This window comes from Varanus komodoensis, unplaced genomic scaffold (genome assembly GCF_004798865.1).
Source record: "Varanus komodoensis strain SLA01 unplaced genomic scaffold, ASM479886v1 scaffold2, whole genome shotgun sequence".
NCBI classification, from domain to species: Eukaryota; Metazoa; Chordata; class Lepidosauria; order Squamata; family Varanidae; genus Varanus; species Varanus komodoensis.
Window position 1 is genome coordinate 25,242,098 of NW_025335568.1, and position 72,089 is coordinate 25,314,186.

The following is a 72,089-nucleotide window of genomic DNA, read 5'->3' on the forward strand; positions in this document are numbered from 1 at the left end:
CCTCGACTCCATTACGGGTTCGACAGCCAGCCGGCATGGTGAACCCGGTGGGGTGACCCTCATAGCCTCCTGGATGGTCAGTACCGAGGGAGTCAGTTCCGAGACCAGTATCTGGATCGAAGACGAGGCCGAGCCTGAATGGCGTTGTTTTGCCTGCTCAGGGTTCCTCAGCTTTTTAGTCGGTTTGCTCGTCTTGTCCTTCTTGGCCTTCTTAAGTACAGGGTGTTTATCTGAATCACTGTGCTTTCTCTTCTCCTTTTGTTTCCTTGGCAGGGAAACAGGCTGGTCGGCCATAGCATGTGCGCCTTCCTGAGAAGAGCGTGAAGGCGGAGCAATGGAAGAGGCCGGGCATTACGGCAACTCAGCCGAAGTTGGACGGCCTTCAGGTGGGGCCACAACAGTGGAAGACTTAGCCACCAGGCGGTCAGATTGGAGAAGAGCCTGATCCCATAGGAGTTTTCGAAGGCGGTTCTCTCTATTTTTCCTCGCCTGTTCTGAGAAGGCCAAACAATGGCCGCACTTATCGGTTCTGTGCCCCTCCCCTAAACAAAGGAGGCACAGATCATGCAGATCCGCTGCGGGCATTTTCGAGCCTCATTTTCCACATTTGCGGAACGCTGCCGGTTGCGCCATCATAGAAATTTGAAGAGAAAGAAGATAGTAAAGCGGGAAAGTATTTATTTTTTTTATAGGAACAATAAGAAGGAAGAAAAAATAGTGCACGTTAAGAAATATAAGTGAAGTAGTAACAACAAGAACAAGGGATACAACTTGTAAGAGAAAAAGGCAAGGATTTTCGAACAAGGAACAAGTTAAGTAATAAATCTTAGCGAGAGCGAAGCGGCACGAGGCACAGCGAACGGCGGTCGCAAAGAGTGGAAAATGGCGGTCACTCTGCTCCTTATATACTGCTAGTGGGGAGGGGGAGCAGAGTCCCCGCCGAAAACGAAACCGTTAGCTATCAATCTTCCGGCCAAAGGCACTGCGCAGATGCAGAACCCATATGTGTGATGCACAGAGACCACGACGAAGCTGAACTTTTTTCAATGAGTGCCAGATTCCACTTTTGAAAAGATCTTAGGAGTCACATGCCTGTGGTTGGCACAGTCAAAAGCAAAATGGGCAGGGTGAAAAAACAAAATGAAACAACAACAAAAGCCAGTCTATTGTAGCTTACTACTTGCACACAAGGCTTACAAGAGTTTTGGAATGGGAGAACCCCCTGCACAGAGTTCTGGAAACCAGCAAAGGTTTGGTGCTTGGGGAAAGGGATGGGGCCAAAGGAAGGACTCTGGTCTTCTGGGGAATTGCAGAGGGTTAACTGATGCCTCCAGAATTTGTGTCTTTTGGATATGAGATTCTTGCTTAAGAAATCTTACCTGAAAACTAGTACCTATTGACTAATTTTCTCCTAACAGACCCATTTTCTTTTTCTTTTTTAAGGCACATGTGGAGTTCTATAATTAATACAATTGACATTTTAAGCAAAGTTTAGAAAATGCATTCTAAGCAGTGTATGTGTTCCTTCTCTTTGGTGTAATTTTAAGTTGATTGCAAACATGACATTTACTGAGAAGAAACTTTACTGGCTGCAGTTTAAATCTAAACTTTAAAGTTGCTGTAATGGTATGGCTTGCTTATTTATTTATATATTATTTCTATACCATCCCGCAGCTGAAGCTCTCTTATCAAGTTTGCTAATCCTTCACAGTTATAGAAATGGAAGGCTCAAGTAATGAATATCTGCTGTATCAAATGTACTTGCAATAAAATATTTGTGACACTGCCTCTTTTGTAGAATGTTTGAGATTACTGCTAATCTAGTACTTGCAGAATATGAAGATGCATTTTCCATTGATGTCTGATATTATTAAATGTTTGTATGTAATGAAAAAGAACATGTTTTAACCCCCATCCTTATCCTCACCTGCTATGAAACAAACTGCATGGTATATACCCAGCATGGTATATGCTGGGACTCAACAGGTGTTTCTCTTTTCTTCCAGATAAAAAATATGCTTTTAAATGAGCAGCTGAAGGTGGGAAGGGAGACATGGAAGTCAGTATGGTTAACCTTTCCTTATTGTCATTTCCACAGTGAAATATTCACAAAGGTGACTGCATATCTGGAACCCCGCAAGGACACAAGCAATTTGGAGGGGACTGATCTTTTCATTAAAAATAAAAATGTAACACATTTTAACATAGAAGCTACATGTACTTGCATGTAACATAGCTTGCTTTTCTTTTTCCAGTCTGGGAAATATTGTTGCCCAACTGAAACCTAAAAGTTTGCTGTGCGATTTTGGAAATTAGCAATTAAACAGGAAGACACAACAATTTCCAAGCTTTTCCCCACCTGCATCAGCAAGTCCTTAGAAATGCATGCTTCAGAAAAATGAGTACCTGCTAAACCCTTAGTTGCCAGTGCCCACTCCAAAATGCCCTCCCTCCCCACATCCTTAGTGGGAGAGAAAGGAGCAGTCCTCTGCAAAATTAGACCTCCTTTGTGCTTTATACCCAGGCATCCTACTGATCAAAGGCAATTAAGAAGAGTCATGCTGGATCAGACCAACACCAGGGCCACAAAACCATCCCACCTGTGTTCCCAGCAACTGTTGCAATGTGGGCACACTGCTTTTGATACTGGAGGCAGAATGGGCCTAAGGGAGAGGACTAGCTCCAAACCCCTCCCCTCCTGCCCTGCTTGCTGGGTAAGGGAAGGATATTTTGGGGTGCTTGGCCTAGCAGCAAGGCTTCTGGGGACACAGAAGATGGCACAGAGGAGGGAAGGGAAGCATGGAATTCTTCTCTGGCTCTAATCTCAGTCTGGGACTTAAAAAAATGTCTTTTATTTAAGGCCAGATTTTTCAATCCTACAAGTTTGTATCAGGCCTGTCTTCAGATAGTTCCACTGGGAATGGCATCCCCACAAATCTTGCTCTACGCTGCTACTTTCAGCTGATAAGATTCTACATGTGTCTTACAGCTAGTAGGGGACAAGGGCAGAAAAAAATAGTGTGCTGAAGAAATGGTTGAGAGTAGGTGCGGCTTTTGGATCACCCACTTAATTAAAGTAGCCTAGCCCAACTTGTTGCTCTCTTGATGTGTTGGACTACCATTCCCATCATTGCCAACAAGCATGATGCATGCTGCAGTCCAACAGACCTAATTGGGGAGGGCTGTTTCAAAGAGACTTTCAGTCATGGAACCTCGTCACAGTTTTTACTATTGTCGTTGAGTAGGGATGAATGGATCAGATGGCTTTTGATCTGTATCAGTTTGTGCTCATTTGTGTGTTTTGTCCTGTTTCCACCTAAAACATTTTTTATTCCTCTGTTAACATTCTATATTCATTGTAGGATAAAATACTCCATTTACATGCATCCAATGGCCCTCTAGATGTTATGGGTTCATAGGATTGCTCTGGCTATAGAATTTTAGGCCTAATATTTAGATAAGTGCTGAACTAGAGAAATAGATGCATTCCAATCTCCACATTAGTTTAGGAGGTGTAAATCAGGCCTGTTTGCTTCCAAATGTGGATCAAACAAAATCCTCAGTCATCCATCCAATCATCATTGATGGACAGATGAGAGATCTGCTTAGCCTTAATGGAATGCAGACCAAAGGCTAGATATGGAAATAACCATGCATAATCACTATCACCAAGTATGTTGTTTGCTCCTCTGTAGACTTTTTGCTGCTTTCTTTGATTAGGTAGAAAGTACAGCTGTCTCTTAATCTCCCCTTATGGGTTTCAGGATTTAATGCTGCGATACTGCACATTAAAACATAGTGATTCACTGTGTTAAGAATATAGTCTGCCATTATCAAAGCTATATTCGGTTTCCTGAATTATTTCATCAGTTTGGCTACTTGATCAATTCCAGATTCATTTGAAATATATATATGCATGTACATTTGAATACAAACACATTTAATCACTTGGTTGTCATGCATACATATCAAATGCAGGTTGCACAGATGAAAATGTAAAAGCTTTGGGAAGATTTTGAAGTGTTCAGACTGTGGCTTAAAATAAATATAGGGATTACAGCCTATCTGAAAACAGCTAAATAAATATTTACAATGAAGTGAAGTATCAAAACTCAGTCATGCACAGAACACATTTGAACCGTCATTTTAGATACCTATGCACAGCTCTCCAGTAACTATCTGATAGCAAGGTGGCAAAATGAAACTATGAGGCTCAGCAATCTGTTGTGTTCGGTAACTAATTTTTCAAATATTTTTCACTGGCCAGAATGACCTGTACGAAAGTGTATCACATATAATCTTTTAGAACAGTGACAGGAAAAGGTTCTAGGAACAGGAAATGGCTGTTCATCTCTTCTGATATGGCCCAGGTTGAATTTCAATGTTAAAAACTAGTTTGAGAGCTAAGTGTTGAATGCCATTTAAGCTTTGTGCTCAGAATTTGTGAATTTTTCCCATGTCCATTCATAATATTTGGAAATGATTTAAGCTTCTCCACATCTGATATGCAGTCTTAATAAGAGATCCAACCTTTTGATGAGTTGTCTGTCAGTTCTTGGTGCAAGTCTGTCTACTGGTAGCACTGGAGATACCAGTCTCTTTTTCCATTACAAGTTTGTGGCAGGGAATGCTTTTAGTTGTTCATCATAAAATCCATATAAAACCAAGCTCTGCTTCGCTGCCTACAGGGCCCTCTCAAATACTCATCCAGAGAACTCACTCCTTAGAAGTACACCTGGTAGAAAGTCTTTTTCCTTCAGGGTCAATCTATCACCGTAGTCTTGTTCCAATTCATCTCATGCCATCCTGAGAGCTTTCTCTGCATGCAGACTTTCACCAGCCAGAGTCACTCCGAGCTAGGCTGAGGCAGAAGCTTATTAGTAAGGTCTAAGAGCTATGGAGTTAACTCTTGACAGGACAGGCTCTCTCTTGCATACGTCATGTCTTACATATTTCAGTATCTCAAATATGCAAGACAGTAAATATGTACGGCATAGCAAGAGGATTACCAACTTTTTCCTGGAAGGATTTCTGTGCCCAGAGTAGACATTTTGAAGGTGAGAATCCATCCCCATCATAGAACTACAGGCTCTGGAAACTCTTTACCTGTAGAATTTACTTCAGTCATGTAGCATTGATATGTTGTTGACAATGCTATACAGAAAAGGCATATATATATATCTTACATAATAATAGAAGAGGATTCTACGTTTCTTTCCATGTGACACAGGGTTTTCTCATTTTATCCTGATAGCAACCCTGTGAGGTTGATAGACTGACAGTGCTTGCCTGGACAAAGTTTACCCTGGGAAATTCTTCCAGCAAGTCAAGGCACCATATCAGTTCCCAAGACAGCAAAGTTAACGGGAGGCACATGATGCTCTCTGTCCTTCATTAGGAGATCAAGCGCCTCTGGGAAGAAGACCTAACTGACTCTAACTGGTGCATAGGATAAACATGGAAGGTTGTTCTTGGTCTTTGTTAAAGGTTCAAATGATACAACAGTAGTTGTTAATGTGTTAGAATTATCAGTATCAAATAATACGACTTAGCAGTACTCATTATCTTGGGTTGAGACAACAAGGTTTCTAGCCATCTTCTACATTCTGTTTCTGACTTCTTTGTAAAACAAGGCAGTGGGGTAATGGAGTGTCTGCCCCAAAATGGAAACCCAACCTGCTTTCCAATACCTGCATTTCCAAATCTGAAAGGGGTTTAAAAAACACTTGGTGTGAAAAAGAATGACAAGAAAGGGCACTATAATGATTGCCATAAAAATAAACTATTTTAATACATACATAAATAAAACATTTTAGAGTAGATTCTTTTTTTCTGTTCAGCTTTCTTTAAAACACGAGTGATTTTGCTTCCATAAAGAAAACTGAGTGATTGCACAGAACCAAACAATCTCCTTTACATATCGAGACAAACAATGAAAGTAGCAATACAAGCCTGACTCCCCCCTTTTACAGTTATCTTTGATTTTACAGTACTTTCAGATATAGCTACATGAAACAACATTCTCTTAGGGAAAACAATGGACTACTAAACTATCCACATAGAAGTCACAGAAGTAAAAAGCTACAGCTATGTGACTCAAACTAAGTATGGCATGTATATATTTCAAGATGCTGCCTCTTCTGGGCCTGCAGCTGGAAGATAAGCAGTCTGCCCCACAGCTACTGCTTCCCCTTCACATGCCCTCCTTCTTCCTTTGGTTGGCCCCTTTCATAGCCAGAAAGTGCACAGCATTATCAGCTGCCCATGGATCCTTGTCTGCTACAACCAACAGTGGGGGCAGATTGCATGTATGATTCATTGGATACCATCTCTGATTGTCTCTGAATACAATCCAGTGATAAGAATACACTCTCTGTTAAGTTAGTAAGACTTTTCATGTTTCATGATTGAGATCTATGGATTTACTGGAGTCTCCAGAAGGGTTCTGATGTGCACATGGAACCCCTAATCACAGGCCTTCCATACTCACCTTAATGAATGTGATAGTCTTAGTGACATGAATGAGGAAAATACTCATCTAGGAACTTCATATACATCCTGGAGTGCATGCACACTTTTGGATTTAGACAGCAGAATACAATTTATCAGGCACTACAGGTGTTCAGTTCCTCCCATTCCCACTGAAATGGACAGAATTCAGCAGCAGTGCTTGAGAAGTGGTATGATAGAAGCCATTTTTTTTGCACAATTATATGTGGATCCTGTATGGAACTGGGCACACATAACACAGCACAGCATTTCAGTCTACATCTTTCACTAATTATAACCATATACTAACTGCTCGCTTGCTCGCTTGCTCGCTCGCCCGCCCGCTCTGTGTGTGTGTGTGTGTGTGGCTTGTTTTTATTGGAAGGGATTGTAGCCTGGCACATTCTGGGAAGGAAAAAAAATCCTTTCCAGTTTTGAAGCCAGGCAAAATTTAATTAGAAGCAGCTTTTTCACAACTCATTCAGGCTATGATGGAAGCCTGATGGTTGACTATGCTTCATCAGGACATGACAAATAAAACTCATTTTAACATTTTATCCCTTTTTGGTCTTTGCTTCTTCTGACTGTTGGAGAATAGTTATCAGTACAGTTTTTAACATGGTTACCAAAATAAACAAGTGTATTTGCATACAATCTTTTCAGGAACATGGTGATAATAAACCTTGTTTGCATGGAAGAGAAGATGGTTCAGCAGGTCCTCTAGAAAGATGTTAACTACACCACAGAAATGTTTCTGCTGCCACAATGATAGACTAAAAATGGTGATGATGCAGAAATGCTGAGTTAGCACATCTGAAAATTATGAATTTTGTTAACTGTTTTAGTTGAGTAATAACATTCTGAGCCTACACACATTTACCTAGAAGCCTAAGATTCCTAAACATAGGAATCTTTCCAGGTAAATGTGATTAAGTTTGCAGCAGAAGCCAATAGCTGAAACTATCCTCCTGCAAGGCAGTTTAAGGAAAGTCCTTTTCTCCTGTTAGGTTTCTTCTTGGTTTTATTTTTCCTGTGTTTACTTTCTGCTTTGTTCCTGTTTGGTTTCTTCCTCCTCTTCTTCTTCTCATCCTCCTTAAACCATGGGCCCCAAACCCCTCCATTAAAATTGGGGTTGCTCCTGGGATCTTTAGGTGGATAACGAACAGGCACAGCTGTCTTGTTGAACTGAGAAAGTCTACGCAATAGCTGCTTTACTACATCTGGATACTTACTGGAAAGGTCTACTCGCTCATATGGGTCAGCAGTGATGTTGAAAAGCCACACAGTTTTCCCAGCTGTCCATGAAACCCGTTCATTATGCCAGCGACTGGGGCCAACATTACTAAATGACTGAGGAGGGACCCAGTCACTGTATCCTGGGTTCCCAGTCAGTAGCTTCCAGTGGTTCACACGGATTGCTGACTGGATCGCTGTGTTCCATATCCCAAAGCCAGCTGCCCATGAACCATTTTTGGCTTTGGTGTAGATAGGATCGATGTTGTGCAGAATATCCATTCTTGGAGAACGTCTGCCTTCACTTATGGTCTCCCACACATCATAGCCATCTAGCTGGGTGTTCTCATCAATCTGTCCTTCTGCTAATGTGATCAAAGTAGGGAACCAATCTGTAATATGAATAAGTTCTTTGCACACACACCCCTTGTATTTGAGTAGAGGGCTATGCACAAAGCCAATGGCTCTAATCCCTCCTTCCCAGTAAGTCCCCTTGCTTCCTCTGAGAGGCCAGTTATTTCCACCAGCTGTGGGCTGTCCTCCATTGTCTGAAGAGTAAATTATAACACTGTTGTTATAATAACCATACCTCTTTAATGCAAGGGTCACATTGTTGATGGCTTCATCTAAGCACGCTAGCATAGCAGCATATCTGCGCCGGTTTATATTGTTTATTGATCGGTAACGTTCATAATACTTGCCTGGAGCTTGAAGTGGTGAATGGACAGCTTGGTATGCAATGTATAAAAATATAGGCTTTCTGGGGTTATGGGAGGCTAAGATCTGTTGTACTTTTTGTGTGTACATCTGTGTTGAGTACATGCCATTGTCATGGTCCCAAGCTGCATTGTCATTCTCATATAAGTCATAGCCACACATTCGAGGGCTGTCACACTTGTAGTGGGTGTAATAATCGCCACTGCCTAAAAGAGAGCCAAAGAAAGTATCGAAGCCTCGTTGTGTTGGCATGCATTCTTTGCGGTAAAAGCCCAAATGCCATTTGCCAACCATATGGGTTGAGTAGCCAGCTTCTTTCAGCTTCTGAGGTAGTGTTACATTATCCAATGGTAAACAGTTAGGCTGGGTGGGCCTTATGACAGAATGTTGAAGACCTGTGTGGATTTGATACCTGAAAGAGAGAAAAAGAGAGAGATAAAATTGCATCTTAGAAGATGGAGAAACATGAAAATTGTATGTAGGTCACAAATGGTCTGAACCAGAGTGCACAGAGTATCATGAGCATGCGAAGTCCTGTGAGTCCAACTTCCGAGTAAAGATACAAGGTGTTCCATGTGGCTTATTCCCAGCAAAGTAAGTACAGGCATTCAGGCTTTTGTGAACTGTCTAATTTGTTGCAGTTGTTTAGTTGGTAGCCTGGGGGATATTAAGTACAGAGTTAGCCTGAACAACCTGACTGAAAAAGAGAACCGCAGGGAAGGAAGCCTTCTAAAACATTAGGCCAGAAGCCGGTGTGTCAGGTCTGCTTCCCAGTCTGAGCAAACAGAGGGCTTGTTTTTCCTCTTTAGTGACTGCCTTTGCCCTCAACAGAAGTCTGGTCTGATGTAAACTGAACTACAAGTGCATATTTCTTCCAATATTCTCCCATGAACTAGAAAAATAACTAGAAAGATTTCATTTCAGAGCATTTCAAACCAATGTGAACTAAGAGATTTGTGCTCATTTGTTTGAGTTACCTATTGGCATAGTCCAAAATGGCAAATGATTATAATTTACAAAGCTTAAGAAGCCATTCCATGTAGTCAGCTCTTTAAGTTAGCTGCCTTACTGGATAATAATGCATATTTTTGTATACATTCACATACTTCTGCTAATAAATTCATAGTCCTGTTAAAAAAAACATATGGGATCCTCATGAATACAAAATGGATTCAGTATGACAATTAGCAAGCCATGCTCTAAAATTCAAATCAGTAAGCACCTGTTTGGCTCTGAAAATGAAATATTTTAAAGCCACAGAAGTCTTTCCAGTACTGAAAACCCATGTGAAATATTAGAACTACATAATACCATTAAATTTTATCTCATGTACTGGCACCATTTTTACATTAACCACTTAATGCTTCTCCTCTTCTTCTTGTTAAATAACTTATGCAGCTAAAGAAGCAGTGTGAGCAGTGTGCTGGTTGTTTCCACACCTTTCCTGTTAATGTCTGCAGATAGTTTAATGCAGATTAAACTGTTATATGACAGCAAACAGTATATTCCCAGTTAGGTTATGCGCTCTATCCAGATACAGAATAACAGAATATATCCTGACAACAGGGGCCAATACTGCAGGAGTTCTTGTGGAGATGCAACCCAAATCATTCCAGGCAATGTAAGCATTAGTCATAAGTCCCACTGAAAGGGACATATAACCCAGTCTATAGATATTTACTTGGAACCCACTGAATTAATGAAATTAAGTGTTCATAGGAGTGCTGACTAAGTTGCAATTAATTCCCTCTTATGTAATTGTAACATTTGTTTGAAATGACTCTACCAACACCAGGACCAAGAGCATCTTTTAAATGAAACCTTCTAGTTGCATATAAACTAACTATGAAAATTGAAAAATCTATTGACAATGGTTGAGTTTTAGATTTCATAGAAGACAAATACCACATTTCTTTGCTAAAATAAGAATGAACAATTAATGCTTGCCTCTAGGGCACTCAATAAATATTAACTAAACGTTTACATGTTATAGGCAGAAACTTTAATATGATGAATCAACTGAATTATCAGAGCTTATTAGGTACCTTTTATAAACAGCAACAGCAACCACAACTGTTAACCAGTGATCCAATCACAAAATTTATAGTCTAAGTTGCAGACTTTATGTACTGCAAATTTGTGCTGTTTCTGAGAAAGAAACAAATTTAGTATTTATTTGGTTGACTCATTACATCTGACTCATCCACAAGCTACCATCTCTTTGGCTCAGGCAATTTTGCTGATCTGGTTCATTATTTTAGTTCCTTCAATCTAGTATAAGCTTAGATTGACCTAACATAAGAAAAGGATTAGATTAATCCAACATAAGAAAAACTTTACTAGAAACTCTGCACTTCAACAGTGCAGGGCTCAGCTATTTGCAGAATCAGTACCATGTCATTTCTGCCAGACAGATGCAGGCGTTGCACTTCAATTGCCTTTCACCAGATTCTGTTTGGTTCTACGCACACAGAACAGTATTTAACTAAAGTAGTGTTTGTTTCTAAGCAAGCAAACACTACTGGTTTTGCAACTGAACACTGCTTTAGGCTTGTACCCAGAAAGAAAGGAGTAGAGAAGGGATCTCCATGTATGCACTGAGTCCTTGCAACTGATCTCTGCATGAACTGGGGTGTTAGAGTTCCAAAACAACAAGGACAAACTAGAGAATGAGTTTATGTGAATTTGTTTCTAAAATGTCCTTATTTTAATGGAATTTGTGAATACTTTATTTTGCAATGCAAATGTACCTGGCACTTGTCCCTTTGGTTAAATGCAGGCCCATACCATAGGAAGTAAACCAACCACAGAGATGCCTTTTAAAAAAGATTACAGGACCGTATTGATGCCAAGACATTGTATGGGTGAAAGTAGCAAAGCAATCAACAGTCCTTGCCATGGTGTTTCTCTTGATTTGTTTCTTAGTGCTAAATAGTTTAACATGCAATTCCCAGCCAGTGGAGCAATGCGAAATGGTAATGTGCTGAACAAATTAGTAAAGCCTGTAGCAGTGCCATTAAATTGCACCACACTATCTCACTGTCCACTAGTGAGATTCTATTGTACTAGACACTGCACTCATACAATACAATAGTACTTATTGCCTTAGCTTATTTTGCAATGATGGGGAAGTGGGAGTAAAGTAAGTCATCAGCCGTGAAAATGCATTCAAATTTCCTGCTGCTTAGATAGGCCCGGCACTGGAGGGAAAGAGCACAGGAGCTTTGCTAAAAACAATGAAACATTTACTAATTAATTCTGTCCAGTGCCAGGGTTTAAAAAGCTACAGCTGGTTGTACTTCTAATCTGATTTCTTATTTTATGAAATACAGCAAACAGTTGCTTCAGAAGAGAACTAGAACTAATGTCATAAATAATTTGTCAGTTCTCTGTTATGCATTTGCTTGCCAGTGAGATTTTTCACTCAACAAAAGCAATTAGGAATACATGAACAATTCATTGTACCTTCTCTCTTCCCTCATTCCCTCTTGTGTATTAGCCTGACAAATAAGCCTGCAAAAGCTACTAGATTTACTGCTGTCCTTCAGTGACAAAAAGGGACAGAGAACCACATTTCTAGGGCTGGCGCACAGAGATGTTCTCTCCCTTAATATCTAAAGGGTTACTATGCTGGACAGAGCAGAGGAACAGAGCACTCCATCCCTCCTCTGCCAATTTGCCCACCTGCCTCCATGCAATTCTTTGTCACCCAGGTCTACCAGGCTAGTATTAGCCTCCCTACAATAGTGGGACTGCTGTGGATAAATATTTATATAAATTGTTTTTAAACAAATATGAACCACTTCTTATACTCCTTAACAATTCTGTGGTTAGATCTTTCTTTTTCATCCATCCCTTTCTCAAACTAAAACAACATTTAACTTACTAAACTATCAGCAGTCTGATTTATTCCTACTGAATGGGGAAAAAGCTAACTAGTGTCCAGTCTATCCAAAGGAACTTCTAGAAATACATTACGAAAAACCTTGCCTATATCAGAAATTTATATTTTAACCTGGCTACCTGGTTAAAAAGAACATTTTTTCTGTTCTTATATTTTTTAGTGTAAATTCCTGCATATACAGTACCACCACCACATTTTAAAGGACTGCAGTGGTTCCTGGGAGTAAATTTTACCTCAAGGGGTGAGTTCTTCCCTGATTTTATCTTGACACAAAACTGAAGACTGTTATGCAAACTTCATTGAGTTCTTATTTGTAAGGTTGTTTGAGGGGACCTTCATTGGGCTATTGGGGTATATCAGATGCCTTCCATTATCTACTACAGGCCCAATATTTCACCTAGGCATTGCCTGTTTGTTTGTTTGTTTTGCTTGCTCTTTCTTTTGGGTCTAGTATATCCCAACAAATTTTGTGTTAGACTACAGTTTTTAAATGGATTTATTTATTGATTTATATCCTGCCTTTTTCCTACAAAGGGCTCAAGGCAGCTTACATCTCCTCCTCCATCATATCCCCACAACAGCAATCCTGTGAGGTAGGTTGGGCTGAGAGTCTGTGACTGGCCCAAAGTCACCCAGTTGGCTCCATGGCTGAGTGGGGACTAGAACCCAGATCGTCTGAGTCCCAGTCCCATGCTCTTAACCACTACACCACACTGGCTCTCAATAAAATGTATAAAACGGATACTAATAAAATGTATTTTTCCCTGAAACTGCAGACAGTCTTAAAATATATTTCTAGGAAGAACTTTAAAGATATCCATTGGGCCCCAGTAGTGCTATCCATTGCAATATCACTTACAATCATAAGTTTGTGAGTATAAGCAATACACAATGAATAAAAAAACCCCAGACCTTCAGATTTTAAAGACAGGAAATTCCCTCTGTTAAGCATGAAACATCGTTCAATCAAGGGCTGCTCCGTTCCCTTTAATGCTTTGTTGGAGAATTCATTGAGTCTCATATATTGTGGCACATATGGAATTTCTCCAACAAAGCAGCAGGCGTTATGCCACAACACGATTTGTGCAGCTCTTGCTTAATACAGAGTTCTTTGGGAGCATTGCAGCCCCATGGAGCTATGGACGACAGCCTATTTTTTTCTGCTATCATTGTGACATAGTAAATGCTAATGACAGTGCAACAGATGGAAAGCATGTGTGTGTGTGTGGCTATTGTTTTATTCACTATACATTTGGCTGAGTTGTGCAACTGGAGCTAATGTTCTCAGCTTTACTGTTAATACTGTTCATTCACTTTCTGATTGCATAATCAGCTCTTAACTCATTTAAATCTATACAGATGGAATGCATGCAAACACACACCCAGGCACATAGAAAGTTGGATGGAAACCAATGCTTGCCATGCACAGACCCATTTCTCCTGAAATCTAAGAACCTGGAATAAAAGCAGATCTTCTTTTCTGTTCTACATGAGAACATGAAATTTCAGAGACAAACCACTTGGGTATACAGCATTTGCACTGTAATTACATGACTAGAAAGAAAGCTTCATAAAAGAGTGGCTGGTATGATTAAAGTAATTCAAAACAATGTAAATTTCCTAAATTATCTGCATGCATGCTTACAAGTAAACCATTTGGGCATATATGCTCTCTTCAGCAACATGCAAAGCAGTTATCCTGCCAAGTAATGACTGCTACTCATAGAAGGAGGCCTCTTAGATCCACAGCATGCTACTGTTGCTACTGTTCTGCACATTCAAGAACTCTTCCATTCTGTGCAAGCACAGTAATTTCTGAGAACCAGTGTAGTGTAATGGTTAGAGGACTGATTAGGATCACCAAGATCCAAATTCAAACCATTGGTTTCAGTGAAGCACACTGGATGATACTGAGGGCTTTGGGTGATCTACTGATGCAGAGGTGGAAGAAAATCAGAGATTCTTCCTTGAGCTCCCTGAAACAAAGGCAGGAGATAAATGTAGCAACAAGAGATAGCACAATAAATAATAAATAAAAACAATAAACAAGCACTCTAAGCACCAAGTGTTGGTGTAATTGTACAGATGGTGTACCTTTTTATCAGATATGGTGGCTATGTGACATTATCTAAATATATGGACAAACTGTCTACAAAGAATATAGATTATTGCAGCTCAACCCCAATTTAATCTTGCTTTCCCTGTTTATGCAGGGGAAATAGCACAATCTTCCTTCATGGAAGGTGTACCCTGTTTGTAAGCTCACCAACTACCTCATTTGGACCAAAAATGCACAGTCTGAAGACTACCTGTGCTTTGAAAGAGATATCCAGGCTTTACCTTCGTTCTGATCAGCTTTCCCTCTCTAAGTTCCTAAGTTAATAAGAGTTTCTCTGGCGTACATCTACACACAGACAAAATGACTTTTAGTTGATAACATTTAAATTAAGGTAGCATTTCATCTACAAAGTTGGAGGTGAGGGAGTTAAAACACACACATCAATGTGGTTAGGACATTTGGTTTCACCCAAAAATTGCCTAATTGCACCACTGCATATTAAAGTTAGCTGGGAGAGAAAATCTCCAAGAAAAGAATTGATGTTGGGATTCAGAACTCTATATAGTCTTTAAAAATTAAGATCAACCTTGGTAAGAATTTAGCAAAATCTTTAAAAGTGATCCATCAATGGCATCTAATGTATTTGTTACAGTAATATTTATACTATTGTAAACCCCAAGTGTTGTTGGAATTGTACAGATGTTGGATCTTTTTATTATCTATGACTGTAATGTGACATAATCCAGATTTGTTGGTGCACTGTCTACAAATAATAAATAAAGTAAAAGATGGTAAAATTCCAATTGCAGCTCAAGCCCAAATTAGTTGTGTTTTCCCTGCTTATGGGCGCAGGAGGAATAAAGATACTTAGTATAAAGAAGAGGTGGTTTATCATGGCTTCTAACAAGTTTTTATAGCTAATGGAAAGCATAATGAATGACTGTTCTTGGAGCTTTGGCATGGCAAACTGTGGACAGTCATCCTAGCTGAAAGACTTACTAGGCAAATTGAAGTATTTAGGGGATAATGGAACACTCTTGTTCTATTTCCTAGATTATATAAGAAATGAAGCAAAAGAATGACACCATTAGGGACTATCACCAATGAAACATATACTGCCCCCATCTCACCGAACATTGCCCTGAAGCTTGTAAGCAAGTTTGTGCAAAATTCTTAAAACTCAGTTAACATCCATGACAATGAGACAATACTGTGTTATGGAGGTTAGCGGCTCAATGGAATGAACAGTGCTTGAGAGACAGAAGTGGATTCACTTATCTCCCACACACAATCCAAGGATTTTACCAAGACAAAACCTTTAATAGTTCTCTACACAGAATCTGTTCCAATGGCTCCATCACTGTCATTATTAAAGGCAGTATCCTGATCATCATTTAGTCTCTATCACATAAGTCTAGGCAAGGCTTTCTTAGCAAGAAATTCTCTAGTCTTAGGATTTTGCTCTCTTTAATCTGCTAAACCATGAGCATAGAATTTTCCACAAGCTATTTATGACTTAAGTATGCTTTCCATTGCGAGCAATTGGCATAGGAAAATTTTTATGTATACTTTTAATCTTTATTTTTAGCATATTTGATATCATTAGCTATTAGGAGTCTGTTTTTACCATAAACCTAAGGAATAAGACTGGTTAGAAATTTAAATTAATTCCTAAGTGTCTCTGAAGACATTCTGTTGGAAATAATGAATGAGTCAATTGTGGCACCTTCATAATTTATACAAACAGAATAAAAGTAATTACTATGAGTGTGCGCAAATGTTCTTCTGAAATCTTTCATGTGTGAGATGTGTAACTTAATTAAAATACTTTTTAAAAAACACTGTGTTAAAGCCAAAATAAGGCATTCTACAAATTGTTTGTATGTCTGTTTCAGCCTGTATGTTTGTATGTACAAATTAAGTGTGTGTGTCTCTCTGGACACATAAATACCCATGATCATAAAAGGGGCATGTGCATTTGTGGGTCCATCTATCAGCATTACTACAGCAAGGTTATGAAACCTAGACACTTGAACCTTAACATGCATACCAAGGGGACCCTAGGGATGTGCTCTGTGGGTTTGTGTTGTTCTTAAAATGCAATTACTTAATTTGAATTAATTTACATATATCCCTGTTGTTGGAACCTGCAGTAATATATTTTGCCACAAGGGGCAAGCTATCCAAGCTAACACAGCTTTATAGCTCATACAGCTGGAAGCCAGGAGGTGCAGTCAAACATACAGAATTATATGGCTCTCTCGCACCTAATGTGGTACAGCCACCCACGGTGAACTGGAGTGGACAGACCACAGTGTGGACAGACCCCAGGTCTCACAAGTAGGTTTCTTGGGAGAAAGTTCCAAAGAGGAGGTGTAACTAGAGACAAGGGCCTACCTCTCCCTGCACCATCGACTATCAGATTACAGAGGGTGGATGAGAAATTCTATCAGATTAATAGCAGCTGCTCATGGGTGGATGAGAAACAGAATCTGTTTTGAAGGATGCTTCCAGTATGTCTTGTAATCCTAACCCACCCTTGACATATTCAAGGATAGTGCTGCTTTAAAGATAAAGAACTCTCTAGTTAAGCTTTTGTTCCAAACTGTGAACTGTTATGAGACCATTGTCACAAAATAAAGGTTTATGCACCAGATTATATTGTCTACCCAGTCTACCATACTCCCAGTATGAAATGTCAACAGCATTTTTGGCAGTACAACAGAAGAAGATGCCCTGCCATTGTACTATTGGAAGAACAGGTGCCCAAGCTTGGATGCATGCCAGACATTCATTTGTGATCTTCTAAGGCAACTTAAGTTTTGTGTCCAGGAACTGTTTTTACATGAATAGGAGGATTTAAGAAAACAAAGCACCTCAATGTGACAAAAAGTATACTGAGTTTTCAGTAGTGTTCATTTCACTTGTATTGTGTGATTATGGCGACAGAGTCAAGTCATATAATGAAATTAGGCCCAGATCGGTCATTAAAAGGGCTCACAATATAAGGACCATGGGATACTGCTGTATACAAGTCAGACTATTGATTCCTCTGGCTCATTACTGTCTGCATCGATATTAGCTGCACTGAGTAGGAACAGATTTCCAGGGTTTCAGACAAAGCTGTCTCCCAGAACTATCTGTAGGCGCTGGTAATTGAACTTGTGACTTTCTGCACAGACATCATTTGCTTTGGCACTGAGCTAGGGCAGTTACTTAGTTTTTCTCACCTGAACCACAGAGGTAAATGCCACTGAATCAAATGAACAGTGCAATTCTATGTGTGTTTACTCAGAAGTAAGACCCATGCTCCAAAAGGGTCTTATTTTCAGGTATGTGTGCATGATCTAGCCTCCTCAGGGTTAGTTTAAGTCTTATTAAATGCAACAGGAATTACTTCTGAGTAGGCATGAATAGGATTGTGTTGTTAATCTACTAGAAAGTCCAGCACCGTGTGTCCAAATAATATTCAAGCACTGACTCAACCTTTTGGAAGTATTACACACATTAAAGCACTGTAAAATAGCTGCACTGCAGCCACACAGGGCAAAGTGAGGCAATCACCGCAGGTGGCAAATGAACTCACTGGCTGTTCTCTGTAGGGGGAAAGAACTGAGTAAGCCATATCTTGTCCTAGGCCCCTGAAGCTATCCTGCTGCCTCAAATGTCATGCAGCACTCCATATCATAACTCGTGTTGAAGGGAGAATCACTTGCCAGTCCAGTTGACTTCATCTGTGGAATAGGGATCAAGCACCATTTTCTCCTTCACTTTGAACAGGAAAATGTCTTGAGTCAGCCCTGCAACTACATGCAATGAAATCACTCCCATGTTTACATCAAATCAACTCCAAAACCGCTTCCCCAAAATGCATTTTACTAGTCCAGCAGTACATCTCTATGTTGGCCCACAATGTTGCGTATTTCAAATCGTGTCAATTAATGAGTAGATTGTCTTATTTTTAGGGGTTAGATCAAGCAAAAAAAGTGTTAAGTCCTTTCAGCTTTCTTGCCTTCAGCTGCAGACTATTTGGAAACTAGTTTTTTTTTTATTTTAACAGAGAGAAAGAGGGAGGGAGGGAGAGGAGTGACTGCTGGCCTTAATGACCAAATATTCAGGCACAGTAACCAATCCTAGGTCAGTCACAATTTAAACAAATGATAGTTCCAGCTATCCACTTAGGTTAGCTGAGAATGCAGGCTGTAGTAGCAGCTTGCAGCAAAATACCCAGCCAATATATCACTTGGCAGTCTCTTTAATAAACGACATCCAAGTCTTTCTGGCTGAAAATGCAATTCCATTTTTTTCAAACTTTGCATTGCAGGGTGAGACAAAAGGAGAGCTCTTCAGCAAGCAATAGCAGGGCATGGCAGAAAGATCAAAAGAGAAAAACTGTAAAAATATAAGACAACCTAATTGAATTTGATTGACTTTAGATTTGGCCTTCAATTATCCTTCCTTTCCCTTACAGAATTTTTCCAGGTGTTGTTGAATCAAGACTACCTTTCTGCTCTGTTTTTTCCAGGCAATGTGTTAGTATTTGGCTCTGCCCATTTGACAAAATATTTTTATATGCCTCTTAAGTACTCAACAGATTTATGTGAGGTGGACTGTAAATTCTAATAAAATTGAGAAGTGATGATGGGAGACACTGATTAGAGGTCACTGTATAACTGATATGAAATAAAACTACATTCTCTCCTTTCCATGACCCTTAAAGGTTTTATTCCTTCAGCTGTTGCCAAGAGTCCAGAGATATTTCAGGATGCTAGAAGGTAGAATGCCAATAATGGTCTCCCTCTCTCTCTCTCCTTGCTACAGAACTGAAAGCTAGAAGCTAGAGCAGGGATAGAGTCTCTTTAAGCCTAAGAGCCAAATCTGGTTTCAGACAAGCTCTCTTTGGCCACATTCTAGTAGTCAACAAGGCCAAAGGCAAAAGGGAGAGGCAACAGTACAAATAAATAAATAAATACCATTGTCCCTCCACATTTGAGGGGATTAGGAGTCCAGGACCCCCACAAAAGTGGGAAAACAGTGAATACTTCCAGCTCCCTCCAACCTTACCTGTTACTATTACTGGACTGCTTCTCCCCGCTCTCCTGCCAGACCTTGGTCTGATCCAGCAGGACTCCTCTTTTTCATTTCGTACATTTTTATGTTCTTTTACCCCACCCTCCCTTTCACTCATCAGTGCCTCCTCTTTGCACCAAAGAAATGCCAGAGAGATTTTCCTCTCCAGTTGAGCACGGCAAGGCATGGTAAAGGTCCTCTTTGGCTTCCTCTCTCTATGGTGACAATGATTTTCCACAGTAGGCTGCAAAATTCCCAACAACTCCCATTTAATTATTGATGGCAAACTCACAAATAATCAAACTCACAAAAGATAAATCTTCAAAAGCTGAGGTCCGACTGTACAAAGAATGTCAGCATATTCCTCCCACCTTTAGGAAAGGATTTAGAATGGAGGAAAACTGCACAGAAGCTGGGGAATCATCAACTGGTTGTGGTGGAGAAAAGGAAGCCATGGCCTGCGGATCTCTGGAGAGCTAGACTGGTACATAAGAATGGTTGGATTTGGCCCCTCGGTCTGAGATTCCTCAGTGCTGTCTTACAGCTTCCCCTAACCTGGTACCCTCCAGTAGTTTTGGACTATAGCACCCAGGATTCCTGATTGCTAAGCTAACTGGGGCTGAAGCCCAACATTTCTGGATGGCACCAGTTTAAGAAAGTTTGGTCTGAAATACTGGATGTCAGGCACTAAGTAAGTTTCAAGTATGGTGATTGCATAGGAAAAGGAAGCAGTTCAACAGCAAAATGGGGAACTACAGTTAGTATGTTGAGAAATAGAACTTGAGTACACTGTGAGACAAATTCAAGGGTAAAAAAAGAAAGAGAGAAATCAGTATACTTGTTCTTGAAAAGTATAGACTGGATTTAGTTGTGGAATATGAGAGACAAACCATTTCATGCTGACATGTCAGATTTCTGCTAAATCACATGTGAAAGCTTCCTCCTTCCCTCCCTTTATTTATACAGCAGAACATAAATATTTCACAAATTGTGTTTTCCTGATCCATGAAACGAATCTAGGCTTTCTACTTCCAGAGTTATGTCATTTGTGTTACAGCAACCTTATTACATCTTATACAGAGTAAATAAAGAGTAATTCCACAAAAAAGCAGCAAGTAGAAACCCTACTCCACCCCATGGCTCACACTGCAGAACTGCAAACTCCACACTTGGCACTGTTAAGACAAAAAAAAAAAAAACTACATTAAAACAGAGCTACTATAAAAGATATTTCATTGCAGCTTCTGAGAAAAGCTTACTGTTGGGATCAGCCAGTTGAGAGACAACCGAGAGTTGTTGGGCTCAAGCTGGGAGGGCAGCTCAGATCAGTTTCAGAACAAAGCTTAAAAGTCAATCAGAGTAGTCCCTAGACTCATCCAACAGCTCTTATAGACTATATCCTAGGTGTCCATGACCAAACAAGTCAAGGTTGGAATTCCAGCAGCCTGTTGGACTACCTTTAGTACAACATGATTGGGAAGGAAAATTAAAACAAATTTTACATAATTTAATTCATACTCATTTACAATCTTTTTCTTAACAGATGTCTTTGTTCCAATAATATTTTATTTCTTGCATATCTTCATAGACTTGAAAGATAAATTGTGGAGATTTATCTGAATGCTGAAATTCAGTTTCAGCATTATGACACTACATAAAGGTACAAAATGGATAATCCTGTAAGTACCCTTTAAAATGTGTACACAATTTTCTAGCATGTGTTCATGGAACAGTAAATACCATAGACTATGTTGATTACCTAAGTTGAACAGTGAGTTTCTGAAAAGAATTCTTTTAAGAAAAGATGCCACCCAAAAGAGCTGTTTTAAAAGAGTTTCTTCTATGCATGCACTCTTTCCTTGTAACCAGACAAAAATGTTTCCTCCTACATAGCTCTAGAGGAATGTGCTTACAAGATGTTTCAGAACCTCCAGGTCAAACTCTTTCCAATTAAGGCAATCTCTTCCAGTCACTTTATACACTGTGGTTAATGGCCGGATGTGACTTAAAAATAAAAAGTATCTCCTGAAGCCTTCACTTAGCAAAACTCAGTAGGCTAGCTGCAAGTTTGGGAAGCAAAGTATACAATCCTGAGAAAAGCTATTCTTGGCTCCTTTTCCGTCTTTTACAGACCAATTTCTGATTAAACATGGTGCCCTTTCCCAGAATATAAGATATTTCTCCTAGCTTTCTGGGCCTCTTTCAGGTCCTACAGCTTCAGTATGACAGCTGCTTCTCTGTGGCACTGCCCTACACTGCTGTGGTAACATCTGGCAGCCAGAACCACATGGAAACAGTCATGTGGCTCCTCCTTCCTACTTGTTTATTGCTTAACTTGGGGAAACACTGATAATCAGGTGTGAACACCACCACCCTACCAACTGTTCCCCATGCTCAAATAATGTCATGAAAACATTTATTTAAAACATTTATATGCCGCCCCCATCGCAACAAAGCCTCGAGGCGGCTCACAAAAAATACAAAAAAAAAAAAAATTAAAACCCCCGGTGCATTCTCGGCTAATTTAAAATCCTAATAAATACAATAATTTAGCAATTAAAGTAAGTTTTAAATAAAAAGGTCTTAGCCTGGCGCCGAAAAACAATGACGGCACCAGGCGGACCTCTCTGGGGAGCGCATTCCATAGATGGGGCGCCACCGCAGAGAAAGCCCTCCTCTGGGTACTCACCCTCCTAATATCATTCACAGAGGGTTCCAGGAGAAGGGCGTCCGTTGCTGATCTCAAGGGGCGGGAGGGCATATATGGGCACAAGCGTTCCTTTAGATATCCAGGTCCCAAGCCGTTTAGGGCTTTATAGGTCATAACCGACACCTTGAATTGGGCCCGGACTTCAATCGGGAGCCAGTGGAGCTGATGGAGAACTGGGGTTATATGAGAACATGGAGCAAAGCAAGTTACAGAATATTTGTTCTTATGCTATTTTAGGAACATATGAAGACACCAGATAAGAAGTTGCTTCTAGTGTAGCTATAAGTGTGCAGACAGTGAAAACTTGTGATGAAGAAGCTATTTTGCTTTACGCCCCACTGTTAAAACAAACACTTTTTTTTTTTTTTGGACTTGAATCTGATTTTATTTTATGCCAACATTTTTATAGGTCCAACTGGGTAATTTTGGGTCAGTTACAGACTTACAGCCCTAACCTCCATCACAGGATTTTGGTTGTGGGGATAAGATTGGGAACAGAAAGAAGAGAATGATGCAAGCTGCTTTGAGTTTGTTGTAAGAAAAAAGTGGGATAGAAATTTAAGCAATCAATCATATGGGTTATTTAGTTGTAATCCATACAAAACACTTCAGAGTTATTCAGTGGGGTTCTTGAAGCTTGGAGGGAGTAGCTTGCTCATTCTTAGCTCACCAACACTCAGAGACTTTTATTTTCTCCCCTCATAATTGTCACTGTGTGAAGTTCCATGTTCTGTGCCTTTAGAAACATTTTATTTTGGTGAATTACAGATGAGTAATATAAATGAAAACAAACTGAAGATAATTAAAATGCATATATTTCTTCAGTAGATGTAAGTAGGTGAATTATGTCCATCAACTCCAAGCTTACATTAATACAGTATTTTTTCAACCATTATACAAATGTTTGTGTTGGCCCAAATGGCCTTATTTATGAACTCAGTCACTGTACAGGTCAGCAATATTTGTTCTGGACAGTGTAATATTGTCCAATTGGTATGTCATATGAGGTTCCAATAAGCCTCCTTATAATATGACCTACAATTCAATAGTACCTTCAATTTTATACAAGCACAAATTTTATTAATCCATTATTCCCAAAACACTGAACACCCAGTGGCTGCAATTCCAACTATGACCACAAGTAAAAGATTAGAAACAAAGAAAAACAGAGAAAACAGAGCGAGTCAGAAGGGGTCTCCCGGGCCATCTAGTCTGACCTCCGATTACTTGTGATGTAGTCACTGATTGGCACATACATAGCCTTCTCCAGTCCTAAAGGTCTGCAAGAGATGACAATTAAATTCTGTGGCAGTGATTATGTGCTGCAGTAGTGCACACCTTGCCAACCACTTATGCACTGATGCAGCACATCTGAAGCAAATGAGTTGTAACTCCAGGAGAGGCTCATCTGAGGGGATAATTTTATTTTTTTATACGTGTAACAAGCACATAATTACATGAATGGGCACATATAGTATATTTTATAATATATATTATATCAATATTCTATTATTATTCTTAAATTTGGTTTTCCTATCCAGAAATCCCACAGCAATATACAACAAAATAGTAGTGGTACAAGCAATCACTTACTGTACATTTGCTTAATTGTTACATTTCTATTCTGCCTTTCTTTCAAGAGGTCTAAGACGATATACATGAATGCTTTCTTCTCTTTTTTATTATCACAATAGCGCTGTGAGGTAGTTTAATCTCACAGGCAATAGCTGTCCCAAAGTCAATAGCTTCACTGCCAACTGGAGACTTGAATCTCGCTCTCCTAAGTCCCAGCCCAACACTTTAATCACTATATAACAATGACTGGGTTTAGGCAACATCGTAATTCACACTGAAGACAGAGTCTGAATGCTGTGGAACTGTGGGTTATTGTGCTGTCTGAACCCAGCTTCACCAACAGGCCTTGGATTTGTTAACCATGAACAGTCCAGAAAGAGAAACCATGTTTGTTGTTGGGATGTGAATTGTGGGTTGTTCATCATGGATTTTATCTTGGTTCAGTTCAAAATTGATTCAGTTCAGATTAAAACACAGGTCAACAACAAGTCAATGTTCAACAACAACAAAATAAATAAATAAATAAAAATCAGCTGCTGAGTGAGGGTTATGTTGTTTGAATGCACTTGATGACTCTTGCAAAAGATACAAAACATATCCAAATATACAGAAACCATCAAGTGCAGCAGATGGATCCAAAAGGCAAAAATAAGAATATATGGGTAGGGAAAAGTGCAGAGATGTCTACAGAATCCGAATTCAGAGCAAGACATAAATGATCATGTGGTTCCCACACATAAGAATTTTGCACAAGAACCTAAATTAAAACACCTCCATTTTAAAGCTGGCTATCCTGGGTCAAGTAACAGCCATACCTTGACAGCTGCAGTAGATACACTTCAACTACTCACTATCAAGAAAAGCAAGAAAGGAACATAGGCTGTACGGTTCTTAAAAGCACACTTGCAATATGATGGATTATTAAGGATAATACTGAATTCAGTATGATTTGAAAATGTTTTGGGCATCCCTGCATATGACTTTTTTTGCACTCAATACAGCTGATCATAGTGGAAACCTGTTTCTATATATGGATTGTATGCTAGAGCAAGACAGACAGTTTATTTCATAAACCACACGCTGCTCCTTGTGTAATGGAAAGTGCCCTGGCATATACAGGACCACCCTGTAATTGTTCTACAGAAAGTGATTTGTGAATTGCATTCTAGCTATGCATTTGGGGTAAATATGAGCATAGCAGGGTCCACTGTGGCTTTTCAGTAATGTGAGGAGATTGTTAAAGCCTTGATTTTATAAGTAGGAAGTTCGCAAAAGATTAATTTGGTAATAAAAGCAGTTTATATAAGGAAATTATTTTCTTTTGGCTCAACATGACCCACATAATTTTACGCTGAGGATTAGCGGCTGATAAGCAAACAGCATGATGCGTATGGGAAACGGTTTAATTCAACTGTTCCCTAGCTGGTGCTATATTAGTATTATTAGCTTTGCAGTATGGCAATAGTTGCAATTTTGACTCTGAAATAGCTACACATAATTAAAAATATGGAGACTATAAATTCAATGGTTCCTAAGTAAAACAGGATCAAATTGGTTTGTTAAATATGAGTCATGATGGCTGTGTACATCTGGGGTACAACTGCTTGGGATAAACAGTGACAAAACTGCTGTCCTCGTGGCCTGTGTCTGGGCTTTGCATAGGTCCCAGTCAGTCACTGAGAGAAATGAAATGCTGGACTAGATTTTGCTCTGCTCTAGCAGGGCTATTTTATGCCCTCATAAGAGCAGTGTTCGACCTGTACACCACATTAGACTGATGGTGGACACATGCCCCTAATTATGCTGACATTCCACTGGGGCTGGACATAGTAGCACAGATGCTGAACAAGTAGACAAGCTTGCCATGTGCCCTCCAAGAGCTCATTTCTGTAAAAACAGAACTTATTCTCATCACTGGTTTTGCTGTTGCTCCCCCTCACAATTTTCTGCTCCTAACACTAAGGATGGAGCTGGTTATTTTAGATCATTGAACTTTTTATGTATTAGAATGCTGTAATTGCATTTAACACATCATTGCCTGCTCTGGACCTTTGGGAAGGTATGAAATACTAATGGAAATAAAGCAAGCACTACACTTCAAGTAGTCTTTATCCTAAAGGCACAGCATCATTGGCTCATATCCCAACACACACTTGTTTCTCTTCCATACTCTTTTTTAAAATAGTGGCAAGCACACAAGTGCACGGATTGTTACACAAAGGAGTTCAATGGTATGCTTAAATAGCTCCCTTGCTATAAAACTGACATGTTCCACCCTGCTTAATGGAACACTGGCCATGTCTAACAAGCCAAGTCCAACAAATCTACTCATTGTTTAGACAGATTTGAATCTAGGATACTACACATGTGAATGAAACATCTGCTTTCTGAAAAACACCTCATTCTCATCTCAGCTCAGGTTGCAAAGCAAAGGGTACTGGATTACACAACTATGGCAAAGACAAGTTTGCAGTAACTGAATCACTGAATTCCAGGCCTTGTAGTAAATCAGCCAAGCATGGGCTGATTTTAAGAAAAGGTGAAACCAACTGGGTAACATCATCTGGCGATGCATCCCCATAAGACAGATTAATTTTTATATCCCTATCCTTGATATTTATTTGATTAGATACTGCTTAACATTTTCCAGGTGTTCTGCAGTAATTGCTTTTTGGGGAGTTTATTAACAATAGAAAAAGTTCCCCTTTCTATCATTTTTACACTAAACTGAAACAAAACAAATATCAAGAAATGTATAAAAGGAATCAATTTCTTATACATATTGCTAAATTTTCCCAAAAGATTCCCATTCCCATTTAAACAGCACTATGTTCTTGGTTCTACAAGATGAAAAATACTTTGTGGAATACAAGTACACAATATCCTAGCTAATCCTAGCTAAATCAAACTTTGGCTCTCTTAAATGTCTCCAGCCCAAGGTGGTGTTGATTCAAGCGATTTTATTCTTAAAGGGCAACACAAATTAGTCACAGCTAGCTTTAAACAAAACAGAAGGCAACATACATAGTGCACAAACTAGATCCCGATATGTTTAGCTTCAGATAAGTTGCAGCATCGCATGCTTTAACTCATGGTTTTAGCTCTGTATCTTTCAGTAAAATGGAGGCAGATGTTGTGTCAACTAAAACTCATCAGAAGTGCCTTTTTATTGCAGAACAACCTGGCAATGGTTAAAATGTACTGGAAAAGTTGAAATTGTAAACATTCTTGATACCTGCTTTCAGATTGTTTCTGCCTTTTGCTTTTAGTAAACTAAAAACTAGTAATATTTGTTTTACCACTTTCAGTGTCTTAACAGCGATCAGAGTTCCTTTCAACATACTTCATATTTAATTCCTCCCGATTATAAACAAAACTATTTGTTTTGCTGTTGCTCTAATTTTGCTATGTTATCTGAATGGATAAAACTGGTTTCTTTTGTGCTTCTCTTGTTACTATAATGAACCAAGATGACTCATCATCTATTGGAAGCAGTTTTGCTGAAAAAGAAAATGTTATTTTTAACCTTAGTAACTTTAAAGATTAGATCTCCAATTTTAGATTGGCCTGGGAAAAGTTGTATAGGAGAATATGGAGTTTCAGGCAGAAAGTCTGCTGGTTGAGACTACAAGTGTATCAAAAGCATGGTCAACATGTTATGGTGCTTCACACAATCCAAGAAAACTTTCAAGTGGGGATGGCAGCAATGAAGGAAGCAGCTAAAATCTCAGGGGATCTTTGGATTGGTCATGCTACTTTGGCTCCCCCCTCCCCCGCTCAATTCTGATAATAATGTCAAGTCAACATAAGAATCTTGGATGGTTCTAGAACAACCCTGAGACATTTCTACCAGAATTAGTCACCAAATTACTTAATGATGACCTGTATAAACTGAAGGAGCACATTATTGTGCAATGCACTCATGTGCTAATATTTTTTTAAAAAAAAATCAAATCTTGTGTAGTGTCTACGAAAGCTTATTTCAGGCTATTCAAAACACTATTTCATGCAGATTTGGATATACAGGAAAATAAAGCAACAAAATGCTAGAGAAAGTTTATAAATTCAAGAGAAAAAGCCTGCTCTTTAGTATACCAGAGGGCTCAGTGAATGGTTCCAGATCATGGATAAACAACTTCATCTAGCTTATGCCCTAAAGAAGCCTTAAACCACACAGGTTTAATAGACATGCAAAACCAGCATTCTTTCCAGTTGTGTCAAACATTCTCAAAGAGTGAGCATTTAGCAATTGTTACATCAGAAACATGTTCTGTGGGAATGAAGAAGCCTGGGAATGGACAGGGCAAAATGGGCAATTTAATCTATAACATGCATGTTGTTGGTTGGTTGTTTGGGGTTTTATCCTTCTCTCTATGCAGTTAAGTCATCTGGAGGTCCATGCAGAATATGTATGTTTCAAATAGAGGCAAGGGATGAGTTGATGATTCAAGTTTGATACAACTTAATGACCAGAGCTTCTGTAATGCACTATATTTGTTAAGAAACTATTTTATTCTCTTGTTTTCTCAGCATGTTAATACGTTGAAATATTGTACCTACTGCATTTTAGGACCAACTATGGGAATAACAATAGTACTTCATCCAGGAAAATCGATGGGAATGAATCAGGCAGAAAACAGCAGCTTTACGTCTCATTTATTTGCTTAACCTATAAAGACAAATGGGACTTTAAAGCACTGGCTCATGTCTTATGTTTCAAAACGCATATCTAGAACCTATCTAGCATACGCCCACTGATTCAATGGAATCTAAGTGAATCATAACTAACAGAACTCTATCTATCTATCTATCTATCTATCTATCTATCTATCTATCTATCTATCTTGTAGGTTGCCCTATTAGCCATTGGCTGTCTGGACAGCTTTTGACTTTTCCTAGATCTAGCCCATTTATTTTATTGCCTATTATTTTTGTTTTAGCCTCATATGTGTTGGGATTTGTTACCTTTGACTGCAAAAATACTAAAGTTGTCATGCATCATTTGAAGTTTCCCATTCCTACAATTCCTGGCTGAGAATTGGAAGAAATTTATTTTTATGTTTTGGGCATCATGGTCTCTTGAGCTCTTGCCAAAATCAAGCTGAAGAAATGGTGAGCTCAACAGCCACATCTTACCTTATTAAAGGCCTCCCTGAAAATGTAGATTGGCTCTTGTTCAGCCCAGGGTACAGCTAGGCTTGATGGGCCATTGGTTTGATGCAAAAGGTATATCAAACCAACTGTTTCACAAGCCATCAGACACACTGCTATAAATAGGGAATATTTCACCACTATTTTAGAATACAGTATCCAAACTTGGAATAAATAAGGTCACTGGGCCCTCGATGCACTTTTACATAGTCTCAGCAGGCTTGGGTGAGTTCTGCCAAATGACATAAAATGACATTTCATCATGATCAAAGAAAGCCAGTATTACCAAAAAATATTAACTAGAATAATTATCATTCTTTAAACTTTATTATTATGCAGCAGAAAATGACATATTTGCCTAATATCTACTTTATTCCCTCTCTAACATAATTAAGAACTTGTGTTCAATGTATTCCTATATTATTGTCATGAAATTATCTTCAGCAGTAACTACTGGACAAATAACCATAAACTTTAGGACATATTGCTAAATGCACTAGGTTGGACCCAGATCTGGTCATATTGGCATCACTTAGTTATGACTATGGTAACAGCAGGAGTGCAGGGCAGGGAAATTGGAGTGGTGAGCACCTGAACTACCTAATGATGGGCTTGGATACTCAGCTGAGCTGCAAATGGCAGGCAGAGGGGAGATGCCTTGTGTGAGGCTTCCTGGTCCAGTTTAATGCAGCCCTTCCTCCCTGCTTCTCAGCCACAGTATGCTGCAGTTGAGCAGTGGGAAAGGGGGTACTAGGCCACCAACCCATTGCCCAACTGCTGTCCTCTGACCTGACTCTCAAAATTTTCACTAGTTGGATTGGGGATCTACTCTGCTTTGTAAGCAGCAGTCAGGCCAGGAATGGGGCAGATTCTGCATGTCAGTGCCCCACAAATGCACAGTGCTGACAAGCAGAATCATCCCTACAAAAAAGCTTCATACATCAGATTTGCTGAACAGAAAGGAAGGCCCTACTTGGCTTTACTTCTTGGAAAATCAGCCAAGCAGGCCATTTACCCACCGTAAATCTCCTAATAGCAGGGCTTGAAAAAAGAGACACACATGTTGGCCAGAGCCTCTTGGCCAGAGTGGCAACCCTTCTTTCCTACTCTTCTCAGTGGACTCTTTTATTTTTTGGCTTTACTGCAGTTTAGCAAGTTGTCCAAGTTTGGACCACGGTAGGTTTCCAAAACCCCACAACTTCATTTTGGGTGGTTCATAAGCCACCCAGGTGCCTTATGAACAACTCCAAGGGAAGCAGGGGAGTTCACACAACACAGTAAGCTAACCTTTCAGCTGCTTATATCATGTGCACAATTAACTCAATGAATCTTGTCTACCATTATGTTTCTCATTCACCTAGTTTTGGTTGCCTGCAGTCCACACTGGATGTGGCTGCTAATATTTACGTGAAATCAGCAGATTTGACTGTACTGCCCAATAACCAAAGCACTCTGGCCAGTTCACAACAATAACTTAATTTTTTGCCTTTGAAAAAAATAACCCATGAACAAATAACACTTGTCCTGATTACAGAAGTCCATTATGAGAACCATCCATTATCTTTTTCATCCATTTCCTGATAGCTAAATTTTCTGTGATATCCCTTAAGTGAGGCTTTATCACAAGTGTTCAAAGGACTAACTGTGTGACAAGCACTACATCATCCCATCTTTGTTGCATTTGTAGTTTGAAAGAAATTAAGACAGTTGGAATTAAGGCAAATTTGAGCATCACGCTGCAAAGAGATTACTTCAAATAGTTCACATAGAGGTGCAATAAAATGTACTTCATTTAAATCACCCTTAATATAGAAAACCATCTTTCAAATAAATCAATAGTCAGCTCCTTGAGAAGTCAACTGTTATAATTTATTAGACTGAAATAAATTACTCCAGAAGAGCTCTGAAGCCAACCTGGAATTGGAGTATATTCCATATACTGAAAAAGTTATGAGGGCCTACATATGACAATAGCAGTAGGTACCTGCTAATATTTATATCATGAAAAAAGGCCATGCCTTCTATCACCTAAGCTTATGTCTTATAGTATGGCCTCTGCTTTGTTACCCTTTCACTTATTATCCTAGTTTTGACCCCATTAGGATCAAAGCCCAATTAACACCTTTCTACCCTTAATGCATGGTGAGCAGCAACTGAGGGAAGCAGAGGGATGGGAGACCCATGCTTTACACCTGTCTAAAAGCTTTTCATAATCTTCTCACAGTCCTTATCTTCTATGACCTCTCATTGTCCTGTTAAAAGGAACTTAGGTAGACTGCAGGATTCCAAGGGTACTACACTGTGGACAGCTATGTTAATGCGGAGATACTCTGTCTTAGCCTTTTGAATCAGGCCCAGCTGTACAGCAGGTAACAATGCAGAGACAAAGGGGAGACTAAAATGCATGCAAAGCAATTTTCAGATATTACTCATATATCCATACTGTCTTCATGACCTGGACAAAACAGACAACTTCTAAAAAGGGAAGAAGAGACTTCAATTTTGAACATATGGTGGGATTCAGAATCTTTTCTGGAAGCAAAAGAAAAGACAAATGAAGAGCTATTTCTAGTCACTGCTCTATGATCACACCTTCTGTAGTGCATGGCTTATGACACACTAACAGAAAGAGGATAAATTTAACAAGCATACTCCAAAATGCAGGCTCTGATAAACACAAAGTTAATCACACTTGAAATTTAACAATTTCAATGGAATTTAAGCATAAGTAACTTTCTGTGTTCATCTCAACAGTTTCATGCATGTGAACTAATGGAGTACACTACAAGGCACATTCCATATACGAAAATGTTCAGATATGGACCCTAGAATTTATGCTAGTTATTTCAGTAATTCTGGAGACAATCAACCAGAAACTTCTCCTACACAAGTACCAATGAAGGTAAATATGTGAGATTACATATTGTCTAAATATTCTCAGGGCCATGATATTTAAGAGATTATAGCATTAGAGAAGTGTGAAGCATTTGCATGTTATTGACTTCTGGAAGAACAATACGTTTTTAACTTTTCAACATTAATTTACAATTTGACTTCAAAATACCACTTTCAGAATAATATTGTTTCTCAGGTAATACAAAAGACAAACAAAACGGAAATCAGGATAGTAAAAGCACAGCAAGAAGAGTTCACAGAACAAGTGAAAACTCTTCAATGTCATTTGATCCTGCTTATATAAGCTCTTTAAAAATAATAATCAGAAAATAATTTTGCTTTTCGTGGACTAAGTCTTCAGACTTGAAAATGCTGTTGAGATCTCAGTAACATTTTGCAAGCCTCCTCACAAACTCTCGTTGTCATCATTGTCAACCATTCAGTTGTGACCAATGCCTGGCCTCTCTGTGGATCATTGCTCTCTATGCCTCTCTGTCCCACAAACCACCCAACCCTCAAAACCTCAAAAGAGACCCATGAGCCCAGTTCCACCACTTCCTTCTTTTCACCAAAACATAACTAGCACTGGCAGCGACAGCCAGCCAAAAGATCTCTTTGCAAGGTCTTAACTCCACCCTGATGACTAGAACACAGACAAATTGGCATTTTAATCCCTGACTTTCCCTGGTGTTTGTAAAAGGAAGTTTATAATTACAGAAGGAATCCTACCCTCTCCCCAGGGTATCAGAATCTGCTTTTTAGCACATTTACCTATATGATAAATCAGATTATAAATGCTTAACTAGTGGTAATCATGATTTTGACATTTCCCCCAAAGGAGTTTTCTTCCAGTCATTCAAATGCTTAATGAAAACAAACTTTTCCCCTATCCACACTTTGCTAAATTAAATGGATATTTCTTACTTTAGTATTTGATAAATATTTTGGGTTAATATTGATAATGGTATGTTTACAACCCAAATATTTACCAAGTCAGTACACACCTAACATGCGACATGATCCTTTTGTGTTATTTACCACCACACATAAAGTAAGAGCAACCTTGTGCTACATTTCTGGCTTTCAGGAAGGTGGTTGCCAGGTGCTTATCCTTGGGAACCCTGCTCCCGAATGCAACCACAGCAGAGGAGGGCTAAGTATTAAAGTCTCTTTCCCACACCCATGGTAGATTCCCTTTCATGAAGTAACATGTAGTCTTGCTTGGGTGGTCACATTCCATAGTTAAAGTTAACAGGCACTGTACCAAGAAGCCATCTGAAAAGCTTGGGAGTACATTCTAACTTTAGAGTGAAACTAAGCATACTGTACATAATTTTGCCAGCAGCTGTTGCCATAGGCTTTCAGGGCAGAAAAAAATTAATTTGCTCCCTAGAGTGGTTTGCCTGGCACCATCTTTGTTATCCCATCAGCGCCAAGTGAAAACCTTTCTATTCTCCAGTCATTTTAACTGCTGAGTCACACAGGACTGTTTTAATTCATGGGTTTTTTATTTGCTGCTGTACCAAGAGGTTAAGTTATTATAGTTGCGATGTTTTTCTCTTGTTAGTGTTGTCTGTTGTCTATTTATGGCTTAATTCTCCTTTAATATAACTTTTATTGTACTATTATTTTAAACTGTGCACCACCCACAGTTGTGGGCTGTGGGCTATGGGGCAGTATGAAAATGTAATAATAAAAAATTTAAAAAATTACTCTTGAACAGCTATTCAGAACTTCAGCAAACAAATGAAAGATACACCTCCTCAACAAATCTAAATGTACATTAGTCATTTTAATCAACATTTGAAAGAAATACATGATATGCCCAAGTGCAGCTTGGAGGACACATGTATTTATTTCCAGCACTTTTCAATCTGTTGTTCCTGTGGCACTTTTATAGATCAGCTTGCACAACTATATACCTCATCAAGTAGACCATGGATGCCAAGTTTCATGTTATAAGCTCAACAGGTGTCATGTTTATAAGCAGTAGAATTTTGAGGTTTATGATGATGTATTTTTTGGGGCGGGGGTCAACTCACCTTAAATAAACAGGCATTCCTGTCCTGATTTGACTTGATTGATAAAATTTGTATACTGCTTCATATACTAATGTTTCTAAATGATTGGCTTATATTGAATATCTTTGGGCCATTGCTTGTATATGATTTTCCACAACTTTCTAAACACAAAGTTTCACAATGAGATAGTTATCCAGGAAGTGTTGCTCAACTCTCATCGAATGTTCCCATTGTAAATGCAACCAGTGATCCAAAGAATTTGATTTCAAGTCCCAATGCAAATATAGCATTAATAGATATAAATACAAATATGAACTATGATCACTGTCCAAACATGTGCAAAGACATGTGGCACAGATCATATAAAATACCAAGTTTAGCTTTCTTATTAAATCCTTTATGGCTTTCATAAATGGCACACAATGCCTTCTGACAACTTTTCCACACAAAAGCATTTTATATTGACTTTTAAAAAAAATATACATGCACCATGAGAACAAGCTGGCAAATGAACATTCTTTGAGAAGAAACTGGATAGGTTTAGCCTGGGGTGGGAATGGGTGAGCAGAATTAACTGGTGAGCTTCATGGGTAAGTGGGAATTTGAAAAGCGCTCCAAAACAGTGTTGCCAACACTGAGAAAGTAATATGCAGAAATTGTACGGAAGGATATGTACTTCCTGTAAGGATGGTAGCCAAAGCAAGGACTCACCTGTTGTATTCAAAAGACAAGCCATGGAGGGCTTACCTAGAATTGGTTGTGACAACCAATGTAAGTATCCAAGAAATGAGCTGTTTTCTCTTTGTTCTATCTCCTGTAAGCCCAGGACAGATAACATTTTGTACCAAAGCACTTCTGAATTCTACTCTAGGGCAATGCACTTTCTACACAGCATTTATATTAATAACCAATCTGAAACGTTACTAGTGTTTGGAAGACTGCAGCAAATTCTCATTACCAAGGAAAGTCACCACAAGGCCATTATATGTTTACACTTGACTGGTATTAGAGCTTCAAACAGCCTTTGAAATCATTGATCGTAAGATGTCCACTAGTTGCTTTTGCTCTGTTGCCACATTCACGGGCTCCTCTTTAATAGTTCTATTTTTGGCAGGCTGGATGGGAAGTCATAAGAATGGACAATACCTGTGGAGACCAGGTTGCCCCCATCTTTAATATCATCATTCCCTTTAATTTGACCAGCCAGGTTTTACAGCACACAGTTTTTCTGCTGATGACTGGAAATGAAAGTAGACAAGTCAATTTGAATTGAGTCCAGGTATAATGGATTTACAGCTTGTGAAAACATAATGTCTGCTATTAATCATTTTCAGTGTCCTTTCAGTGAGATGACAAGGTTCTGCAACACTGGGACCTTTCGGGATCCATTGCTGTACCAAGAAATTCAATCCATAAAGGGGGGTAGAAGGGAAATAATACAACATTACCTTGTTGCCAAAGCTACACTCTTTGCAATATCACAATACAACAGGAGTGCATTCCATACAGGACTACCCTAGTTAATTGTTTGGTAAAATGTTAGCAACTTCATCTCTCTGCAAGGGAGCACAAATTGTAGCATTTTAAATTGGATCCTTTTAAAGCACAATTACAGGTGATAATTATCTTCTTTTACATACTTGCTTTTCCACAATATATATCATCCACATTCCTTCATCCTCCTCACTCTAAGGCACTCTCTTGAATTTACTATACATCAGCAAGAATATGTTGAGGTTGATCTTAGTGGCACGATCCTTTTAACGTGGGTGAATTTCATCATATATGTTTACTGTAGTTTGACTTTATTGTACGTAGGAATTTCAACTTGTTATAGATCAGATAACTGAATAAATCAAAACATCTGTGGGTGTCATGAATACAGGTTAGGGGACAACTGGCTGGAGAGTGTCAGAGTGGCACTTGTGAAAGGGATCTCAGGGTACTGGTTGACTGCAGGCTAAACTGTGACAGGCAGTCAAGAGGGCAAACACCACCGTTGGTCGCATAGCCAGAAGCATGGCTTCTAGATTGAGAGAGGAATTACTGCCACTGTATACAACTCGGGTGTGCCCGCAACTGGAATATTGTGTTCAGTTCTGAGTCCACATTACAGGAAGGATACAGCCAGACTGGAATTGGTGCAGTGTAAGGCCACAAGGATGGTGGCCAGATTGCAGGGAAAGCCACATGAGGCAAGACTGAGGGAACTGGGTCTTTTCAGTCTGAAGGACACTCCAAGGGGATCTGTTTGCAACATATAGGTATGTGAGGGGGTGTCACATGGAGGTGGGTAGAGACCCATTTTCCTCTGCATTCCAATCGAGAAAAGCTCAGGGAACCAAGGTTCAATTTGGAAGCCAGGAAGTACTTCCTGACAGTTAGGATCCCAAGGGTATGGATGCTGGTTGAAGTCCCACTGGTGAGGGTGTTCAAGGACAGGCTGGACATGCACATGGTAGGCATTTCATGAGTGAAGCCAGCTGAAGCCCGGAGTCAGACTAGATGGCCCAGGAGGTCCCTTCCGACTAGCTTTGTTTCTATCTAAGTAATCTTAATTTGTCTTGATTAAGGAAGTAAAGGAATGGAAGAATGTTAACTATTTAGTTATTATCTACTGTTTTTTCTTGCAAGGAACAGTCATCTTTCTTCCCATTTGTTTCATTAAACAACCCCTTGGGGTAGGTTAGTCTATGAGCAAGTGATTGGCCCAAAATCACTTCCTGGCCAAATGGGGACTAGAATCTGGATCTTCCCAGTTCCTATCCAAGATTCTAGCCACTACACCACAATGGCTCTCTTTTTATCCTTGTCTGTCATTCACACAAATGAAGAAAGATCATATTTTGTATTTTTAAATCGCTCAGGTTAAGCTTTCCCCAACCAAATTGTTATACTCAGTTTGATTCCAGTTTAGTTATGTTGAAAGTAAACCAACTGAAGTCAATGGGATGTAAACTAGACATGACTAACTTGTTTCAGTACTCTCTGTAGGTCTCCTGTAAACACAACTAAGTCATGAACCAACCTTCTCTTCTCTCTTTTTCCCTTTCTTTTGGTTGTTCATGGATTGTGCCTTGCTCTGAAAGTAAAAGAGGGGGAAAAGAAGCTTGAATCCTAACAGACTGAAGAAAATCAGAATGAAGTGCAGGGAAATCTCAGCTTTCATTTCCAAAATCATTTCCAAAAATACAGCAACTCGATTTTCAGAATCATTCTCAGCCCAGTCTACTTTAAAAAGCACAACACCCTCTACTGACTGATCCATTTTTTTCTCTTTTCGTTCTCTTCCCTAATTTAAACAGCATGTGCTTTATAGTTAGCAATCTAGATTGGCAATCTATGTTCCTTTGGACTTCAGTTGGTTTATTCTCTACTGAGCCCTGATGATGTTCCAGTTTCTGCAAATGTAACAGGGTCAGATCAGCACTTAGCTCCTCAACCCTAGACAAAAGCACTCCGTAGCCAGATGAATGAATTACTGTCACGCAGGATGAAGAGACTGCCTACCAGACTGTGAACTGTAAGTCTGGTCTGCAGAGCATTTACTCCAGAACTCTGGCTCACACTTTGCTTCCAGCTGTTCTAACAGAAGAACACTTTCCATTTTGTGAAAATAACCTTGCTAATACTAATGTAAGAGAAGGTAGATTTTTACATTCATGCACCATGCTGACTTTCATGGGTCATCAGATGTCTGGTGCTCTGCACCACACATGCAGGTGCAAAGATACCAAGCTGACTTTTCAGTGACATGGTTTTCAGTAACAGAAACAAACCTTTCAAACATGCCTGCAAAAAGTAAGATAATAGAAGTACTGAAGTATTCACAGGGTGGGAGATTCCATTTTTGGATAAAAGAGGAGATATTTTGTTTTGCGACTGTACACAATTGGAAGAAGTTCCTGTATGTGGCATGCTTTATTACACTGCAAATCTGTGGCTAGGACCATGTCATTATTTTTTTGGAATATGCAAGTGACAGCCACATTAAAAGTAACAGTTGATGAGATAAGTGTTATTGACTTCTTGACAGGACTATGCTCATCACTCTAGAATTAGAAAATTAGATTAGGAGTCATAGCAATAAACTTAATTCTAGTCTGCTCTTTATCAAATCTGTAAAGAGAAACATCTCTCAAATGTGCAACTTCTGTAAGCCAATTGCCCTAACAATGCATGTGGCTGACAGAGTTTGGGGTTCCACAGCCTCCATATTGGATTTGATCCCGAAAGCCCAGTGGATAAAATCATGTTGGGTGATGGACTGTAAAACAGGAATAATAGCAACCTATTGTATGTCATTGTTAGAATCAGTGATAAATGTTGTGAAATGAATTGTACATTTAATCATTAGAATATTATGCTTGATTTTAACTGTTTTGGTGACAGTGCATTTCACTGAATTTATTTCAAATTTATATAAAGAAAAAGGTTTACGTTAGGCACTGCACTGATTTTTATCTGTAAGGCATGAAGGCATAATCCAATTTTAGTGAGCCATTGGTTTGGATAATTTTGTTGCCATTTATATAATTCTACAGAGGAGGCACATTAATTTATCTAATAGATTTCTGTACTGCTCAATAGTCAAAGCTCTCTGGGCAGGTCACAACAATTAAAACTGTAGAACACAACATGATAAAATATAAAATTCATAGCAACGTTGATCAAATCAGATTAACTGGAGCCTGATATGTGGGAGTTCTGCACACTGTACTTCCAACTGTAACACGATTTACAATTTCATGGACATATTTTTGAACCAGCACTTGGCCAGCTTAAAAGAAACTTGTGAGTATGGTATGAAATGAGAATCACAGCTATTTTTAATGCATGCAGTCTTATGACAAATTATAGCATCAGAACAAGCATATTATGTTAGTTGGTCATATGCCACTGCACAGGTAATGTAAATCATGTAAGAACTTGTCAAAAGTGTCATAGATTTCTATTAAAACTAACCTTTTTGGGCTGCCATTTCTCAACTGAAATTTTTACCACTGGCCAATTGTAATCATCAGTACAGTGATATTCTGATGACTCACAATGAGAATTCAAACTTGCAGATGGCAACAAAATGGAACAACTTGAGTGTTCATTCATTCACTTGGAAAGTTTGCTTTCCAAACAGTTGGGAAGTTTGCACATGAGAACCTTCCACTGCAAAGCCCCTGATCTTCCCTCCTCCTGAGCTGTATTAATAAAAACAGATTAAGGCGTATGCTCATTGCTGGTAGGATCTACACAATGGGAGTGGCAAGCCTTTATGTTTATCCATGTAAATCAACTGCTAATATAATATTATGAAGCAGGTAATGCCAAATAATTTAAAAACAGGCACTTTGGTTTCAGTTCAATTAATCCACTTCCTTCTGAAACCTCAATTAAGCATAAACTTTTCAAACGATGTCATCAATTAGAGGGGGTAGTTGTGCTAAGTCTGCCACTCACTCACTCACTCACTCACTCACTCACTCACTCACTCACTCACAGAGAGAGAGAGAGAGAGAGAGAGAGAGAGAGAGAGAGAGAGAGAGAGAGGCTTGTAGCCCTTGGTTTTAAAAGTTCCTCAAGTGCTTATTTCATCAGATGCCCCAGTCCATGAAAGCCTTCATCACACGGAGCGTGCAATCTTATAGTTTCCTGAAAGTAAGTGCCACTGCACTCAGCAGGGCTGACTTGGGAGGAAACAGGACCGTGCGGCAAATCCACTCCCTGTATCGGGCGCCACCAGACTTATGCGAATGTTCTGTGCGCGCGCGCGTGTGTGCGTACGCCCGGGTACGAAATGTTAGAAGTAGTCTGTGAGACAAAACACAGAAGATAAATAGATGATAGACGAATGCTGTTTTGGAGGTGAGCGAAACCAGGCCAATACCCATCCACCGCCACCCCAAACACACGAATGCAGCCCTGACCTTCCAGTGATGAACTGACTCCTGGACGGCGTGCACATCGGCTGGACATAGTAGTTCTCCAATTTAACTCCTTCCGCGGCGAGCCTATCCAGGCTGGGCGTCCGGATCTCGGAGCCATGGTAGCCCACGTCCCTGAACCCCTGGTCGTCCGCCAGGATGAAGATGAGGTGAGGCTGGGAGGCAGGGGAGGGGTCAGCCTCGGGCCCTCCTTCCCACTTGGCCGTCGGGCTGCTGCCGCTCTCGGGGTCCCCCACCGTGTCCCAGGCCAGGTAGCCGTAGGTGAGGAGGCTGAGCACGGAGAAGCCGGCAAGCAAGCTCCCGGCTAGCATTTTCCCTCGGCAGAGCCGGGTTGAGCGCCGCACGCCCCCTCCACCTCCCCCGGGGCGAGGGAGGCAGAGGGCCTCGGGAGAGGGGGCGCGGGGAGGCGTTAGGATTCAGGGGCCGCGCCCGCGGAGAGGCGCTGCAGCGCCCGCGTGCCTGCCCATGACGCCCAGGGCGAAGTCAACCGCCGCCGCGCCCGTGCGCGGAGCAGCGAGGGGCGCTGGCGGGCCGGTCCAGGCGCGCTCTCAACGCATCCCCGGCTCGCCGGCTCGCCTCCAGCCGGTTCAGCCGACGGCTCCGCGCTTCATCCTAGTCCCAGGAGAGGCAGGCAAGGAGGAACTGCCCGTGCCAGCAGCCGGCAGACAACGCCGCCGCCGCCACAGCAGCCGTCGGGCACGGAGAAGAGGGCTGTTGAACGCGCCGCGCCGCGCCGCGCCTCGCTCGGCTCTTGGGTCTTCCCCGGCGGGGCGCGTCCCTCCGTTTTCCTAGAGGGCGGGAAGGAGGAGCGAGCCGGAGGAGACGCCGTCCTGCCTGAGCGCCGGCGAGCAACTCTCTCTCCTTCGCTTTCCTTTCCTTTCCTTCGCTCCCGCCTCCGTTTCTCCCACCCATCCCCGGCGAGCAGAGCCAAACAAAACTCCTGCCTGCCTGCCCGCCTCTGTCCACGCGCACGCGCGCGCCCCGCGGCTGGAATTGGACGGCGAGAAAAGTGCTGGGCCAGCAACGGGAGAGAGAGAGGGCGAAGTACCGAGGTCGATTCCCGCTGCTTCTTCCGTCGTCGTGCCTTCTGCAGAGGCTGCTGCTTGCGTAGGAAGGCTGGGGAGGGGGCCACTTACATCCCAGAACTTGCATCGCAATCAGCTTTGGAACATGTAATGTAAAGAAGCGTGCCTCTGAGAACATGCAGAATGAATCTGACTTGGTTCTGCCTTTCCTACAAAGAGCATCAGGCTTTCAGATCATAACAGCTGGCCCGAAATAAATTCAGCACCAGAGCCAGGGCTCCGCTTCTGGAGTGTGTGAGCTGGCAAGGAAAGAAGGCTTTATACAGAGTGTCTTTCCAAAGTTAGTGGAACTATTAACTACAGATTGTCGTATGACTTTTCAGGAGGGTTGGGACCCAAGGATCTCTCTCTTAGCAAGATAGTAGGACTGTTTTTCCCCAGGGTTGCATAGGAGTACTTGCCAGATATAAAGGCGATCAGATGCCACAGAAGGCAGGCTTCCTGTACCTTTACTTAATTATTTTCCTGTGTTTCTCAAATAAAAGTTAAAAGCATGACATGTGCATGGACATAAAACCTAAAACAGCTAAAATCATAATAAAATAAACAGAAAATAGTAGACAAAATATAAAAATCACTTGAAAGCCAGTCTAGTATAATGCTGGACCAGAGAGCTGTGTTCCATTCTTCACTCAGTCCTGGAGCTCACTAGGTGACAAAAAAAGTCACTCGTGTGCAGCCTAACTCACCTGAGAGGCTTGTTCTGGGGACACAATGGAGCTGTGCAAGCAGCCTTGGCTTCCTCATGGGAGTTTAAAAGGCCAGACAGAGAATCAATGTAATAATAACAATAATCAGACTAAAACAATGCTGAGGAAATGGAAGCGTCTTCAATTGGTCCCAAAAAGCAACCATGTAAAGAACCTGGTAAGATATCTGGGGAGGACATGCTGTGCCAAAGACCTACCCTCTGGCCAGATGCCTTACCTCATTTTAGGTGTGGGGGTGGAGACTCAAAGGCCTCCAGAGAAGATCTTTGGTGGCAAGCAGTATGCCTCTTCAGGTAAACTGGTTCTAAAAGGTTTAGGAGATGATCCTAATAAGCACACAGAGGGATGAAATGGTGAGATAAACGTTTAAACCAGCACTGGAACCATAAATCCCCAAGAAACTGTAGGATCATGAAAACGGTGCAGAGAAAAGGATGTTGTATCTCTTTCAAGAGAGATCTGGAGAGTGTTGGGTTAGGGGAGTGAGTATGCAGATGGTCCAGAGGAATAAAATAAATAAAAGTATTGCCAGAAAAGAACAGTAACACATATACATTTTGTAAAGAAGCGTTAAACATACAGTTGTAAACAGGACCATACAAAATTCACCAGAAATAACATAGTGTAAACAAACATATTCTATTTCTTCTGTTTTCCTCTCATCACTCACATAACTTTACGTGCAGTTATTGGTAAAGATGATCAAAAGGATGTCAATTATAACAGTGTAAAATATGGTTTCTGAACATTTGAAAGCAATGGGTTGTACCAAAATTAATAAAGGATTATATCAATAATGTGACTTCAGCTTTTTTCTGATTCATTAATTTTGCCATTAACTTGTACTCTGAATCTTTTCCAGCCATTCTTTCAGAAAAGGAATAGTTGGCTGCCATCAGTATTTTGTATATACTAATCAAGTTTCTGTAACCGTATAATCTTTTTGTTGAACTAAATATTCTGTATACCAGTTAAAAACTGAAAAGTCTACAGGATGTCCTAAGATAGGTATTTCTCCGTTTTAAATTAAAGTTCTAAATTACTTTCAAAATCTTTTTGCCAAAGTGTACGTCCATCATATGGAACTGAGAAAATTGAATGTGACTGGAGAAAACCATGAGAATAGTGCAAATGGCAGTCAAGGTCTCATAGTCTGTGGAATGTTAATGATGAAAACTGAAATTAGATTATGCTGAAAGCAGAGCAATAATTACATAACAGCACGAGGCATTGACTTATACTTTCGGAACAGAGTGACAGAGGAGATACTGTCCATAATATGGAAGTCTGTAAAGCAGAATGAGACCTGTTACAAAAGATGAAGTTGTAGACTGAATTTGCATAACACAACAACCAAAGATAGCAGGCAATAGTTGGTTGTCATGTCATGTGAATGCAGCACAGCTTACTCATCATACATAGTTTTCTTCAAACTACCCACAGTGAGAACCCGTGGACTGTCCAAGGGTTTATTTTCCCCTTGTGGTTTCATGTTGCCCAAACCCAGATAAATATTTCAGCTGAGTGTAAATGCCTATGTCCACTGACTTGCTCAAGAAACCATTTGCTGCTCTTCCCAAACAGCACTCAGAGGTGGCTGGCACTGCCTTTCCCCCTTCCACATCGCAATGTGGACCTATTTTTGTTTTGCTGTTGTTTTTATCTTTTATTTTTAAAAACCCCTCTTTGGTCACTGAGGTGCTTGGCTTGACAGCTCCCTTCCTGTTCCCCATTTGGACAGTCATGGGGCTGCCCTTCAAAGTCCTCCTGCTCAGTTTTTGTATTTGGGGTTTTTTTTTTTTTTTTTTGCTCCCACGAAGGGAGGTTCCCCTACTGTCACCTGGGATACCACTTGAAGGAAGGACAGGGAGGGAGCAAGTTTCCCACAGTGAACCCAATTGTCTGTTGGACTTGTCACAGAGCAACTAACTTACCATAGGAAATCACACGAAGTGTGAACGTGCCTGTACTGTGAGTTGGATCACAGTCCCTGGACTGGGTAACAGTGTAAGTGGAATGATAGTACAGCATTATTTCCCCATGGGATAGTACTTGGCTATATTATCTCAACATCAATACTATTCTGTTTATTTTCCATGAATCTTTTTTTATGTAGTGCTGCTGCTTTCTTGAGCTTATTGTATCACCCATTTACCTCTTAAACTTGCATAGCTCCATATCTGCTCAGTTGTGTTGACATGTCCCTTTCTCTTCCTTATGTGGATATTGCACATGGTTTTATAAGCTTTTCCACATCTGTTGTTTGGTTTTATTTCCATTATTTGGTTTGGTTTCATTTCCATTAAGCCTCAGTAAGGCTGAAATCCTAAACTTATTTACAAGAAAGTTAACCCATCAAACACACTGTCTCTTATGTCTGTTTAAACGTCCTTAGTTTGGTGCTGTGCATATGCCTGCAATTTTCAAAGTCTTCAGTTATTCCTAATTTGGTTCACCATATTCTAAACCATAGCGTCAGAGTTTATTTTCATTTCATACCCAGCTTCATTTTTCTCTAGACTACTTAATACGTGTGGATGGTGCCATGTTTCTTGTCAGGCCATTTTACCATCCCTTTGTGGAGGGTTGCTTCATTGAGAAAATACTGTTTTCAGTGTTTCAAGTATCACCACAAAACTTGGAAAATATGAATGCACAAGATTTACTTTCAACCACAAGCCAGCTTGATTTGTTGCCACCCATTCTGGTGCCATGAAGAGCATGCCTGGAAAATGTAACTTTAAAATATTAGCAACTTGATTTCTTAGATTTCTTTTAAATATAGGTATACAGAAATATATTTTTGATGAACTAAAGTTTTCAGAGTAGAATAGAACAGGCTTGGTTGGTTCATCAAGGTCAATTGATCTTACTTAACATAATAAAATTGTTTTCTTGTTGCTTGTATCTTTTAATTGATATTGCATAGGTTAAGGGCGTGAGTTATAAGTGTGAAGCCTCTGGTTCAAATCTAAAGTTAGACATGCTCTCTGCTGTTTGGCCCCAGCAAGGCGCTGTCTCTCAGACTCCAACACCCAGATTCCAGGCTGGCCCAAGACATTTTGTTGCCTATGGCAGAACAGCAAATGACTCCCTTGGAAAGGTGAACACGCTGAAGGCTGGTCAAGTTATCTTGGCAGGTGAGAGAGACATTCCCAGAAGCACAGAACTCCCACAATCATCTCCATACCTGGAAATTAAATGACCAGCAAACTGTGGCTGCTTCATTGCAGAAAAAATCTGCAGCCTCAGGCAAGTCTAATTCAGCCTATTGGTATAGTTTCAATTGTAATATCTGGTTTATCTATCTGGAAGCATTATTGTGATAAAGCATTCAAAAGGAAAGTGCTGTATACGTTCTACGTATGATAAACCACAGTTCAATCAAAACCGTAGGCCACAATAAATGTGTTAGCCTTAAAGATGACACAAGATCCTGTTTTCATTTTTCTTTTGTTGCAGCAGACACTCCTGGCTACCCTTCTGCAAAATGAATGAAGTTGGCAAATAAAACACTATCCAGAAACACATCATTTCTAGAGCATTCTTGCTTTTCTTTTCATTGTATTTTCTTTTTCAGCAGTTGAATTAAATAGCACTTGTACTGGAGCTCTTATCTATTTTCTTCTTTATAAAAAAAGTGATGCTTTTCCTAAGTGAATTAATATGTGCAGTTTGGAGAAGCATGGAGTGAGAACAAACATTGAATGTACAGAAGATCGACATTCACAGCAGTATCCAATTTGTCACTCATATTAAAATAAATTGTTGTATGCTATCATGTTGTTTTTTTACTTATGGTGACCCTATGAATGAAAGCCTTCCAAAATGTCCTGTCCATGACAGCTCCATTCAGCTCTTCCAAGTTCAAGGCTGTGGCTTCCTTTATGGATTCAATCCATCTCATATTTAGTCTTCCTTTTTGTCTTCTGCCTTCAATTTTCCCTAACATGACTGACTTCTCCAGTGAATGTTGCCCTAGCATGATGTGTTTGAAGAATGAGAGCCTCAGTTTTGTAAATGTAAACTATTTTTAAAAATATAAAGTTTTGTAATTGTAAAGTAAATTACACTGTGCTAACATAAGCTGCCTCCAGCACAATGCCAAGAACATTTGCTAAAGCACATTTTTCCTCAGATGTTATTGTATGACAGTCTCAGTTGCAGCATCTTTACAGGTGAAATTCTGGCTTGATTTGATCCAGGATGTACTTGGATCTGTCAGTCCAAGGAATTTACAAAGCAATCCCCCACGACCATATTTTGAATTAATCACCTGTTTTCATTGTCAGCTTTCTTTACTGGCCAGTTTTCACACCCATTCAAAGTGATCAGGAATAAAATAATGAGGACGTTCCTGGCCTTGGTCCCCAGTGAAACATCCTTACACTTGGTCTTTTCTAGTTCCTTCATTGCTGTCCTTCCAAGTCTCAGTTTTCTTTGAATTTGTTGGCTGCATTCTCTTTCAACTGATGAATGAGCCAGCGTCTGCAAAATCTTTCACAATTTCAGTTTCTTCATTGTAAGATGTGTAATTCTTTTGTGTCATGATTTTTGTTTTCTTAGTGTTCAGCTGCAGTAACTAACTGATCTTAACCATAAAAAATTTGCAAGGTTGTAAAAGGGTTTAACATTCGGAAATCTTCACATATAGTGCTAATAAAGTACCATCAACTACTATTGGAAAGTGGAAGCTATGTTTCTCTCCTAAATCCAAGTCTAATTATGCTTTTATCATGATGATAGTATGTAAATATTCCTTCAGTCTGATCCTGTATTTAGTTATTGTTCCTATTTATAGCTATTTTGCAGGAAAATACAAGAAAGTCCATCACGGATAACAGCCTGGGAAGCTTCCAAATCACACATGCTAAAATATTTGGCCTATATGCTGGAATTTTTGGGATGGATGTGAAAGCTGGAAAATTTATGTCAAATCTTAGAATAAAAAAACAAAACAAGAATTATAATATGACAATTATTGTGGCAAGTATTCACAAACTGAAATGTACAAATTGTTCTGCTTCCAAGCCTTCTCCAGATGTTTTGGACTACAAACCCCAGAATCTCTTAATCCTGGCCATGCTGGCTGTGGCTGATGGGAATTGGAATCTAAAACACTGAAAAGATACCAGTGGGGAAGAGTGCTCTAGTCTTTGTCATTTTGGCTGATCAGAAGTGAGAGGCATGCCAGAGAGTAACTTCTGGATCAAGATCTTAATTGATTAAACTTTTGTGAGACTTTTACAAACAATGTGACTGTCACTATAAAATTCTCAGTTAACAGCTCTGAGCCAAGTATTTGATAGTTTGAGTCTCCAGTTTAGTGCTTTATATATAAACACAAATGTGCCTACACGATGGATGAGCATCCGTTCTCCCTTTCTTGTGGCTGGAAGTTCTAATCCTGTCGCTAAAATTCAAACAACATACTGTCAGATATGCATGGGAGTTGAATATACAAAGCCATACAGATGTCACATTTCATTCGTTCATTCATTCAGTCATTCATTTCCTGCTCCATAACTCAATCGGTGGCTTACAATAAAATAGGAAAGAGAACAATAAAATAGCAGTTAAATGCATAAAATCCAATTAAAACAATACAAAGACTAGCCATTGGCAAAAATTACAAGGCACACAGTAACAGAAAATAAAACAATGGTAAAACCAATAGCTACTCAAATATCTGATTAAATAAAAATGTTTTGACCAGGCACCAAAAAACTAGCGGTGACAGTCCCGGGTGCACTCCTTGGAAAAGGTGTTGCATAAACGAGGTGCAATCACATAGAAGGCCCTTATTCTACCCACTTCCCCCTTCACTTCATTGAGGATGGCTTATGATAAAGGACCTCTATTGAAGACCTTAGCAACTAGGAAGGGATATATGAAAAAAGGCATTTCCTCAGATATCCTGGCCCCAACTCCAGTTGCAGTATAATTGAGTATGCTAAGCTAGTAAGTGGGAGAGTGAAGAGAAGTGACTTTCCTCTGCTAGCATTTTGCAGTAAGTTTAGAATGCTCTCTTTTAAAGATAGGATGGCTGTTCTGTGTGGCAAGCAGACCAGTTGCAGGCTCATAATAGAATGAATGGTATAAGAGTTGGTACAATATTTTGCAACTCTGTTGAACTTTACAAGTGGCAATTAAATCATTTATATTCTCATTCATACTTCGGGTTGTATCTAAACACAGACATATTCAAATCTGTGTCTTGGTCATGGGGATCAAATCTAATGCCTCTGGATCTCTGCAATGGAAAAGAAAATGCATTTATATTGAAGTTAGATACATTAATGCCCTTGTATTATTCTGAGAACATGATCTTGGAAAAGAAATTAGGGTGGTAGCCATGGCTGTAATGCCATAGTAAGCAGCAGCTTTATTTTTTCTCGTATTGACTGGATGAATGCATAGATTGTGATGTGGAGACACCCATTTGTGTGCTTTAAACACCAAGACTGAAGTCCTATGCCCATTTCCCTTGTGTGAATATTGCCATTTCCCTTTACTTTTTTTACTATGCTCGCTTCAGCCTGGCCCCTCAGGGGATCTGCAGGGTTTGAATCCATTGGATCAGCTCCTGCCCCCTGGCATCCCACCCCTACTCTGCTTCTGAAGCCCTCCATAAGATGGCACCTTGAAAACACAACTAACAATCGTTTTCTGCACCTGCAAATGCTCCTGTATAGCTTTCTGCACATGTAAATGCTCCTGTATAGGCAGAGATAAACCTGCTTCTCTGGTGGAGATCCCATCCACTGATGGAGAAACACCTTTCCCAATTCTTAACTCCCTTTAGCAATCTAACTGTGAAGAATAAGATTAGAACTATGTATGCATGGTCCCTTAAAAATTTCCTCCCCATTAATAGGCAGAGTAATAGATTAGGCTGAAATAGAACAGTCAAAAACATGAGAAAATTTTTTGGAAGTGCACTACTTAGGATTACACTCTTCTAGTCTTAAGTGGTACCAAAGGTTTGGTGCAAGATGTAAGTCACGTCAACAGCTTAAACTACATGGGAGGAATGACTGTAGTGACATCTCAAAAACCAGGGCATTAATTAAAAGAAATTAAAAGAATCAATCTTCCTTTCCTTAAGGGATGCCAAGATGTCCAAATTTCTTCAGGGTACTTGGAGTGCTAACTACTGTATAACAGAAGTGGTTCAGGTTGGTGCATATGCATCCATGCATGCAAATAAAGTCTTCTTTTATACAGTCTGGGAAGTCTTGTCCCAGCAAGGTAGATTTTAAAAGGCAAAAATTATCATTTGTGAGAGGATTTGCAGTTTAGAAAAGTATGTGAAACTGATGAGGGGATGATACAGATTTACAAAGATGAATGGTAGGAATAAAGTGAAAAGAAAGCCCCTCTTCTTTCTCCCCCCTCCCTCTCTTACAGTACCTTTGGAGGAAAGGCAGAGTATAAGAATACAAAATGCATAATAAACAGAAGCTTCACTGGGAGCAGTTTCTGAGGAATAACCAAGGACGAAGACTATGACATTTATGCCCTGCCTAGAAGCTTCCGGGAAGTGTCTGGGTGTCTACTTTCTGAAATGGGTTGCTTGACCATGTTGTTGCTTGGCTTGATCCAGTGGCAGGGCCCTGCTCACATCCCAATTAATATTTAGATCCTTCAATTTTTTTTCTTTACAGAGTGAGACTTCCCAGCCACATTAAAATAATTGCAGATCATCAGATATGGACAAAGCATGCAAATGTAAATTGCCACCTTTGCTTTTCAATTACATTCTAAGTCCAGATCCCTTTCCTGCTCACATTTATTTACCAAATCACAACAGGTTTTAGGACCTTTAATAGGCAACCTTTTGGGGCTGCCTATTTAAAGGTACTAAAACTGCCAAACTGCCTACATTTGGCTGTTTGAGAATGCATTCTTATCGCTTTCCAAGGAAGTGGTTATTCGTTGGAACTGATTTAGTCCCTTTATTTTTCAGCTCAAAATTCTTTTTACATAACATAGGAAAAAGACAGCCTTCACTCAAGATAATTGTTTTGCAAGTGTCTAACCAATATATTTAGGTCTGATTTGTTGACTAACAGCTCTGGACTATTTTATAGGTTAGGTGGATCTGTTCTGGGAATGAAAATGCTCAGTGTGTAATCCATTGGAGTAATTTCATCTGAGTTTGAGCATCATTGAAGTGAAGCAACATCATTTAGACCCCTCCAGATGTTTTGGAGTACAGTTCCCATAACCCTGACCTTTAGCCATGCTGATCATTGGAGTTGTAGTCCTTAGGGCACAACCTGATCACTCCACAGCAAATGCTCATAAACCTCCAAACTCAGAGGCTTACAGGCATCCGGCGGCAGGAATGAGGCACAGTGGCAGTGACCTTCTGCATCTCACACCACCGCCTATACTTCCTCTGGACATCTGTCTACAGTCATCTAGATTTAAGGCTGGCTGGGGGAGAAAAAAAGAGGCTTGGGAAGCATGGCTGAAGTTGGTGTAACTCCATGGCTCCAGCCTCCTCCCTCCCCCACCCCGGCATTCCTCCCCCCCAGGTGTGACCTGAGCAGGAAGTCCACACAGTTCTTTTAGCTCCAGCTGCACGCTGGTCAGGCAGGGGCTCAGCCTGCATAGTTCGAGCTCTGGAACTGTAGGATCTCAGAGCAGAGACTCTGAAGAATCTTATGGCTTCCTAGACAATGTCAGGAGGCCATAGAATGGCACTATTGGTGAACGTCATCTGTATTTGCGGGGTGTGTGTGTGTGAGGGGTGACTATATGAGCAATGCTAGAGCTATTTTTTTCTTTGCTTCATTTCCTGCTAACTTCTGTAATTCCTGCTCAACATTTCACTTTGATCTTTCCTTGCAGAGAAAGAGAACTTGGACTCATATGCTTAAACAAGAAGCCCATTTCCCCAGTGTATGTTGTGTTTTCTGCCAGACCATCACTGCAGGAAACTGTGCATTACAAGTATGAATAAAATCTGATGATTCATGGGAGTGACTTCATTCTTTTTGCTGTCATTGGTGAAGCCTGGTAATTAATTCATAGGAGAGATATTCATGAATTACCAGGTTCCACCAGTGAATTGCTCTGCGGTTTATGACATAACCCATACTTGGTCTGTTATTTTGTTTAATATTAGATTGCATTTTTTCCAATTCCCTATAGGAATGTATAGGCATGAGTCCAGATTTTGATGTAAGTATCAGGGAGGCGTAAATCTGAACCAACTTAATACAGGTCTGGGGAATATTCCCATGGACATTACAACTTAAAAACTGAAATCAAAACATATATTTTTCTGTATTTAATAATAAAATGATAGTGGTTTAGTTATTCAAGCTGGAATCCTATACTGAGTTTCTTGGAATTCAGCCCCACTGAACTTAACTATGCTTACATTAGACATGTATTGTTGTCACTAGTCATGGAGTTGCATCTGACCCATCGTGACCCCATGGACAACATTCCTCCAGGCCTCCTGTCCTCCACCATCCCCGGAGTCCTCACACCAAGCTCACACCAACTGCTTCCATGACTCCATCTAACCACCTCATCCTCTGCCATGACCAATTTGGGTCACAACCAGAGTCCTGGAATGGATTAAGTTCATGAGCCAAGGTATCACTGTATTAGGGCACTGTGGAGGTATTTATGATTGCTCTTTCTGATGCCTAATAATGTATCAGGCCAGGTTCCATGTTCTCACTACAAAGAAGGGGTAGCACTGGCAGCTTCTGTTGGCAGGGACATAGCATCATCTGCTTTGAATTCCCCAGTAACACTGAATTTAGCTGACAATAGTTGGGGAAGGGGGATGGATTAATTATCCTAGCAACAATAGATGGTTCTTTGGAATGCATTTGGCAAAGCATTTTGGGATGGTTCGATCTCGAAAGGGCAATTCAGACTCATTTGCCTTACAGAACACACACTCCTAGATTAAAACTCCTAAAACTGATTTGTTGAAATGGGTCAGCCTAGCTTCCTGCAAATTTGGGCTCACATGGAGTCATGGCTATGGGAACTGGCAAGATGAGTGCCTCCACTTCAAAGGTTACCGCTCATAACTGGAAAGAAGGTGGAACAACACTCAAGTTTGTGGGGGAAGCTAGGAGGATGAAACCAAGAAGCCAGGCTCCAAGACCTAACGGTCAGCTTTAGCCAAACTCCATCCCTGCTCCATCACTTATAAAAAGAGCAAACATGGACTTTAAGGGAGGTAAGGGAAGCACAAATCCATTTGGTTCTCCTGTAATTTGAGCACTTCTTTAGTAACAGGCTGCGATAGAGGGCTGGCAGTAAAGATGCAGAGATGCAGCTCTTCTGGTAGTAGAGTTGACCTGCCTGCTACAAACATACTGATCACATAATGTATTTATTTGTGGTACTTATATACCATTATAGTAAAATCCCCAATGGAGATAATATCCCTAAGGTGACGTCCTTTGTAGTTTGATTCTGGAACAGCTATCCATGTGATTCTGGAACAGCTATCCATCATTTCCAAGTGGAGCTCACACTTGGGAAGGAAAACATTGCCTTCAGGTGGGATTGTCTTCTCCCTGCCATCATTCATTCACCATCATAAAGGTCACTAAGGTAACATAAAGTGCAGACAACATCACGTATTGGTGCATATAAATCTGCTCTAAGAGACAAATGATGTTCTCTGCTGTTTTCAATCAAACTGTATTGCAATCTTCAGTTCATCAGGATCCAATCAATGAGAATCTATTTTAGCCTGCTATGACTTTGGTTTGTTTCATGCATTCAGGTGTGGAATGAATTTAATTACTTAGTTAAACTTGTTTCCCAGCATGCCTGGAGTTTCTTTGCTTTTTTCAATTAAGATGAAAGGGTTTTCAGAGCATCTATTTTTTTAGCTGATTCAAACAAAATGCAAGTACAGAAGGAGTGAGGTGGTAGAGTTTTTAGGTGGTATAATGATCCATGTGCCACTCCAGATGCTAGATTGGACATCCTTTTTCTGAATGTACAATTGTATGATAAAGAATAGAGAAACAGAAACACAAATCCCTCTAATTAGAAACCTAACACAACAGAGTTTGAACCTAACACTAGGCAGAAACCTAACACAACGGACAGAAATTGGATCATACTTCATGCTATGCATCCCCCTGCTCCACTGTGTAACCTGGCCAAGCTTCGGCTATGCTTGTTGCACCAACAGGAATAGGGTTGGTTCATAACCTCCTCTTCAATTACATGCAGGTAGACTCTGGGTTAAGAAGAAGTTCTGTTCCTGAGAACATCCTTAAGTTGAATTTGTGTGTAAGTTGTATCACAGAAGTAAGCCAAATGTTTGTCTTAGTATATGTATATATTTCACCTTTCTGCGTATATCAAACACTGAAGAAACACTTCCATATTCATTAAAACGTCTTAAACACAATATAGCAGCCTTCCCCAACCTTGTGTTTTTCCAGGCACATTTGGACTGCAACACCCAAAATTCCCAGTCAATGGTCCTACTGGATGGGAATTCTTAGAGTTGAGGTCCAAAAGCATCTGAAAGCCACCAAGTTGGAGAAGGCTGCAAAAACAGCATTGCAACAATGATAATAATACAGTAATAATAAAGTAACTATAGGTACTCATGAGAGAGAGAAAGAATTTGTATGTATGTGTGCAGGTATACAGTATTGTAAAAAACATAGTAGAAGCACTTCTTAAACATAGTTCAGAACATTCTTGAGGTAACATTAAGCCTAGCATTAACTGATGATGATGGAGATGGACCTGGTGTTGGAGAGTCAGGGTTTGCTTGTACTGTTGGAGGGGTGGAGCTGCTTACCATTGGAGCCACTTTCTTGAAGTAGGCATCAAGAGTTGTTTGTTCAGCCATTTTCTCTTCTTCCTGATAAATGGCCTTGTAGCAGCTGAGGGCTTCAGTAACTGAACGGTGAACTTTTGTGAACCTCTCTGTGTTAGGATCTTTCCATCCCTATGTCAACATGACAAAAGCTTTCAGCTAACTCTTCCATCACAAACAATGGCATCTCACCTTTGTTGTTTCCACTTTAGTTTCCATCATGATTGTTTTCCTTTTCTTGCATCACCTGCACTTGCATCAGATTCACACTTTGGAAAAATGGTTACAAGGGCAAATGCTAAGAAAAAAACAAAAACAAAACAAAGGAGATAATATAACTGTTTTTTTTTAAACTCTGTTTTACTGTTACTGAGTGGAATTTTCTTTTACTGGTTTTACTTTGGGATCTGTTTACTTTTGTATTATATGCTATATTTTAAACTATTTTAATGTGATGTAAACCCTCCTGAGAGCCATTTGACTAAATGAATGGTATAAAATGCTTTAAACAAACAAACAATAAACAAACACTGCAGCCTTCCGTATAAATGACTATCCTTCTATTCCTAGACCTCCACAACACAATTTATTATTCTGGAGAGACAATTTAGATTTCAAGAAGCCCTTGGACACTGGAACTGTGAAAATCCTAGGGGTGGTATATTATTTTCACTGAGAAAAATCAGTCATCTATCCAACATGTCTGTAAGTGAGCACAAGATCTATGTGGAATTCTGGGCAACATTTTAAACTTTGATCCAACAAGAAGACAAATCATGAATTTTAATTTGCTACTACTTATATTGTAACAGTGATGCTTACATTAACATGAACTAAATTCTGTCTTGCAAAGCAGTCCAGGGCCATTTCTGGAGCTCTGCATCTGTAAATTCAATAAGAATGGGATGAGGGAGGCCATAAAATGTATTTATTTCTATGGCTTATATTTAAATTAAAAATGATGGCTTCAGGGAGCGGAATAGAATATAAGAATTTGGGAGTTCCTTTTTTTTCATCTCCCAGAAAAAAAAATAAGAAGAATTATGGATCACTTCTCGGAACCTTCATTTCTTTATATGTCTGCAGGGAAGATTCTACCCTGCCCATGCGAAATATGGCATGCTTTATGGATAATCCCTGCACAATGTCTTTTCCTATCACCATATAATCAGGGAACTGAAAAATCTCATTTGCCAGGCACTTGAACTTATGTGCTTCCTACAACAATGTTTTAGACTCACAAAAGATCATGGGAAACTGGTTTAGAATCACAAAAATAATGTAAATATTCCTGCTCAAGTGACCTGATAGTTGATTGATGTCTCCAGTCAGAGGAAAAGTTCCTGTTGGCTCAATTGACTGAAGTGCCTCCAAGAGCAAACCCACATCATTCCTTGACTTACAGGGTTTAACTATCATGGGTTCTTTCCAGAAATCCTGGTAGCTATAGTTTTGTGAGAGTGGGAGTAATTCCTTAATATTCTTTATTAGAGATCCCATTGAAACTGTGTGTGTGTGTGTGTGTGTGTGTGTGTCTACTCAGAAATAATAGATAGAGGGAGGCTTCATTTCCCCTCTTTCTGGAGTGCTGTGGGCCCGCTCTGGATTGTGATCATGCAGACTTGCATGAGTTGCTGGAGGACTCGGACAGGAGGATGCTATTGCATTCCCAGTCTACTGGTGAGCTCCTGTGGGCGGCTGGTTTGCCACTGTGCAAACGGAATGCTGTACTAGGCAGATCACTGGTCTGATCCAGCATGGCCTTTATGTTTACAGAGCAGGTCCAGCTGTTCAGGTTTGGTGGCAGGCCTAATAAATATGAATCTCCCCATATCTCCCCATATTTATTATCAGAACAAACAGCACATATATTTTAACTTGGCTTTTCCAAACACCATGCCTTCCAGATGTGTCAGAAATACAGGTCCCACAATCCCCAGCCAGCATGAGCCCAAGTGTGAGGTTGCACAAGTCTTGTTTAATGGGCAGAATAAGCATGAGATATAAGTATGAACAGAGAGACCCTTTTGCAGTCTTTGAAAGCTTTTTAATGACCAGAATAGTGATTCTAAACTACTGTCAAGCATTCTAGTTTTCATTAACAAAGTAATTAACAAAGGGTTGTTCCAAACAAAGCTTTCATGTTCCTGTCTAATTTATGAAATTTTATGGGAGAACCCACCAGCATCATCTACTCATAACCTTCCTATGTTTTTTCAATGATTCTTTCATATATTTCTTAATTATTTATTTAAAACATTTTAATCTCCTCTATATCTGAGATGGAGCTCTAAATGGCTTACAAAACCCCCAAAACATAACAACACATTAGATAATTTTCAATATATAAAATATACAATAAATAAAATAAAATATTTTCTCACCCTATCTGAAAATCATTCAGGTAATCTTCATTCTCTTGGCTGAGAAAAATAAAAACTAGCAAGAAGCATTCAAAATCTCCAGCACAGTAACCATTCTACACAGTCTGTTGTACACTTAGATAGCAATGATAACTGAATTCATATAGGGGAAAATAAAGATTAAAGTGTTTGCAAAGCTTCAGCAAGACTATTAAGCCTCTTGGTCAGATCCAACCTTAGGAGTCAGATCCAGCATTGGTCATGTGTAGTGTTAATTCACCAATATCAGTGGGACTTAAATTAGTCATGGCTGAATTGTCTTATCAGGTACATTCACAAGTCACATTATTCCATCTTGGCAATACATCAAGGTACATTGGTTGTTACACAAACAGCACATGGTGTTTCAGACATATTTGGGCCCACCACAGACTGTCCCCGGTTCTCCTCTCCTTCCATGGATATCTCAGGTGGAAGGACCAAGGCTGCCTCTTCCACTACCGTAATTGTGAACCCCCTTGTCACTTTCAATGGCTCTTTCCCTATTCCCTGTTTTCACTGGAAATCATGAACAGCAAACTGAATTGGCAGCTAGTGATGGCCCTCCAAAGTGCCCACACAGTACATGGGGGGGGGGGGTTGTCACTAGTTGGGCACCTTAACAAAATAAATTCCAAATGTTTGCAAACATTAAAAGTTGATTTTGTGCAACTAGAGAATTGTGCAGTTGTGTGGGTCCAAAAGCCTTGTTAGGACACAGTCCTGGTAGTTGAATTGCAGCAAGTACCAACCCTGGACATTGACTGAAAGAGGCTTTTTTTTTTAAATTTCACTTTGATCTGACAACTATCAAGGGTAGAACTTTCAAGTCAAAGCAACATTGTGAGCGAACTTTGCTAATAAAGGAAAGTAGGTAGTAGGCATTTTCCCCCTTTGCAGACAGACAAAAAATGGACAAAGACATGTCCTTGCGTTCTTAACTTTCTCACACATTCCTAATACGCTATGTGTCTGGGAGGGTAGAAATGTGTACCCCCTGCCTTTTGACTAAAATTTGCTTTTGACACTTGTCAGTTGTAGGGCTTTGTGTGAAAACAAGAATTTAGGTAAGGCTAGGAAAAGTAGCCTGGACAGGGACATTTACAGATCAGCTTTGACTTGATAGCTTGCCTTTTGACAGCTGCCACATAAAAGAAAAGTTTTAAAAAACTATTTGGAGCTTCTTTGAGTTAATGTCCAAGGTTGGAGCCTGCTGCACTTAGACAGCTCAGGTGAGGCATCCAGTCTTCAGATCCATGGAAATGGATGTTTTCATAGCCATTAGCTCTCAATTTAGATATCACTGTTCATAGTATCTTCCCCCACCCTCACCAAAACAAAGGGTGGAAAAGCTATAGTGAGGGTGGGGGGTAATACCAAACCAGTGACAATCATCCTAGAACAGTGATGGCAAACCTTTTAGAGACTGAGTGCCCAATTGCAACCCAAAATGCACTTATTTATTGCAAAGTGCCAACACTGCAATAACTGAGGTTTTATTTAAGAAAAAACAACTCACAGCCAGTCCAAGCATCATATATATATATCCTTGGCAGTGCACTGACCGACCATGCAAAAGCTCAAATGAGTTACAAATAATGAGTCGTGGCTCATGTCCTCAGCATCCAGCGCCGCTACTCCTTTCTGAGCATGCGCATGGCCCCTAACGTATGTGCGCTGTTATCCGATGCTCGACTGCCGGGGTGATGCTGGGGCGACTTGGCTCGCATGCCAACAGAGAGGGGTCTGCATGCCCACACCATGCTCACGCATACCACAGGTTCACCACCACTGGCCTAAGCCTACCCTGATGCACTCCCCGAACCCTAATAGAAATGTTTTAAATAAATAAAATAAATACAGGGCTAAAATACCATTGAAAAGAAGGCGATTTTGAAAAAGCCTTCCTTGAGTAGCTTCTTCTGCACAGCTCATCATATCTGCCCATTCTAAACACATTCCAACCATCAAAATCATGCCAGGTCACCTTCTTTTCCTAACCCTAACCCTACCCTGGTGCACACCCCTAACCCTAATATAGGGCTAACGTTCCATTGAAAAGAGGGCGATTTTGGAAAAGCCTTCCATGAGTAGCTTTTTCTACACAATACAATATTTTTGCCCATTCTAAACACATTCCAATCATCAAAACCATGCAGGACACCTCATTTTTCTAACCCTAACCCTACCCTGCTGCATGCCCCTAACCCTAATAGAGGGCTAAAGTTCCACTGAGAATAGGACGATTTTGAAAAACCCTTCCTTGAGTAGCTTCTTCTGCACAGCTCATCATTTCTGCCCATTATAAACACATTCCAACCATCAAAATCATGCCAGGACACTTCCTTTTCCTAACCCTAACCCTACCCTGGTGTGCACCTTTAACCCTAATGCAGGGCTAAACTTCCATTGAAAGGGGGGTGATTTTGAAAAACCCTTCCTTGAGTAGCTTTTCTGCACAGCTCATCATTTCTGCCCATTCTAAACACATTCCAAGCATCAAAATCATGCCAGGATACTTCCTTTTCCTAACCCTAATGCTGCCCTGGTGCAAACCCCTAACTGTAATATAGGGATAAATTCCATTGAAAGGGGGGTGATTTTGAAAAAAACCTCCCTTGAGTAGCTTCTTCTGCACAGCTCATCATTTCTGCCCATTCGAAACACATTCCAACCATCAAATTCATGCCAGAACATCTCATTTTTCTAACCCGAACCCAGTGATGGTGAACCTTTTTGAGACGGAGTCCCCAAACTGCAACTCAAACTCACTTATTTATCGCAAAGTGCCAACACTGCACTAATATCTGAAAACTGAGCTTTTAGTTTAGGAAAAACAACTGACAGCCAGTCCAAGCAAACATATATATATCCTTGACAGTGCACTGGCCGACCATGCGAAAGTTCGGACGAGTCATGACTAATGAGTCATGGCTTGTGACATCATTGCCTGCCAGCACTACTCCTTTCCGAGCGTGCCCATGGCCCTGTGTGCGCTGTTATCCCATGCTCATCTGCTGGGCTGATGCTGGGGCGACTTGGCTCACATGTCGATAGAGAGGGCTCTGTGTGCCCACTGCGGCACACGTGCCATAGGTTCGCCACTACTGCCCTAGAACAATCCATGGGTTTTCACAGTGGGTTTTTGTTCTCAGACAAGCAACCTCGTGTGAATTGGTCTCAGTTCTCACAATACTGTACCATGGCTGGTCATCCACAATGGGTTGAAAATCCTGCCATCAATCATATTCTAAGCATGCCTATAAGGATCCAACTCCAGTATCTAGCAAAGGTGAGAAAGTGATCCAAGTTTAGATTTATTTTATAAATAGGAAGTACATAGGGAGGGAGCCATCCAATGTACTGGAAATAAACCTAATTAGCAGCTGATTACTGGTTAGTGAGAACTAATTACACAGGGATGGGCTGACTTGTCTTATCTGTATGCACATGTTGTTCTGTTTACTGAGGGAATTATAATTATAGCAGTCTGCATTTTCCCTCATTAAGAGGAGAGCGGCTGCCTATAAGTGGAAGCAGTGATTAGCCAAGAGAAACTAATACTGTTCACAAATGATAATTTTGTGGAAGTCATTATAGCATCATTTCCCTCTGTTAACACTCTCACTGCTGAGGTTCCAATCCCACACCAGTAGTGGCAACTGATTAGATTAAATTGATAGAAGTGGGGGAGGGGGAATATTAAAAAGTTCTGATATACTTGGCCTGAAGATATCCAGAACATAATGGCTGAACAAACTCTAGGTCCTAGAGTCTAGGAAGAGGGTTTAGGCTGAATGTCATTTGAAATGCCAGTCAAGCACTGTAATGTTGGTAAAAATGCCAAGTATAGATTTCTCCCCAGGTGTCCTCCAGGTGTGTTGGACTGTGCCTCCCATAATTCCCAACTAGCATGACTGGCTGGGACTTATGGGAGCTCCAGGACACCAGTTGGAGAAGGCTGCACTAGGCAGCAACTTCTGTTCAGGTGCAATGTTCAAGGTAAGGCAGCCTGTTGCCCTTACACAGGTGCTGTGACCTGCACTACCCTCAAGCGGTTGCTGTATGATCAGCCACTAGTCTCAGCCCCTGCACAATGGATCTGTGTTAACATGGATGAGCTTTCTTTTCTGCAATTTCATAGAGTCATAGAATAGAACAGTTGGAAGGGGCTGTGAAGGCCATTGAGTTCAACCCCTGGCTGGTTCAGGACACCAAGTTACACCATCCCAGTCAGATGGCTGTCCAGTCTCTTTTTGAATGTCTTCAGAGTGGGAGCGCCCACCACCTCTCTAGGCAGCTGGTTCCACTGTCATATCACTGACAGTAAGGAAGCTTTTCTTGATGTCCAGCCTGAATCTGGGTTGTCGCAACTTGATTGTATTCCATGTGCTGCACTCTGGCATCAGCAAGAAGAGATCTTGACCTTCCTCTTTGTGACAGCCTTTGAGGTACATATAGAGGGATAAGGTTTATTTCAACTTCTTATATTCCATCCTGGGAATGCACTGAAGAATAGAGTATAAATTCCTTCATAAATAACTCAGGATGGGAATAAGGAGGGTCAGGAAGAGAGGCAGAGCAAGGGTAGCCCCTTGCACGCAGTCCAAGAGGCTGTATACGATCCATAGGCACTTGCTGGAAGAAAAGCACACAGGTCCTGATGACCTCTGCTGTGTCTGATCCCCCTGGATTAGCTGGCGTTTAGCCCCCCTGGGCGTCATCTCCTGCTGCCCCCACCCCAATCTTTCTGCTTGATGCTTTTTTCCTGAATTCAAATGTGTTTGCCTTCCTTTCCCTGTCCATATATCCTTTTTAACACGTTGGGCTGCCATTGGGAGTCAGGGTCCTTTAAAGGAGCACACTCACAGACTTTAATGTGATTTGCATATGCAAATATGTATACTTCTGCCTGGGGAGTCAGAGGCATGCATTCCACCCCCCCCCCATACCTAGCAGCTGACATCAGGGATGGATAACTTTTTCTATGAAGTGCTGTTCTCTCTCTTACTTACTTTATACACACACACACACACACACACACACACACACACACACACACACACCCCTAAGTTGGCATTTTGAATTCATGTTATCAAAACACAAATTTTCATTGTGATTATAATGGCCCATGAAAATACATATAAAAATGGCTTTCTGTGTATCGTGGTGGGAAAGTTACAGTACTCCCATTTTCACGGCACTATTGGTAATTAACTTAGACCCAGTGGAAATGACTACAAAGATGGACTCTAAATATAAAATATACAAGGCCATTGTCTAAAAAGTTTCCGTGTTTTTGCCAGCACTTATCTCATTCCTGCTGTTATTGAACTGTCCAGAGAGCAATTTAAAATCAATCAGGGCTGAAAAGTAATCATGTTCCACCCGTTTCTGAAAAGTGGCTCATGGTGGGAAGGGGAGTGGAGGTGTGCAGAACAGAGTATTCATAGGAAGAGTGTTGTGACCAGAATGCAGCTTGGTGCTGAGCTCAAAATGCAAGACAGATGTACTGAGTATAGCAGAGGCTTTGCTCTCCCTCACTGAAACACTTTTCTTGAGAGATACTAAAGCAGAATTGTAAAACAAACAAATGAATAAATAAAGATAACTTGGAAGTGGAGGAAAGGTCATCAAATTTATAGGCAAACTCTTACAGCATTATAGGTGCTCTTTAAACTTTTCATGACGGCAGTTACGTAGACCCTTAAAATAAGCCAGTACCAATTCAGGCTGGAGACAGGGAGTTGTTATTTGAAGAGCTTTGGATGTAGTATGAAAGAGATGCCATTTCTTTTGGTGTGAATATTATCCTTTCATTGACTTTAGTAAATAGGCATTGCATGATTTTGTAGCTTTTCAAAAATATTTTGACCACAGGCAAGGAGAGAAACTAGTGCATGCACACTATATATTGATGCCTCTGTCATACACTTTCACCTTGGTAAACCAGAGTGGGGAAATCCTGGCCCATTGGTTGGATGTTGAACATGGTATCTTGGACATAGTTGAAGGGCTCCATCCTTGGGCTGTCCTCCTAGTGAAAATTAGGCATACAAAAAGGAGTTCCATTTGGTGATACCATTTGGGAAAAAAAGGCTTTGAAGGACAGTGGGAGCCAGGGATGGAATGGTTAATGTTCTCCTCCTCACATTAAGATCCTTTCCAAAACTGATCCCTTTTCTAAGTTGAATTGCCACACCTGGGATGGTTTTTTCCCCCTGGTGTGGAGGGTTTGTGTGAAAGAAACATAAAGAGAAAGGAGAAGAAAGGGATATGCATAGGAGGAGCACAGGGGAGGAGAGATGGAGAAAGAGAGAATGAGAGAAAGGGCATGAACAGTGAAAACAGACAGAAGCAGAAAAAGATGAGAAGAAGAAGCTAAGGACAGAAGGGAAGTGGGAGAAAGATAAGGAGAGAAAGAGAGTGACTGAAGCAAAGAAAGAAGTAACAGAGACAATGAGAAAAGAGAGAGGAATGGAAAAGGTGGCCCACTATCAACTCTGGCCTAGTTTTGGCTTTGGTTCCACACAATACCAAATCTCCCTGACTTAATCAAGCAAGCAAGCAAGCAAGCAAGCAAGCAAGCAAGCAAGCAAGCAAGCAAGCAATTCGTGCCCTGCTATTCTACCAAAAATGGCATTCAAGGTGGATTACATGAATAAAATTTATGTGTTCAAAACATGGTCCTGAGAAAAACTGCAAATATCTTGGACAGTCCTAGATCAAATTAAGACAGAATCTTCTCTGCAAGCAAAAATGATGAAACTGAGTTTAAATTCCCCAGAAAAGACAATAATGCTAGGGAAGGTCAAAGGCAGAAGAAGATGCAGGTACCTAACTATGAGATCGATTGCATTCATAAAGGAAACCACAGCCTTGAATTTACAAGAGCTGAGCAGGGTGTCAAGGACAGAGCATTTTGAAGGGCATTCATTCGTTGGGTCACCTTAAGATGGAAATGGTTCGATGGCACATAGCAACACAACATATCTGTGCCATACGTTGCAAGAGAGATTTCCTCTAAGGGAAGGTGGCTCCATAGATAAAAGAGCTTCCCCAACCCTGCTTGGAAATATCTGGAAATATTTACATCCAGTACAATTGTAAGCTAGGCTTTATTGCCTGTGCATTTATGTGTGCATGTGAAATGGACATCAGTTCAAGAAGTTTCACATCTGAAAACCAAGCAGTTCTCATATAGCTATTGACAACTGCATCATCCTGAACTTTGTTGAAAATCTCCACTGCTCTTTCAAATCTAACTGCATCTCCCACATTGAAATCTGAAATAGGGTTATAATCATGATCATTGACAAAATGCCTGGTCAGAACAAATACCGCTGAGCCACAAGACCCAGCATTCATGGAGCACATTCATGCATTCATTCATTTATGACACATGCAGGCCACCCCATCTCCCCAGGGATCTTTGGGTGGCTCATGTCTTCATTTATACACAGCTTGAGTGCAGGGTGTTTGTGCTTTGCTGGAAACATGTTCACATCTTAATTCCTAGGCTATTTTTAAAATATGAGGCAAACCTGTTTTCAGGGTTGATCTCCTATCTAAGGCACTTGCTCTACATGCCAGACATCCCAAGGTGTAATCCTTGACATGTCCAGGTGGAACTGGAAAGTCTCCTGTCTGAAAGGCTGAAAAGCCACTTCTCAGCTGATGCCAACACTCCTGCTAGATGGACCAAAGGCCTGACTTGATATATATCCTTAAACTGATATTTAAGCCATCCTGAGATGCCAAGGCATGTGGTGACGGGATATCAAAGTTATAGATAAATAAATAAATTTAGGATGAGTTTAGCTGCAATTTGTTAACTTTGTTGGGTCTTGTTTATTATTGATAAGGACTCAATTCCCTGTCCTCAAACAGCATAGGAATGAAGAAGAGCAATAGATTTATTTTAATGATTACAGCATTTATATACCACTCCATCTCTAGACAGTTTCAGGAACAATGAAAAGATATAAGAAATAAAAGAATAAAAATGCATTAAAAACAGGATATCAGCAAGGAAGGTTTCCTGAAGCAAAGACATCAGAAGTCATTGAAAACGACAATGCCTGAGCTTGTCTGACCCTCAGAGGTGGAGAATAGCATAGACTGGAGTCACCATACGGAAGCCTTTTCTTGTGGACCCAGCCAGGCCATAAGTCCACCTGCAACCACCAGGATGCCCTCTGATCATCTTCGTGACTGCAGGTTGGTAAGAGAGAACGTGCTCTCTCAAGTATCCTGTGCCAAGTTGCTTAGGGCTTTGTACACTAGTACCAGAACCATGAATCTGCCTCAGCAGCAGACAGACAGTCAATGTAGGAGCAGAATAATTCTCCCATTTACTTCTTTGGTGCTTACCTAGAAGGACTCTGTGCTGGACTGTGCCTGTTATTGTAAAGAATTTACTTTTAGAAGCAAAACAAAAAACATGCAATCCCTATCCTAAGAATAAGACAAGTTACACCTTTAATAAACAAATAATACAACTGACTTTATGTCTCAGATTTAGGCTGTAGGAAAATACAGTTGTCACACATAAATATGAAATTTGTATGCAGCAATATGTTCCAGTAGTTTATATATTTTTTAAATCCAGTGCATATGCAATAAATTATTGTGAGACATGAAATATGAGCACTGGGATTCTGTTCAAGGTGGTGATAACCAACTACCTCAGCTGTGTAAGTACCAGTCATAAGTCAAGGATGTCTTGAGGCCTCTTATATAGTAATGTATTGTTTCAAAACAATACATGTACAATAATGTGTGCGTGCTTTACTGGCATTCAGTTAACCTTCCTACTCCACTTTGTCTACACTTCTATCATTGTTTGCTGAATGGTGGCTTTTAAAAATATTGCATAAATTATAGGAGAGAACAGCTTTTGACAAACCCGTGAAGTGAAATTCCAGTGTGTATGGGATGTACAGAATGTGACAAAGAATCATCTAGGGTCGTATACATGGAGAGTATTTCTTTTAAAGATCTTGTATTACCAAGATTTGGCTCTGCCAGCTTTTAATTTTTTTTAAAAAAATTAAATAGATGAAGCTAGGGGTGGAGATAGGGAGAAATCAGGGTACATAAAGGGAGCAGTTTAGACAAGAGAGATATAAGTAGATGATAAGAGAAACAAAAAGCAAAAAGAACCCCTGATGAGGAACATATTGCTAAGAACATCAAAGTCAATGATAAAGAATTCATTAATTACATCAGAAAAAAGGCGGCAGCTGTACAAATCTAAGTGTGACTGCACTTAGAATATTGAGTGCTGTTCTGGCCACCCCACCTGAAAAAGAACATTATTGCGTTGGAAAAAATGCAGCTAAAATGATGGAGTTGGAGCTACTAAAGGGCAAATAAGATGATGAAAGAGTTGGAGCTACTCCCTTATGAGGAAAGGTTGCAACAGCTGGGATTGTTTAACTTAGGGAAAAAAAAGAAGGGGAGACATGATAGAGGTGTTTAAAATTATGCATGGTGCAGAGAAAATGGCAAGGGAGCCATTTTTCTTCTTCTCTCAAAATACTAGAACCCAGAGTCACCCCATGAAGCTGAATGGGGAGAGATTCAAGACAGATAAAAAGGAAGTACTTGTTCACACAGCACATAGTTAAACTGTGGAATTCACTGCCACAAGAAGTGATGTCCAATGATTTGGACAGATTTAAATTTGATCAGACAAATTGAGGAAGGAGAAGTCTGTCAGTAGCTACTAGTCCTGATGGCTACGTGTCCCTCTGGTATCAAAGCCAGGGTGCCTGCATGCAACAGTCGCTGTGGAGCTTGCGCAGCGGGAACTGTTGCACTCATCCTGTTTGTGGTGGGATCCTGTGGACAGCTACTTTGCCACTGTGGATGAGATGGACCATTGATCTTGCCCAGTGTGGCTTTTCTGATGTTATTAGGTACAGTCCAGGGCAAGCAGAACTAATTAAAGGACCTCTGCAAGGGTCAGATACTGAAGATGAAACTCAAATATTTTGGCCACCTAATGTGAAGGAACAACTCACTGGAGAAGACCCCGATGCTGGGAATGATTGATGACAAAAGGAGAAGGGGACAGAAGAGGTTGAGGTGGCTGGATGGAGTCACTGAGGCAGTGGGTGTGAGCTTGGGTGGATGGTGGAGGACAGGAGAGCCTGGAGGAATGTTGTCCATGGGGTCGTGATGTGATGGGCTTGACTTTGCAAGTAACAACAATAACAACTGCAAGGGTAAGCTGTGGATCCCACAGCTACCACATTCTGCTGCCATCCAATCTGACTGCTTTGGTTTCATGGAGAGATCATGCACCATTTTTCAGCAACATGTAAAATAGTAAACTGAAGCTAAGCTCAGAAGCCTGCCTTCTTTGGACACATTGTATTTAGATTATGCAGGTCTAGCATGCACACGAGATGAATATCATGCTGTTCATAATGTTTAGAGATCATTCCATGTTTTTTGAAATATTATTCCAGAATCTGTAACAGTTCCAGTCCAGATTTTGCTCAGGATTCTCACTTTCTTCAAGAGATACTTGGTCAGTCACCATCACACCAGATTCCTATGGGTTTGTCTGCATACAAGTTTCTATTATAATATTAAAATATGCAACACCCTAAAAGCTTGTCTCCAAATATGCAGCACCCTAAAAGCTTGTCTCCTAGGTCTCCAAATAACTGTCCATCATTAAAAGCAAGACAAAAACAGCTGTCCTTTTCTTAACTTGTTCCAGTTCATCTGAACCATTCTTAAAGTGTGGTGGGCATCTTGCTATTTCTCAGGAGTGTTCCCTCCAAACAAACACAACTAGCTCCCCCCCCCCCCCCGCAAGGGCCATGCCAACTTGTCATCGTCCAGTTATGCACAAAATGGCAAATGCATCTTTTCTGGTACTAACATACCAAGGATAAGGAATGGATCTCTGACTAAGTTCCAGGCATGGACAAGAACAGGCACATAACTTTTTCACCCAACTTAGATGAAAATGGGATTCATCAATAGAAGCTTGTTATCTTGCCCTGTTGACCCAGAGTGTGGATTTCATCTTATCTGTTTCCTTTTCAAGATTCCCTGCACCCACTGCAATAGCATTCAACACTACAGACATTATTTATGTGGAAGCTAACTCCCATGGGAGGGGTTTGGATAGACACGGTCACGCAATAAAATCACACTGCCTTCCCAGGCGGGCTAGTATTTCCTTCAGTATGGATAGGCAGTAATTGAAATGAAAACCTCATGTCGCCTCACTTCCCCATTTGGGATGAATTACCCACGTAGATACTTCACTGCCAACTTTGTGTTACTGACAGTGTCATTAAGCTAGCACCACCAGGGACAAATCCTTTTACACACCAAACAGGCATACTTTTATGCTGGAAAGTGCATTTTGTGGTATTCCTAACAGTGCGTGTTGTGTTGGGAGGTGGGCACCTATCCTTTGCAAAACATACACACACAGCCCCCAAACCCACAAAAAGCCTAGGCAGAACTTTCAATGCACCCATTGTTAGAATCCAGTGCATGTTTGCACAGGGCAATCTTTCTTTCCTTCTTTTGCTGGGACTTGCAGCCTTGAAGAAAGACCTCTTACTATTTATCCTGTTCCTTTACATTTACAATGTGTACATTTGTGTTTATGATGAGACTGTGACAAAATAAAATAGCTGTCCTAATCACATTTCAAGAAAGATAATCTATGCTGCATTCTGCAGATCACTTATATTTATTCTGGAGTAGTCTTGGAATTTTCCCTTAGATCTCAGCTATGCTTCTTTTCAGAAGGGCACAATCCTGTGCTAGAGATCTCCCAGCCGAGGGGCTGTAGGATTCAGAAGAAGCCCCACAATGCTGTCAGAAAAACACTGAACTCACTGGAACTTCTCCGCAATTCCTCCCTGCCCCCAGCAGCTATCTCATCTATTTTGCCAGTGGTACAGAGAAAGTGGAGAGATTTTTCAGTGATGTGTCAGTGGAATGGCTTCATTTGCAGAATGGCCAGAATGGTGTGGAGATGTGGATGGATGTAGGTTGCACTGGAGAGGAGTGCTCTTATGCAAGATCTGACACTCCTTCAGTCCGTGACCATGCTGCTGTTGCCAGCACAAAGTTTCTGGTTTAAAACTGTACAGAGCATATTAATTTATTAATTTTATTTACCACAAATAAATAAAGGATGAGTGACAAGAGTGCTGCAGCTGGAGCAGGCATGAGCAACGTTCTTGACAAAGTTTTGCAACTCTATCTGGAAAAAGAGAGGTAATTCAACACATGGGTGCCACTCTTTCATGCAAAACAACGTAAATCAGGACCATTAAATCCTCATTCCTGCATGTACACACATGGGTACACACATGGCAGAGCTGACCCCACTCTCACCCTGACTTTGCTGTGCAAACCCTGCCTTCTTACATCCATGGGCTGAGCAGGACATGATGCTTCATATGTGTAAGCACCACAATTAGAACCCCAGTTGCATAGAGGTCCCAGTCCTATGGAACCTCCAAATCCATGTGATTATTGCTTTTGTTATGCACATGTCAATAGGGCTCAGATGGGTGGGGGGTGGATTTGGAGGAAGGGAACTGTGGATACATCATTAAAATACTAAACTGTGAGACATGGTTGTCCCTGAAGCATGAAGTCTGAGCATCTCTTTCATGCACACTGTTTCTATTGGGATGACCCCTGCACAGATGTTTAAAGAACATGTGAGGTGGATCATGGGGTGTGCAGGCAGCCCTTGTCCCTCCCGGCCAATACATCCAGTGGCTGTGCCCCACCATCCCTGCAAGTTTGGCCAGTGTGTAGAGGCCAAATCTGCATATACTGAATGGGCACAGCGCTCATTCATTCAAGTGGCGATCCTGAACCAAGCAGGATCTCCTCACCCCACCTCATGCAGAAGAGCTCCGAGTGCATTGGTATGTATTTATAGTCCCCTTATATGCCAGCTGAATGTCCTGGCCACAGTTTTGTGTGCATGGGAGAGACATCTGAATTCCCCCATCAAGGACAAGAGTAGCAGCTGATTCAGCTGTTTTACCATCCTCCATCTTACAGCTCACCAAGGGAGGCTAGTGGCTCTTATGGGTGTGGGGTTCCTCCTCCATTGCAGATTTTATTTTGAGCTTTATAGGGTCTATCAATTGGTGCTGAACTCTATCCTCAAAACAGGTTCACCACCATGGAGAACTGTATAAATCTCAAAATAAAAATTACAATGGATAAGGAGCCCCAGTGACCCCCACCCCCCACAATTCACTGTATAGAAGCCAAAGCATTTGCATTGGTATCAGAAAGAAGATTGGTTATGCTTTAAATGCCTGAAGAAAGATCTGAGTCAAATGCCTGTATTGGACCCCACGCAGGCAACTTGATTCTTCCAGATGTTTTCAGCTGCAACTCCCATCAGTCCCAGCCAGAATGGCCCATGGCTAGGGCTCCTGCTGCTGCTGGATGCTGCAATCCCATATTCTTGTGAGTGCTGTAGTCCAAAACATATGGAGGTCACCAGGTTTTCTGTCCCTGTGTTAGAAAAACAAACAGTCCAGATCTTTCTTACCAGTTGAAATATTTACTTACGTACCTATTATTAGCATTGCCTACTCCTTATATGCTAAATTGCTATCAAGGCAGTGTACAACAGTTTAGAACAATAAATAGTAAAGTGATATAATCAAAAACATTAAAATAGTAAAAAACTTTAAACATGAAAATAGAGTAACTACAATTTTTAAAAGGCTAAACTGAAAAGGTTGTGTCTTTGTATTGTCATAGTTCTTCATGGAAAACATTCCATAGTTAAGGAGCAACATGGGGAAAAGCCCTTTCACGGGTGTCCAACAAACAGTCCTCTGTGGGTAATGATGCCCACAAAAGGCCCTCTCCTGCAGAGCTTACTGCCCAGACAGATACATAGCAAAAAAACCTTAGATATTTTCTTTACTATATGAAGCGGAACAAAAGAGCAAAAATATGGGGGAGCTAACAAGGTATAAAGAAAGCTGCCCAGAAGTTATGGCTTCTGTAAATTAATGGCAATGTCCACTTTATTAGGAGGTGCTACAGATAAGTCAGGTATTGGTTATGCAGAGTTTACTGGTGTACATAAATAGCCGGTGAGATGTGGACCACTGAATAAACAGGGTGGATATGGGACTTGATTTCTGTCCAAGTGACCACAAACATCCTGCAAATCTCCCATTAAATTTTCCTACTTCAGAAATTACTACTCTTGGCATTGCTTGGTTGCTGAATAACCCTTTTCAGTAGGCAGCTTAATATCTATAATATCAGAGTTTCTTTTGGAACACACCCATTGACTTCAACAGAACATTTTCAGAATAAATCGCTGTGGCAGCCAAAATAGGAGAACAATTGGGGGATGGAGAAAAGGTCTACTGGTCTGGCTCAGCTCCTTATGCTCTATTCAATTGTGCTGAACTTTTCAGTAATGTAGTTCCAGCGGCACAATAGAAGCATAAACCAGCATAAGAAATTGACAATGAATTCCAACTCTTGTTCTGTTTAATATTGCCCAGAAAAGTCTGAGATTCCTAAGGCACATGCTGCTGACTTAGCTCCCTCTCTCGTGCATTTTCTATAATCTTTTTTACATACCCTTCCTTCTCACTTTTTAGAACAAACAGAACTCTCATTTTTGCATTTTTGAGTACCAGTTGCTGGGACTACAACCAGTGCTATTGTGCTCCACTCCTGTGTCCTACCCAATTTGCACATAACGAGATACCACCATAGATGACTTCCCATGCAGGGCATTTGCTTGTGGTACTTGCTGCCATTTTGAATTTTCAACCATGGCAAAGACATGATGTGGCTTGTTGCTCCATATAAACCGGGCAAAGGTACACCGTTGGAGTGGCCGACAAGCCACCAGAACCCATGACCTGTGGGAAGGTTGTGGATGGCTTGCTAACCACTCTAAGAACCCATCCTTGCCTTATTTGCGTGCCAACAGCAAGGTCAAGCACACCACCACTGCGGCTCCAATACTAATGGTGGTAGCCCCTGCCCAAGACAACCTAAGGGGAAATTCAACCATAGAAGCTTCTTGCCTTGTGTGGGCTTCCCATTGGCCTCTGGGGAAACAGAATGCTTGGCTAAATGGACTTCTGGTCCAATCCAGCAGGATCACTGCAGGCTGGAAGGGGGCGGGGGGGGGGGGGGGCAAAATGGAGCAGGTGAGGAGCTGATTGGGCAAAGCAGAAGCTGTATGTTGCTTTGCAAACTGCAGATCTACTATGCATTTAGTACTGCAGGCCCTTTCATAACTGCTTAGATTGGCTGTGAATTGCACCCACAACCAACACCTCCCAGGCAGCTCCTCTCTGTGCTTTGCCAGCAAGAAATGATGCACCACACCCTCCTTTAATCTATTGTCATAAATTACAAGAGGAAGGAAGTTGGATTTGAATGAAAAGAGGGGAAGCTCGGGGCAAACTATAATAATGAAACACTGAGGATATGGGGTTTTCTCACCGATCCTGAATTCATTTTGTGTGACAAATGTGTGTGTGTGTGTGTGTGTGTGTGTGTGTGTGTGTGTATCATCTTTTTTCTACTAGAAAACTCAAAATAGATAAAAATTAAAATGTAAAACAGGAAAAATAAAAATCTATTAAATGGTAAGATAATAACATAATAGAAATAGCAGTGATTCATACCAGACAACTGTTCTCCAAAGCCCCTCCCCACCGTCCCTGCAAATGTCTTTACCAGTCAATGAAACATGAATAATGCTAGGCAGGCAGGGTACTGAAGTCATTTCGAAGCTCTGGGACCGTGACTGACGGAGTCCTGTATACTGTACCCATCCACCACCTTAGTCAGTGGTAAGACACGGAGCAGATAAGAATGCTTGAAGAATTCGTTGTTTGTAAATCCTCATACAAACTGACCTGAGTCCTGCTTCCCAGCCTAATGTGTAGATCAGGACAAAGCTATGTTGTACCTCTCCAAGCTTTACACCACAGTTCTCATGTGCTCTATAGAAGCCATAGTTCTCAGATTGCTGCATAGATCTCCATTTGAAATGTGTATTTTGAAAGAAAATGAGGCTGGACATGCAAGCTTTGAGAGTAAACATTTTTAAAATTATGTATTTAAATAGGTATTTAATTGTAGCTTTTAATGCAAATTACTTTTCAGCATTCAGGAACAGCACTGGAACAAGGAAGCACTTGGGGCGTAGGAATGAGTGTCATAAATACAGGTTAGGGACAAATAGCTGGAGAGCAGCATTTGTGAAAAGGATCTTGGGGTGCTGGTCAACAG

General features: G+C 40.5%; 1 protein-coding gene across 1 annotated transcript; it reads right to left on the bottom strand.

Moving 5' to 3' along the window:
- Window positions 1-5,871: 5,871 nt before the first annotated feature.
- On the bottom strand, window positions 5,872-40,080 carry ARSJ (arylsulfatase family member J). The gene is made up of 2 exons (XM_044428872.1): window positions 39,746-40,080; window positions 5,872-8,851 (listed from the first exon to the last, which is right to left on the bottom strand). The coding sequence occupies exons 1-2, from the start codon at window positions 40,072-40,074 to the stop codon at window positions 7,450-7,452; spliced, it is 1,731 nt and encodes a 576-aa protein (XP_044284807.1). The 5' UTR covers window positions 40,075-40,080; the 3' UTR covers window positions 5,872-7,449.
- Window positions 40,081-72,089: the final 32,009 nt, after the last annotated feature.

Coding starts and splice junctions, on each gene's coding strand:
- ARSJ (XM_044428872.1), bottom strand. CDS start 40,074: ATGCTAGCCGGGAGCTTGCTTGCCGGCTTCTCCGTGCTCAGCCTCCTC. Junction 8,852..39,745: donor AGTCAGTTCATCACTGGAAG/GTCAGGGCTGCA, acceptor TCTCTCTTTCAG/GTATCAAATCCACACAGGTC.